Source organism: Polyodon spathula, chromosome 10 (assembly GCF_017654505.1).
Source record: "Polyodon spathula isolate WHYD16114869_AA chromosome 10, ASM1765450v1, whole genome shotgun sequence".
In the NCBI taxonomy this organism is placed as follows: Eukaryota; Metazoa; Chordata; class Actinopteri; order Acipenseriformes; family Polyodontidae; genus Polyodon; species Polyodon spathula.
Window position 1 is genome coordinate 15,599,688 of NC_054543.1, and position 72,089 is coordinate 15,671,776.

Here is a 72,089-nt window from a genome sequence, read left to right on the forward strand (position 1 = left end):
GGACTGTCCTGACCATATAGGGGCTGTTAGCATGAATGCATGTCTGTGCATGGTAACCATTCATTCTCCAGTTTCAAACCAAATTTAGGCACTTATGTTTTGTAGACTTGAGAATTGATTTTTTTTTTTTTTTTTTTTTTTTTTTAAAGATTTTACACTGAACAAAAATATAAACGCAACATGTAAAGTGTTGGTCTCATGTTTCATGTTTCTCTCAAATTTTGTGCACAAATTTGTTTACATCCCTGTTAGTGAGCATTTCTCCTTAATCCATCCACCTGACAGGTGTGGCATATGAAGAAGCTGATTAAACAGCATGATCATTACACAGGTGCACTTGTGCTGGGGACAATGAAAGGCCACTCTAAAATGTGCAGTTTTGTCACACAACACAATGCCGCAGATGTCTTAAATTTTGAGGGAGCGTGCAATTGGTTTGCTGACTGCAGGAATGTCCAGCAGAGCTGTTGCCAGAGAATTGAATGTTCATTTCTCTACCATAAGCCACCTCCAACATCATTTTAGAAAATTTGGCAGTACGTCCAACCGACCTCACAACCGCAGACCACGTGTAACCAAACCAGCCCAGGACCTCCACATCCGGCTTCTTCACCTGCAGAATCATCTGAGACCAGCCACTCGGACAGCTGATGAAACTGTGGGTTTGCTATAAATACAGTATAATTGTAAATCTCGAAAAACTACTCACTTCTAAATCTTTTGTAGTCATCTTTGTATTACTTTAGTATAAATACATATTAACTTGGATTCATATGTTGTTTTTCTCTGACTTTATGGGAACGAAAAGATACACATTTGCCCATTTTCCCAATGGAAATAGTGATATTTTGAAATATCACTGTCCTGGTCACAAAAGCAAAGTTTGTGGGGAATAATAGCCATTTTCTATACTTTTGAGCCATAAGCAATTAGGAAATAACACTTACTACCCAAGAACAAAAATTGTGTTACATAGTGTTATATAGTTTAGTGTCTGTGTGGACCCACAGTGTCGTGAAAAGTATTTGCTCCCTGTCCGATTTTCTGTATATTTGCACATTTTTCACATTAATCTTGTCCAGATCTTTTTGTAGGTTGTAGTATTATATAGAGGGAGGCCAAGAGAAAAAATTACACCAAAGTTTGGTGCTTCTTTCATTTGTTTGGTGTGCAAGGTAATCAAACATGTAATATTCAGGTGTGAAAATGTTCTTCCTATATTCCCTTTTCAGCAATGGTTGGACAAGAAGTTATACCTACCACAACACTGCCAGTAAGGTGACGGGCCACCATAGGCATCAAGGATTCAATAAGCTTGTATTGTTGCAGAGGGTATGTAACCATTCCTCAATTATCCATTCTATCCTTTAGAAATAGAACAAGCTGAACAAGGGGCCAAATGTATAAAGAAAAGTGGTTGATGCATGAGTTTATAAAATGCCCTTAGCATTCATTGGTCTTCTTGTGAGTGCAATTATTGGTGAAAACACCAAGAGTGAAACACATCTAAATTCAAACAATCTCTTTGTAACAACTGATTGGAGCACTTCTCTGCAGAGTCATCATGTAATTGGTCAAATTGCTCCATTTAAACACAATTCAAAGTAGTGCACTTCAATGTAATTTAGATAGTTTCAAGCAGATAATACATTTGTGAAGAATATCACAATATGTAAAACGTGTTTTCAATCAAATTGTGACAGGCTGGCAAGTGGATAGAGGCCCAGAGACAGACTGCAGTTCAAAAAAATAATGCTTTTATTATAAACACAAAATAAAAAGGCACAAGGGCAAAAATAAAGATGTTTAAACACAAATAACCAAACAAAAAGCAAAACTTACAAAAATAAAGATTTCCAGGCTGGGCAATGCCTTCACTGGATTTAGAAAAACCACAAAAACCCAGCAAACCAAAAAACACCAACCTGCTTCCTCATATCCCTCCTCCTAATGGGATGCAGAGGCCTCTTTTTATGTCAGGTGGCTGGGCGCTGATTGATCGTTAATTAAGCTAATCATCTAATCAACCCCAGCCACCTGAACGCAATGAACTCAGGCTGGTAGGGGAATTTAACCCCATCCCTGCCAATTTATAAAGGGCAGAGCTTTGCTCTGCCACACACCTCCAATGTAAAAGTTGAAATATGCAACGGTATAAGAACTAAAAACAAGAAGGTCTAATTAAGCAAAATATTAGTTCAATTAAAGGTTTAGTTAAGTAATTGAGAGCTCAGTTGGAATACAAATCAGAAGACACATGGGGTCACCAGGACCAAGGCTTGGAAGCCATGATCTTTATTTAAAAAAAGTTTAGGAACCAGTTTAGGTTTTATTTTCCATTTCTGCATAAAGAAAAAGATCCAGAAGCTAATTTAATTTGCCCTATGCTGCACCATACCCATTTTGCACAAGTTTTGCTGTATCCATCTGTATGCTGGCTGGGTCATGTTACACGACAAAGATAATAAACAAAAATAGCTTGCAATTGTTACCTAATGAAGAAAATCTTTGGCACATTGATAGAGGTCTTGGTGTTCCACAAGCATACTGATTTTGGAAGTTCAATAGATAGTAGACAAATAAATTTTCTAGCTATAGTTGGAATGGAGGCCAGAAAGCCAAAACACTACCAAGTAGCAACAGGCCTTTCAATAAATTCAGCTTTTGATAAGAATCTGCCCTGTACATTATTCAATCTCTATTATGTAACCTGATATGTGTTTAAACAAACAGTTTGTACATAAAGAGAAAGGTAACCAGGAAATGTTTGCAACCTTCAGTATTTCTTTAGCATCAGCCCTTGTGTAAATAAGAAGCACTGAGACTCACAAAAGGAGAGTTCATGTGCAGGTTAAAGCCACAGTGAACTTACAGCAGACTTGCAAATCACAAGATTGGGAGGGAAAGATGAGAAAGATTGTGCTTCTCTCTTTATACTTGGTAATCATCTACTGTAAATGATGGGATTTTACAGGTCAGTAAACACCATAATCAATTTGATACCTTCAAAGGCCTAAAGGCCAAATACAACTCAAGTCACAAGTGAAATGATTTTGGTTGGTCTAACCAGTTCACAGTTAAACATAATAATCTTGATACACGATGAGGCAAACCCAATTCAACTGACTGTCTAATCTCCTCTTTCTATCTAAAGCTTTAGAGAGAGTGGTAGCTAACCAACTTAATACCTTCCCAGCAGTACATCATAGATATGATACATTCCAGTCAGGTCTCCACCTTGGCCAAATACTGAAACTGTTCTTTTACAGATAAACTGCCTTCTTGCATTTAAAACAAAAAAACAACTTCAATCAGCCCTTTAAAGAGTCATCAGCCACTACTATAGAATACGCAGACAGACCGTAATTCCATGCGTGAAGCATTCTCAATGCCTAAAATGAACTGTTTAATATGCTTTTTTGGCCTACATTCGTAACAGCCAATGTGTTTAAAAGTAGGAAGCACACCTTTTATATAGAGATGCATGAAATAGTTTACCAGACGAATGTCTGACTACCAGCCAAAATACTGGGGGAAAACTGTGTTAAACTACAAGCTTGACAAATGGTCTATTTCACCATGTACTGTACAGGTACTCCTATTTATGCTCTTACCCGACAGCAAGTCTAAAGTTCTATGTGCTGTCGTGTCAGCTCTTTTGGATAATGTGAATGTTCCAGTCAATTAAAAAATCATTTGACAAGAACCTTTTGACTTACCGTTAGGTCATGTGTTTTATCTAGCCTTCAACATACTTGTCTCTGGAATAAAAAGGTTTCTTGCTGGATAAATAATTTTAGAAGTGGTCATTTACATGACTCAACTTAGTCTATAAAAATTTTTTTTTACAACCTTAAAAAATGTTCTGATTTCTTACTACTAACTACTCCAGTAGCCAAGCCAAAGACAAATAGATTGTTGCCCCAAGCATATTAACCCTAAACTGTTGCGGTAAAATTATCTAACTAAAATCAAGAAATATACAATTTAATTTGAAAGCTACTTTCATGTCAAGTTTGCACATCTGCAAAGAACTTGGGCCCTCAAATGCTAAAGGGAACAAACACATTTTTAAATATCTAACATGGGTCACAACCTACTCCAGCACTTAAGAGTTGATTAGTTGTGTGGAACTTGAACCACATTTATTGATTGTTTAACTAACTGAAGTCAAGTTTTGTAGAAAACAATTCACAAACAGTGCTTTACAGACACCAGTGGTCATTCAGTCAAATCAAAGCAGGTTAAGTAGCACTCAGGAAGCATATACTCCACTAATATCACTATGTTCTGCTATTCATGTTCTTCTGGGGTGGCAGTGGTACTAAACAGATATGATCTTTGTCAATTGCTTTGATGGTAAGTCTTGGTTAAGGTATTTTGTGTTAGCAGTGCCTTTTGGTTACAGTGCAAGTTATACAATGTGAAATGAAACGGTAATTACCAAGAATAAATACAATTTTGAGGCATAGACAAACAACACATATACACTTTGTCCGAAATGTCGTTTTACCAAATACAAAGATACACTGTATGTAATAGCTTTAAAACCATATTGTTTTCCAATTAAAAAAACAATTTACATAAACCGTATGGCAAATGTGCACCATATATACTTACGTATAGCACTTCTAACGAACATTGAATTAACATAAAAAGTGGGACAGTTTTTGACATTTAGAGCAAATGTTTTTATTTTATAACACATGGTACTGCTGTTCACAGAAATGTCAAATCTACCTCCCTCGGCCCTTGCGAGGCAACAGCAGCATCAAGCAGTTCAGCTTCCTCTAATGGATTTAAACTCAGTCCTTGACCATCAAATAAATGCCAAAGAAAATAAATATGTTACTAAACTAGTTGGTTAAGTACAGTAGTACCAGGTGGTACTTTCAAGTATTACATTTATTAAATGTGGTTGTTGGAAACATGAAATGCACTGAAGTAAGCGATTTGTTTACAGAACACCAGTAATCATTAATTAATTCAAACTAGGTTATGCACCACCAATACTACTGGACACTACTATGGCTCTGCTTAATATTACAACTAGTGTGTTTCTGGAGAGGCAATGAAATGTATGTAGCACACACAGGATTTACATCCAAAACTGTAAAGCCCCCAGGGGTGGTATATGTAATAATACGAAAATAAACTTCTATAAAAGACAGTGAGAATGTCAAAATATCTGTCATTGAATTTAGTACATTCCTTTTACTATTATCAAGTACATACATATGTCAATATTGTTTGCATTAATATTCAAGACAAAAATAAACGAAGTCAAGGTTCTGCAATTGCCTTAATCAGAATGATGAGTCTAGTTGTTTGTGAGTTAGAGGTTTGGCTCTTTGCCACAAACAAATATGAAAAACAATTGTGTATGTGCATGATTTTAAAAAAAAATAATAATTGTGTTGATGCTGGTGATACTAAAGTTGTTTATAAACAAAGAAGACATAATCATCATAACCCAAGGAAATGAAACTGGCATTATCTGTCATGTATGCAAAATGAAAAAAAAAGATGACAAGTATGAAATACCTTTACAATAGTCAAATGCATATGGTTAATAAAATAACAAATGCTCTTAAACTTAGGTCAAAGTGTAAAAGAACATTAAATTCACTGCACTGGACTTTTTAGCTCTAGGTATCTCTACACCAGGCACAAAACATATTTAAAGATAAAGGGATCTAGATTAGGATTTCAATAACACAAATACAAGCTACTTTGCAACAATAACAGTACATCGGTTCAGAGAGGGCTGAAGCACAACTGTTAAGGTTGCAATTTATAACATTACCCAGAATCAGTGCTTTGCTACAGAATACAGACACAGCCATGCTATACATGTGCTGCAAAATAAAAAATAAAAAAATACCTTTTTTTCCCCTTTGATAAGTTGAAAGGAAGGTGGCTCCGTCAGTCATTTTACTTTGGATTTAAAAGCTTCAGTGACCCCATCAGGATAGTTTTCTATTGGCCAGTGCTGAATTAATTGAACTGGGATTCAGCCAAGCTCCAAATTCAGTAGTGGCCTCCCAGACTGCTCCAAACCAGGTGTGCCATCCTACTGAGTTGGCTGAATATGGTTGCGCCAACTGTTGCGGACTTCTTCCATACCAATTTACTAGGTCAAATCTTGTGAGCAAGAACAATGAGGTTTTGAATTATAATGTCGTTTTAAATCTTGCAAGCATGTCACAATCCTCCAATAGAAATGTAGGAATTTGCTGCCACTCATTAGTGGGGTGAGTTTAAAGTATTCAGAATAAATCCACCCCCCCCCCCCCCCCTTCCCCAGGAAAAGGTTTCAAATAATAGTCTCTTGCTTTACTCCAAAAAAATACTATAATGAACCTTGGGACTGTTGTCCTGTTTATAGGCAATCTAACTGGATTCTGGCTACCTACTTGAGGAATCAAATCCTTTATATACTGTATTCTGAATGGAAACTAGTTCTGGTAAATCAGGTTTTGGGTTTTAATTGCTTTTAAGAGCAGTGGCTGAGAAGAATAGGTTCCTCCCAGTGAAGTGGTCTGTCATGCACATTTGTTTTCAAAAGAATACATTACACAAGGATCAGTAATTTGTGGCATCTGTGCTATATAAACAGAAGTTCACAAACAGTTCACAAGCAAACTTTTTACATTCATTGTCAATAGTCTATTTAGCAGTTTGCAAAAAATAATAATAAAAAAATAGAACAGATAACTCCCAAAGCATAATCCTGTGGTGCACACCAATTTTAAATGCATACTGTTGTCATTTACTATTCATTTTCAGATTCTCTCTAAAACTAGGAAAATAAGTTTTCAAAGATACCCAATAAACATGCTCAATCTTGAAATACAAAAATTAAAGCAAATGTATTGTTTTTGTATAATCTTCAGACTAGCATTAAATGTATTGTTCATGTCTAAACCCTAATGTTAATGCACCTTTAAGGTTCTGCTTATTTGAATATAGCTTTAGCTTTTGATCAGTTGTCATATATACCATTCTCCCACGTCGGAAATCAGTGAAGCTTACATAACTGGCAGAATACCAATCTCTGTAAGACTAATACTACAAGAGCAGATTTTTATTGAGTTGATGAGGTAGCCACCTATCTTTAGCACACATCGATGTCCAGGCCCTGTTTGCGACTGGTTCATTTTGGTTTTCCATTATGACCTTTCTGGCCACACAAAGAATACAACTTTTCTTACATAGCAAGCTTTTTTCCCCAAATCAAAACCAGAATACTGATCTCTCCTAGTTTATAATAGATTAAAAAACTATGGGTCTACCGCACCAATAATTAAAAGAATAATATATTGTATATCATTTTACTTAAATGCAGGTTGTGTACTATACCATTTCGCCACCTTGTTGTTTGTTTGGAAAAATTATTCCTAACCTTGTTGAAGATGATGTACAGAATGCGAAAATGCTGCATTCTGTACGTACCCTCTCATTTACAGTAGATAAATGGTGCCCATTGCAAGTATTTAATGTAATAACACACAGGTTACTATTAATACTGAAACCTTTAACCTCTGTTTGTAGTCCGATACGTCTTGATACTCATTGACATAACAAAGTAATGGAATATAATGTTAAAAGGTATTTAAAAAAAAATGGATACATAGAGTTTGAAGGAATGTGTTAAAGGAGGGCCATGTCGACAGGCAGGTGCTTTTGTAAGATGGATATGAAGAGTGAGGCCTCAAGCAATAGCAGCACTACAATATGACAGATTTACTCCAATTAAAAAGACACATATCATCCATTCCGCTGCAATGTATAACCAAACGCTTTATTGTATCAATGAAACGGAAAAGATATATTTGAACACTGTACCAGGTTGATACTTTCAGAAGCTGCTGTGTGGCTGCTAGGTTTTGCTTCTCTCACACAAACAATACATCTTGCTAAAATGTCACATACAACTGTAAATCATGAACATGTACATTTTCTTGTTAACAGTCTATACAGGACACACACACTTTCGTTGGATAAGTTTCAACATTACTAACCCAAGATGTTAAAGCATGAAACAACTTTGTAAAGATAAACACCCACTATTAAACTCTGACAAAGTATCTTCATCTACTGCATTCTGAAGCAATAATTATATATATATATATAGAATATATATATATATGTACTTATATATATATATATATATATTATATAATATATATATATACATAGAGGTTGTAAAGCACTCTGAACTGTGTATTCATTGTACTTACAAGTATTGTGAATACCCCATAAGAGGTCGCTGCTTTCTAAATAAAAATACAAAAGGGTTACAGGTTAATAAATTGTTACAGAATCACTAAACCCTCAAAATAAACCCAATTTAAAAATAAGTCTCCTGTTACACATGTTCTCTTACTATATATAACATCTCTTGTATTTATTCTACACAGTACCTGCCATTTGTGTGACATTTATATATACATATTTTTTGTCATGAAAAGGACAGACATTCAAGATATGTCACTGAACATCTCCTAAAAGCTTGTTTTACACATCAGAGATTATAATTATCTAGCACTGATTAATGTGTCAGTGACTTCTGTACCAGAAGCTATTACATACTTAAAATGTAGTGCTGACTCTAAATAGCGCTTGGCAAATCCACATTAAAACATTGATGCTTTTTGCTTATTGATGATATCTTCTTTTTTTATGCCTGTAAGTTCTGTACTGATGGGGAAAAAAAATAATAAAAGGGTTCCCTTTTTCTTAAACAAGCCTCAAAAGCCGATGAAGTTGAGCGACATGACATTAAACAATGCGGTGGCAAATGTTTCAGCCAGAGAATGGTCCAACACAGTTCCAGTAAACACTGACAATAATATATGGTATGTTTAGTGTTGTAGGGCCACAACACTGGCTGCATTCTAAACAAAGCATTTACAACACAGTTAACAGTGAAGCTTACATAATCTCAGTGCAAGTAAGTCAAATCCAAATATGCCGGATAAGCCTTTGGCTTTTAGTAAAGCGCTTGGTGTCACAAGTCCACTCTGGATGAAGCTGCTGCAGAGTACATGCACTATGGCTGTGAAGAGGGATGCACAGGGTGCTGGGAAGTAGCTGCCTGTGACGATGTCGGTTGGACAGGAGGCAGTGGCGGAGGCTGGACCGCTGTTTGCGTGTTTGGAGAAGGTGGAGGGGTTGGACGTTTAAATTTGTCAGGGCTGTTGCTTCTTCTGGGGGAAGGCCTCTGGAAGAAAACACAATTAAAAACAGTTTTAAGTCATAAAATAACAAAAGACAAGCAAGTTAAGGAGTTTTAAAAAATGAAACTCGACAGAGGGGATTACATCTTTTGGGTTTAAGGTTGGCTATATTCCATTTGGTTTCTAATTTTTACACAAAGGACGAGGAGTTATATTTGATATTGCGTCTCTCAATGAAAGATGTTTGGAAATCTACTAATTGAAAAGGTCATTCTGAAGTTGCTGTACTTATTTCAACAGTGTGGATCTGTGTAGAGGTACTGAAATGATATACTCCAACATGCTGTTTGACTGGTATAAGGAAGACAATTCCACAAAAATCTGCAGACTGTTCGAGAAGTAAAAGGAATACAATGCCACTCTAAAACAGCAGACTCATGAACGCAACCTTATCCTAAATCAAATGTTTGAATTTACCATTATAGACATTATCTACATATTAACTTTTGAAAGCTGCCAAATCACCGTTGACAAAACAAGACACCCCCCCCCCCCCCAAACAACACTACATTCATTTAGTTTTCAGAGCATATGTTATTTATCACATTAAATATATTACCACAGAGACTGAATTTTGATGAATATTAGGTTTTTAGGGCATTAAACACAAGCTTTCAGCGTCCAATGAAGTACTTAAGAATAAAGGTACTCGCCAAAAAGAAAAACATTATACAAATCTCTGTAATATTTTCTCGTTCCTATAGTAACAAAGAGTTGAAAGCACAACTCCTTTGTCTGCTGTAAAGAGTGATTTGCTTTTTCTTCTAATTTTGTTTCAAACCTAGCCAATAACCTAACAACTTGTCAATCTCTTCAAAATGCAATTATTTGTAGAATGAAATTGGTTCCAACTATTATGAAAGCACAGAAAAACCACATGATCTGATTACATGTGGTTCTTTCACATAAAATGCTTGCTCCTTTGTCCCTTTGTTCAAGCAACGTACCAATATAGCCGGTGAAGTCATTATCGTAATGCTGTTTTTTTGCGTTTAATCAAAAGGTAAGGCTCACTTATGGTGCACAAGGTGAGAGGGGCCAACTCAATAACTTGCGGTAAAGAAAGTTTACCAATCTTATCACAATGAATGAAGTCTAGAGAAGTAGAAAAGGGTGGCAGGCATTTCATAATACAATATTCCCAAATATTTTCAATAAGTTGTACCAATCATGTTCAATAACAATAGAAGTGGTTGTCAAGATAACTAAGCATGTTGAGGGGCTTGCAGATTTCTATACTCTCAAATGTGTGCTAAAGAATGAACTGAGTATAATTGTATACATTATACAGCACACAAAAAAACTATATCCCAGCCTATAGAGATGTGTAGAAGTGATACACATGAATCCCTAAATAGGTCAGAACCACTAGCAAACTCAGACCACAACATGGTCTCATTTGAAGTGCTTTTTAAAACCCCAAAAGCAATGACTAAAGCTAAGGTTTACAATTTTAGAAAAGCAAACTATGAAGGTATGAAACAGAGACTAACAGAAGTAGATTGGAGTAAAATAGAGAAAACATCCACAGAAAAAGGATGGCTGTTCTTCAAAAATGTAGTACTACAGGCGCAAAACAATTACATCCCTAAAGTAGACAAATCTAAATGTAAAACTAAATTGCCAAAATGATTTAATAGATCAAATTTAAAAAAAAATCAGCAAAAAAAAGCACTCTACACTGCGTTAAAAAGGGACCAAAAACAAAGTACACAGAAAGAGAACACGGAACTGCAAACGCAAGTCAAAAAGTTAGTTAGAAAGGCCAAGACAGAAAATATAAAATGAGCATTGCTAAGGTGGTTAAAACCAATTCCAAAATCAAAATGTTTTTCCAATATTACAACAGCAAGAGAACATTCAAAGAGGAGGTTAAATGTCTAAGAGGGCTGGGTGAGATCCTCCCAATAGTACTCAAAGAAATGAAAGAAGTCTCTTGACACAGGGGTTGTACCGACAGACTGGAAAATTGCAAACGTAATACCGATCCACAAAAAGGGAAACAAAACTGAACCAGGTAACTACAGACCAATAAGCCTGACTTCTATTATATGCAAACTTATGGAAACTATAATAAGATCCAAAATGGAAAATTACCTATATGGTAACAGGGTCCTGGGAGACAGTCAACATGGTTTTAGGAAAGGGAGATCGTGTAACTAACCTGCTTGATTTTGTTGAGGATGCAACATCGATAATGGATAATTACAAAGAATATAACATGGTTTATTTAGATTTCCAGAAAGCTTTTGACAAAGTCCTGCATAAAAGATTAATTTTCAAACTGAACGCAGTAGGGATTCAATGAAACACATGTACATGGATTAGGGAGTGGTTAACATGTAGAAAACAGAAAGTACTGATTAGAGGAGAAACCTCAGAATGGAGTGTGGAGAACCACAGGGATCAGTATTAGGTCCTCTGCTATTCCTAATCTACATTAATGATTTAGATTCTGGTATAGTAAGCAAACTTGTTAAATTCACAGACGACACAAAAATAGGAGGAGTGGCAAACACTGTTGCAGTAGCAAAGGTCATTCAAAATGATCTAGACAAGATCCAGAACTGGGCAGACTGTACTATAAGGATAACAGACTATTATGAAACTTTAGTTCACAGATCGAAGTCTGAAATTTAAAGATGCCTTTTTTCAGTGAAATGTGTACATCCCCAAACTACTACAGGACTGAGTGGCAGGATGTGTTCAGATCAGGTGCTCTCCGCTTGCAAAGCTCTGAATGGAACGCTCTCATGATGTCTGTCAGCATGTTAATGCCTGTTGTGTCCGTCACATTTAAAGTTTTTTTTATAATTCTGTCATTTACCCCCTGAACAGTGATATTCCTGCAACTGCAAAAGCACACGCTAATTTGAATACCGAGCTGAGAAAAATAATAAAGAACACATAACACTACAGTCGGTGCCGCCTAATCGGGATACTGATAACTGGGCTTGCCGCTTAAATGGGATATAACTCTGGAAGAATTTTCTTCCCAATGCTATTTATGTTGTCTAATTGGGAGGTCGCTTCGTTTTAAAAGCAAGACAGTTTTGCATAGCACAGTGCAGTGAGTACGTGATTACCCTGTGACCACACTGAACTCTTGAAGGAGGAGGAGTCTTTCCTGTGGTTTCTCAGGCTGCTGTTGCAAGAAAGTTGGTGTGTCAACATCACAGGTGCCTCACCTTGTGATAAGATGGGATTTCATTATTTTTCATTTCATGTACAAATAAAAAACAGTGATACAAACACTGGCTACCAGTGCCAGGGTCAAGATGAGAGTTTATCTCATCTTGACCCTGGCGCTGGTAGCCAGTGTTTCCACTGTCGCGCGTCACTCTCATCGATAACAAACGGTTTATTTTTGTTTGTTTTTTTAAAGAAAAAAATAAGTCGTACTAGTGAAGACTGCTTTTGTTTGTATGTTAGTTTGTTTCCATTTAAAATAATTATCAAATCATCTGTTTGTACCTTAAACACAATTACATAAAGTCACCCTCTGAAAATTATGAAGCAGACAGTTCACACTTTCTAAAAAATGTCAGAGCAAATTAGATTACTTTAAGTGTGCCAGTGATAATGTTCAAGAACCTGAAAAAGTTGCAAACTTGGAATTATAGGGGACAATGCAACCTGAGGCAACAAAAAAAAAAAAAAAAAAAAACACTTAAATGTGTCAGACAAAACAACAAAAGAAACTGCAGTTTCCAACATACTGGAAATCTCTATCCCCATGGGTTGTCAATGATGCAGAAAATATTCAAATGAACTGTAGGTATTGCATTGCAGCAAAGAAAAATAATGCATTTACAAAAGGCTGCAGAGATTTTTAAAAAGAGAATTTAACAGACGGCAGTACAAAAGATCACACTGCTGCTATGAAGCAAGAGCAATGCAGCCATATACAGAGCGTGTCATCATCAATACCTTCAGTAAAGAAAAAAAAAGCCGTCAGATCAGCTAGAAAAACTGTCCCATTTCAGACTTTGTGGATTTAATTATGTTCCAGCCAAGCCAGTTAAGAAACATTCAATACATGTACAGAAAGTAAAATCTCATTTAACAGCCATGTCAGAGGTTACCGTGAAATTAAAGAGCCAAATTATTAGCGCCGACTTGCTTTCATTGACTTCCTAGATCTCCAATAAAGTCACCATTATTACTTTACATTTAGAGAAGGAAAACCTGAAATGAATAGGATTTACTTGTATATGAAATGCACTTGGTAGGCTATAAGAATTATACTGGATTCTTTTTGCAAATTAAGCAAAATGTTACAGACATGAGTATCCAGTGTATATACAATATATGTCTGAGTATCTTCTAAATTTAAAGTACAGATGAATTAAAAACAGGATGCATAACACACCGCTTGAGGATGGTGGAGTTTTGTACCAGTAGTGACTACTGAATTTCTCCAATGACTAAAGTTTATTGAAAGGATTAGTCACTACAGGAAAAAACCCTGCTGGAAGCCCATGGGCTCATGCTATAGCTGCTTAATAACTTTCACACTCTCTCCATTACCCGAATTCCCTGCCTCAGTCAGTTATATGCGGTCTCTCCAAACATATTTTGCATACTACATATTTCTTTGGTGGTAACACAGCCTAATCCGCTAGTAACAATATTGCAACACAAGCCAACTAACTGATCCCAGCATATTAGTTTATTCTTGACAACTTGAATAACACAATAAACATTGGTGTAAGTGAAATGTATTTGGGTTGGTAATCTGCCAAGAGAAGAGAATCAAGAACACTCTTTTTGTTAGATGCAAAAGAAGCCTGGTGGATTGGAACCATCCTGAACTTGGTACATATTGTCTTCACTTATCAAGCATCATGGACATGCAACTGTATGGTTTTCCAGGACTATGAGCAGTCTTTGAGATGCTGGTATTTGCTGAATGTTCAAGCAGCCTTTCAGATTCAGTAAGGTCAGCACTCTAAGCCATGGTTCCCAAGAGAACCAAACCAAATGCCCAGTTTCCACTTGTACAGGCGAAAACATCATCATATAAATTCATTTAATAAACTTCACTGTGAAATGCAGGGCTGTTCACTATGCTTGTCACAAACAGTTTTGAGGAAACCTGTCATCCATAACTTCAGAATTCTAAAACTGAAAGAAACTAAGTAGACAGAGTTTTCAGCTAATGCCTTTTTAAGTGTACTTGAGAGATTTCTTGTTATTAGTAAAACCTTCAGGGAGATGAATCCCAGCAGTCTTAACATTATTCCAAGCAGTGCTACAATCTAAAAAAACAAAAGAAAAAAAACAAAAAACGAAAACTATTGCTAATTGCACAAATAGCAGTAAATTAAGTTACCATTTAAATTATCTAGAATTTATGGCACACTATTAAAATTGGATTTTACAGTTTCAGTCTTTGATGCAGGCAATCGAAAGCTAGTGTATTTTATTTGACAAATGCTAAATTAATGTTACCATATAAACACATTTTTTTCAGTCAACACACAGAAATGAACAGATGCTTTGTTGACAAAGAGGAAGTAGCTTCGCCTGACTTTCTCTTGCCCTTCCCTTTTTGTGATGTTCGCAATCATTCTGTGTGCTTCTTATTGCAGTAACTGGAATTCTTCGATCATAACAATGTAAAAGAGGAGCTACCTGCACTTCAGCTCTTTATCTGAGCACTTTGAACAGAATACAGAAACCAATACTCACGGCAACACCATGTGCATGAAGACCTGGGGGGTTGTAGTAAGACATTCCGGCTCTTGTCAATGAAGTCGGTGGTGTAAAACCAACCGGGTGACTTGCAAACGATAGACCTACCAAAGAAAATAAATAAATAAATAAATTACACACATACAAATACAAATGTATATCGCACCTCAAATTATATTGTGAGAAACTGTGAATCCTCTGTTCAAAACAGGGGTCATTGTGGTATTTCCTTAATAGTAAGAAACAGGCCTCAGGCTAAGCTACATATCAAACTAATTCAGAAAACACTAAGCCTCACTATGGCCATTGTTTACTTAAGCTTCACTTGTAAACTGAAGCAAATAGCAAACTAACTAGGGTAATACAGTACAGTAACAGAAAATGAAGTGTCCTTTTGATTAGGTGAGGCTGCATAAATATTCAATTCATACATTGCTTTGGATATTAATGCCTACGGTTCCTTCTGATTATTTAGTTTTAAAGAGATCGTATGTTGAGAGCTTAACGGCAGCTGGTTCAGCACAGGTACAGTAGCCTAGTCAACCTAAAGAAGGTGGAGCAGCAGCAGGGGTGGTATTCAATAATGAAACGAGTTGTGCAGTGTTTCAATTGAATCTGGAACAGGAGCATAACTAGAATTGCTATATTTACATGGTTGGGGTTGGATTTTTGCTGTTTCTGCGTAACAAATGAATATATATATCTGCTCTCTAATTGGATGAAACAACCTTAATATACCTGTTATACATTTCAAAATGTTTTAAGTAAAAAGCTCAGGACAGCCTTACAACTCCAAAGCTTTTGATAAGGCCACCTTCCCTTCATTCTCAAGTGACCTTAAAATATTGCTGTCTGCAGTGTCTAAAGGTGGTAAAATATAATTAAAAAAAAAAAATATATATATATATATATATATATATATATATATATATATAATATATATATATATATATAGTATATCAGATGATGGCAATCACGCAATCACTACTGTTATACAGCATGGTGCTTCGGTTCCAAGTAAAGCACAAGACATCTAAAACATAAGGCTGAAAATTACCAATCAGTGTGTGCATGGTAACATAATTAAACAATCACATCTTTAAAAGAACATGTATTTGACAATAGTCATGTTATAAAAATGCTCAGCATGGGTGAATTAACATGAACTCTTAAAACACACATCTGAAAAGGTACTTCAAGTGTTTCCCTGCTTAACACAGCTAAAATCAGCACATGATTCTCGGCTTTATCTCACGGTACAAAGGATACAATACAATAGGATTCACAGCCTGCCACAAACCACATTTAACACAATCCTGTACTTTGTCAACTATTATTTATTGGAGAATATATTCCTCAGGCTATAGCTTCTACACTAAGGCTTTGTTGTCTGTTTAGAGGCCAGAACCAATACCATATTGTTGAATTAAATACAATTATGTAAGTAGCTGAAGTATAGCCACATGATTTGTGGCAATAATTAGCAATACAATTGAGCTGATTCTCATATAACTGTTGGAAGGCAAAGGTAGTCTTTATGGGAGAATGTTTCAGTACACAGTATTAAACAATCCCGACTCAGATAGGATGAAAGCAGAGACCTGGTTATCCCCAAACACAATCTATTTTAGTAAATATTATCGTTCATACCAGGTGATATTGGTCGGCTAGAACTTGGAGACGGTGTATAAGGTATTGGACTGGACACTGTGCGAGGACGAAGCCCTTGTGCAGACATCTCGTTAAAATACCTAATGGAGCAAAAAAAAAAAAAAAAAAAGGTAAAAAGGTTATTGGGTTCCATTTTAATGCTCTAAAAGAGTAATATGAATGTTGTTCAGTGAGGCAGAGGTTAGCTACATTTGAGGTACACCTACAGCAGTTTGATTGGCAGTGCCAAGGTAAGAATGTTAAAGATTTTGCACCCATCTTCCCCAAACTATCATGCATTTCCCCTGGACTCCTATAGATGTTTCTAATTGGATTAGGCTATAATCCAACAAATTTACATTCAAACTGCTGTCTGAATGTAAAAGCACCACAACTCTCCCCAAACCTTGCCTCACAACAATATTACACTTGCACTAATATTAGAAATAGCACTTAGAAACTAGCCCTGTCATGTACTGTGTTATTACAAGGACCCTGCGTTGGTTTTAAAGCCTGAAGCATTAGACATTCAAAGTTCTCCTAATGAGATTTTTTTTGGTTCAAACCGTACGGACAAATTCTATAAAATGGTAATGTTTAGACGAGGAAAACCATGCATGTCAAATAACGACTTTCTTTTTTTTTTTTGTACACACCTTTCATCATCCATTTCAAGGCTGGATTCACTTTCAGACAATTGCCTGCAGAGGGCTTCTCTCCGCTCCATTTCCCTTTGCAGCTTTCTCTGGAGCCGTATATTCTCTTCCCTCATGTGTCGTTCCTCTTCTATATACTGTGCCCTGTTCTCCGTATCTGGAAGAAGATCAAAAGCTTCACTTAGAACAGTAAAAAAGAATTACAAGTATTTATAAAGCCCCACGAATCAGCTCGACACTTATGCAACTTATCTGCCCAACTTGAAAAATCACGAACATTAATTTGTGAAAAAGGTCTAAGCAACTAAGGGGTTAATTAATTTGATCAACCTCTCCCCTCCCCTCCCCTCCCCACCCCCACCCCCATGAATTTTACACAACTGAATTTTACTGAAATATTTTACAGCAGTGGGAATCACCTTGGATTGCATCAATTTTTTAATTCATGTTACAACACCTGTGGTTTCCATTTTCTATGAAAGCCCTTGAGAAAAACTTTCTGTTCATTGCAGATAGAGAACAAAGCCATGTGTTAAAAGGTATTGTGGAGATCTGTTTCTGAACAGATCTTGTGATGGTATAGATATTTCACGCAATTATAAAAAGAGCCAATAGTAAAAAAAAAAATAATAATAATAATAATAATATTGAAATACTTCAAGAAACTTCTAAAATTCAATGACAATGACTTTTAGTTAATTTAGTTGTGGATAAAATCCTTTTGAAATTACATCACACCTCACTGCAAAAGGACCAAGTTCACTTGAAAGCAAACTCAGCTTGTATGGAAATGTAGATGAGCAACAAGCAAATAGTTTAAAAAAGACAATTCTTGTTGTTAATAACCATGGTGACATGATTAAAAAATAATCCTGAAGTTACTGATTTCCTTTGAGTGGCGAAAGATTTACACTATAAAAAGTAGTTAAATATTTGGCAGATAAACAAACGCATTATGATAGGAGGCAAAGCCAGTGTTGTGAAATCAGTTTCCAAAGCAAAAAAAGTGTAGTTATCTAGTAAAAGTGAAAAAAAAAAAAAAAAAAAAAAAAAAGAAGCATTTTCACTGTTCATATACATTTCGAAAGAATGTGGCACCCTCTTGGGGTTGGTAGACAGTACTGCAACAACAGGCAGGGTTATTCATGTAGCAAAATACTCAACAGAAAAAGCAGCATATACAGAATTTCCATGTGTATTGACCTATCTACTGCTGGATAACAGGAGTTAGTTGAAATGAAATACATTTCCACTTAATGGATAGAAGTGCTTTCACGTACGTTGTAACTGAGCAGTTCGGAGCTGTTTCTTTAGCCTTTCTGTTTCATTCTTTAAAAATCTGATATGCCGCATCATGTTTTCTGGGGAGTCAATTTCCATTGATATGTCTCTGGGTGATGGTGGGGCAGATACTGGCTGGTCTAGTTTCTCCTGCAGAATTCTGAAAAGAAGCCAAAAAGATTTCTCAAAATACACACAACTAAATCATGGCCATTTTCTATGGATTTCCAGGACTGCATTTTATAAAAGTCACTATAATGTCATCAAAACTACCTTATTTACAGAGTTTGCAGTGTAATAGGAATGAATTTGATTATATTGGGTATCTTTTGTATTTTACCAACAAAAAATTTAAACAAAACACCTATAAAGAGGATACTCCAACATTCATGGAGTATTACACAAATGTGGATGCCAAATGGATTGTTTATACAGTGTAATAAAAACAGCGTTCAGTGTATCATGTAATATTCTATAAAACATACGAAAAAGTATTGAGTGAATGCAAGACAGATCCCAAAAAAGTGTTGCATATGAAAAATGTATTCAAAGCAAGATGACTTGTATAAACAGCGTATAGGACTCTGCTTTTAAAAATACACTGCAGACTATACTAGTCTGGATTTACACTGCTCAAACAACATGCCTGTGGCTACACAAACATCCCTGTGTCCATAATCCAAACAAACTAGAAATGGGAGCTTTTGTGAACAAAAACAAAGCATCCCCTGAGGCACGATCAAAGGGGCCTGTCATATGAGATCGAATGGTTTGTAAAAATAAAGTAAAACAGATCTGTGGAGAACATTTGAATGGACAGAGGTTGAAAAATGTGACAGTGAAATGGTTAATATCTACTGGATACAACCTTTAATGGAAATGTATTGAGTTTATATTAGAACACAGTAGTCTACCAACTATAAAGAGTGAGGTCTTCATCACTGGTATGGCAATGCAGCAGTGAAAGGGTTCATTTAAAAAAAATGCAACTTCTGTATGTAAAGGAAAATCAGAAGTACATGACATGGTCAGAAACACATTCAGCGTGCAGGGATTATATAACCCAGCAAATATGAAGTCGCTACCTCAAACGGTTTCTAAAATACAAGGCTCTGAAACTGTGGCATCAGCAGCTTTGCAAAAATTATAAAAAATACAGCCGTGTACCAAGTATGAAGGCAATATCTAGAAGCACTGGGACTTATCTAAACTATTTAACTAAAATGTCACATGATCCCAATAGGGCAGCTATCTTAGGTAACAGGTCAAGGATGCCAATAGATTTTGCCAGAGGTATTTCCCCAGCTTCAATGGTTTATTAACAGTGGTAGGTGTGGGTGAGGCAGACTTTCAAACTCATCCAAGCGCCCCCTCACAAAGATGATTAATGATGTGAAATACAGACCTTTTCTCTGCCTCTAGCTTGTCCATTCGTTTCCAGAGACGATTTACTAGTGCTTCTTGTTCTTGCTCCAATGTATTTTCAAGGTCAATCTTCTCACGTCTTAGCTGCAGAAACAAATCAAGTAGCGAGTTTTATTGCAGCCCACACCAGGTTTGTTTTTCAGAAAACAAATAAAGGATAGAGCACAGTAATGAACTAAACAACAATTTATATTTCATCAATTTTAGCCAAGTTCACAAGGGGAAGACAAACAGCAATATTTTGTCACTCGCTTATAGCAATAGAAAAGGTTTCTCTGAAGGACAGTTTGTATTTACGGATGACCAATCTGTTGATAGCTTAAATAAATAAAATAAATACGTATTTAATCTGACTAATGAATGGAGAGCCTATTTCACTCAAGTATAAATTACATGGTTAACTGTTGTGGAAAATACAAAGGAGTAGTCATTTGACAACTATTGATGGTCAAGCCTGTGCATCGTTGTTGTGTAAAGGCTTTTTTTTTTTTTTTTTAAATTAAATTTGGAATTGGCCATTATCTTTTACAATAAGTGCAGAGCTTCTCTGCTCCCCTCAGGGCTGACTCACTAAATCTGAATGTGATTGAGCTCACCTTCCCCCTCCTGCCCCGCCCCCTGTGAGTGTTTACTGATGGGATTGGATCTGTGCAGGAGTTAAGAGCATTGTGCTAGAGTTACAGATACTGTATCGGCCAGCTACAATGCCTTTTGATGTTAGACAATTGTTTTCTAATGAAAAACGGCAAGAAAGAAAATTAAAGCTAGTAATGTTTGGGACACTCTGGTAACACAACTAATCTGTGTGACCATTTTGAGATGCAGCGGTCACGCTAGCCTTTAAAAATGTGCATTTGTAAAAAGTGTTTGCTGGTCTGCACTCTGTTGTGACACTCAGCTAAAACTCTACTCTGCTGGTACACAAGATACAGGTATCGTAATTGCAACTGCGAAAGCAGGAACGATGTCGGAAAAGTTCTCAATAAAAACCCTGCAGACCTCATCCATGGTCTTAAAACCACAGTTTGTGAACATGTGTTTTACTTGTCCAAATTTTTGGCTGAGAGTCAAAAGGTAAGATGCTCGAATACAGATTATCGAGTCGCTACCAGGGACGTGCGCTGTGTTATATGTGTATTATAAAACTACTTCATAATATAAACACAATTACTGGATAAGGATGAAAAGGGGAAATGTTGTCTTTTACATCTGCGATTTAGAAACACCCCGCTGTTATTATTTGCATTTTATTAAAATGTCCTGCATAGATTTTCTCTTGATTGAGTGGTTATGGATTGAAACTACTTTACTTTTTGGATTTTGCATTGACACCCAAATGGCATAAATCAACACGAATAAGGTACAAATAAATCTCACACACACACAATGCCTTGCAAAAGTATTCAGACCCCTGACCAATTCTCTCATATTACTGAATTACAAATGGTACATTGAAATTTCGTTCTGTTTGATATTTTCTCAAAATCAATTATTGTAAGGTGACATTGGTTTTATGTTGGGAAATATTTTTAAGAAAAATAAAAAACTGAAATATATTGCTTGCATAAGTATTCAACCCCCACACATTAATATTTGGTACAGCCACCTTTCGCTGCAATAACAGCTTTAAGTCTTTTGGGGCAAGTATGTACCAGCTTTGCACACAGTGTCGGAGTGATTTTGGCCCATTCTTCTTGGGAGATTTGCTCCAGGTTGTTCAGGTTGGTTGGACGACACTTGTGGACCGCAATTTTCAAATAGTGCCACAGATTCTCAATGGGATTGAGATCAGGACTTCGACTGGGCCACTGTAGGACATTCACGTTTTTGTTCCTGAGCCACTCCAATGTTGCTTTGGCCTTGTGCTTGGGATCATTGTCCTGCTAAAAGGTGATTTTCCACCCAAGCTTCAGTTTTTTAGCGGACTGAAGCAGATTCTCTTGCAGTATTTGCCTGTATTTTGCTCCATCCATTCTTCCTTCAATGGTAAAAAGATGCCCAGTCCCTGCTGATGAGAAGCATCCCCACAGCATGATGCTGTCATCACCATACTTCACTGCAGGGGCGGTGTGTCTTGAGGCATGGGCAGTGTTAGGTTTGTGCCACACACAGCGTTTTAAGTTTTGGCCAAAAAGCTCTATCTTGGTCTCATCTGACCAAAAAACCTTTTCCCACATCGCAGCTGGGTCACTCTCATGCTTTCTGGCAAACTCCAGACGTGCTTTCAGATGGTACTTTTTAAGTGACGGCTTCTTTCTTGCCACCCTCCCATACAGGCCAGTGTTATGCAAAGCTCTTGATATGGTTGACTGGGGCACCATTACTCCACTCCCAGCCACTGAACTTTGTAGCGCCTTCAAAGTGATTGATGGCCTCTCTGTGGCTTCTCTTACAAGTCTCCTCCTTGTTTGAGCGCTGAGTTTTGAGGGACGGCCTTTTCTTGGCAGTGCCTGGGTGGTGTGATGCAGCTTCCACTTCCTGATTATTGATCCAACTGTGCTCACTGGGATATCCAAACACTTGGATATTATTTTGTACCCTTTCCCTAATCTCTGCATTTGTATTACTTTATCTCTAACTTCTGTAGAATGCTTTTTGGTCTTCCTTTTCCTTCAGATTCACAATCTTACCAATGATCCTTCAACAGTAAGGTTTTTAACCAGAAAATGTGACAGCAACTTTAATGGTTCACAGGTGGAGGCCAATGGTACGGTAATTGTGTCCTCATTAGGGCAATTTCTTTCATCGGTGCAAACTGGGAGCTTCCACAGCACAGGGGTTGAATACTTAAGCAAGCAAGATATTTCAGTTTTTTTATTTTTCTTGAAAATATTTCCCAACATAAAAACAATACACCTTACAAGTTTCAGTGTTAAAAAAAAAATCAAACAGAACGAAATTTCAATGTACCATTTGTAATTCGGTAATATGAGAGAATTGGTCAGGGGTCTGAATACTTTTGCAAGCCACTGTGTGTGTGTGTGTGTGTGTGTGTATTTTATATGTATAATCACAATTACTACTGTATATGCATAAACTGGTGTAAACAATTTAATATGCATAATAGTTTTTAAAGCGTTACTTGCAATGTTACACAGTAGTCCACAGCTCCACATGTATTACTGTGTTTTTTTTTTTTTTAACCCTTTTCATAACATTGATGAATTGTTGCACCGGCTTTTTTGGAGAATGACATTTCAATAGTGAAAAATTAGGCATCACCCCAGCCTTAGATAACACCACTCAAAACTGCAGACCGCTCTATCAGTAAAGGAAAGACAGCTCCACTCATAACTGAAGACCAGTAAACTAATCTAGTATATTAACTGGCACTGAAACTATTTAGTTAAAAACTTTTGAGAATTTTCTCTCTCACTTTGGTGCAACTCAGGAAGTGAAATTCTAAATAAATAAAAAAAGGCCGATCTGTGGTGCAGCAGACAGGCTGGGTTACTATTAAACAGCGTGAGGTGTTACCTGCTCCAGTGTGAGCTGCTTGGATATAGTGTCATTCTCCAGTTTCTTTATTTTCTTCATCAGTTTGTTCACTTGGAACTCTTGTTCCTGCTCTAAATGCTGTTCAAGTTCTGCCTTCTCATGTTGCAACTAAACAGAAAAACAACAATAATAAATACATTTAAATGAAGACATTCTTTTAAAAGTGTTTTGATTCTGGAATCAACCAAATGTATGAACACGGCACACTCTTAAGGAAGGTCTCAGCTGAAAAATGAAGAACATACAATTCAACATGAATTTAATCTGACATCACTCAAATGGTATATACAGCAGGATGCTAGGAATGTGTGGTAAAAGTTTGGAGAGGATTTACATTAGTTAAGTAGTCATTTAGCAGATGCTTTTATCCAAAGCAACTTAGAGACCAAGCAGTTAATGATGCGTCACTTACAATAGGACCTCGGTTTGCCAAGTCTTATTTGAAGGACAGAGCAGAGGGAGGTTTAGTGACTTGCTCAGTGAGTCAGTGGCTGAACAGGAATTTGAACCAGGAACCTCCTGGTATCAAGCCCTTTTCTTTAACCATTGCACCACCAAGTCTACCTAGTTATTGTTTTCCTACAGTGTGTCAGGCAGGCATGATATAAGATCTGCATTTTGAAAGAGGATCGAAAACCTACTATAAAAGAAAATCACTAGGTGAATGCAGAAAAGCAAGATTAGTTAGAATGCAACAATCTGCAGTATTCTTTTGGCAATGTGTGAATACTGTAAGACACACATTAAATGTCACTGCAAAGTTTGATCTTTTGATTTGTATAATGCTTATTACTTTAACAAAAATTATATTAAAATCCACTACCAGATCATTATACGTACCACCTCTTTATCATGATGCCACTACTGTGCACTGAAGCAAGGTATAATACCAAAGCACTGGGGAAGTACCTACAGCGGCAACATTGTTTCAGTAAAATAAATACCTAGTGTACAAGGCGTAAGAGAAGCGTTATGGTAGAGTAACTATGAAACATAGAATACATTTACCATAAAAACAGATGCATAAGTTGATTTTCTAGGCATTTTGCGGGGCCCTTAAAAGGGGGGAGCGACGTATGCACCGGTGTGTCTAATATTAAACTACGGTACCAGTGCCACAATGGGATTACTACAGCCACAGTTATTATGGCTAATACAAAATTAATTGTCAACAACCAGAATATTTTTTCAGGATCTACGGCATTCAATTCATGTTGCTAGATAAAAACACAAAACTACTGTTCTAATTAATTAAGTTTTAATTTGTTACTCTCAAAACCCTTAGTCACTTTGAATATTAAAAACAAGCTTTCTGACTCTTGACTGACCTCCTCTCAACCCAGATGCGTGCACGTGGAGAAAAAAAAAATAGTGGTTAAAATTACCAATTTTCTGAATATGAAAGTCACAGCTATACTGCTTCATTGTCTCACCTGTGAACCCGCTCCTGGGATCCGTAACAAACAGCTATTCGTTTGTTTAGAAAGCTGAGTAAACTTATCAAGGCTTCTGTTCATTGTAACTGCAATGCTTCAATAATGTAGGTGTCTGTCTTTGTGACTGGATATAGTAGGACAGTCAGACAAAAAAATGAAAATGCTACGCAACAGGTTTGAAATTGCACGTTGTTGAATTTGCAGAAATGTATGGCAATCGCAATGCTGAAAAAACAGTATGTGACTGGAGACGAAACAAAGACAAACGTAAACATGACAAAAAAACAGCTAATAGAGGAGGATAGTGTTTATGGCCCTATGTAGAAAATATTTTGTTTGAATAAAGTATTTTGAATGACTAATACATACTGTAACTTGTTCTACATGTCAATGCAACGCAGTGGTACACCTGTAAAGTACGTGTATGGTTCTGATTAACAAAACAAAATGAATGTATTTGTAAAGCTCGATATTTAACACAATTGTACTGCACCATATGCATCACTAAGATGGTGCACTTTTTTTTGCTTTTTTAGTTGATACACAGCACTGTTTAATACTTTTCTTTTACAGTTTAATTAATACAACAAATTTGTAAAAGCCAATGCAGCTGGAACTACTGTTTAAGTGTGGTTTTGGAAATAAATGCTCAGTAAAGAAAAGATGATATGTTCTTGAACTTGTTTGGGATCTTGATAAGCTAAAATAAAATAGGTGAACACCGAATCGATGTAGGATGTATAACTTGATTTTATGCTCTGTTAATTATTACTTTTAAAATCCATTCAATTACCATTTGTCCATAGTTTACATTGTTACTTCTAGAATTTACAGTACTACAGTAATTAACTAAAAATGAAAAACACTGTAAAATTATTAATGGAATAAAATGTTGCAAACGAGGGTTACTTCAAAGCTAAACCTGTGTATCTCTTTCTTTATCGGTGTTCAGCACGTAAGAAAAAAAACATTTGTAAAAAAAAGAAACTTTTTTAATACAAAAGGTGTTTTCCTAAAATTGAAGAAACAGATTTCAGAAAGACAAAAAAGACAAAACAGTTTATCTATGTTTTGCAAAAAGATGTTAACCCAGTCGGAAGTATTTCATTGAGCTATGTTAGGTTTTGAAGAAAATTTGTATTTATTTTCAACAGAGACATCGGGGTAACCTGCACTGTCCAAAAAAAGTTGCAAGTCATAAAGTGTAAGTATTAATTATTTTATAAAGGTTGCAACCCTACTTTTTGGGTTAAAAACTAAATTAGCAACAGCTGCATATGAAGATCCCAACTGGGAATTGCAGTAACATACCATCTGTGTGGAACGTGCAACGGTTCAACAGCTGAGAACTGGAAAGCAATATTTATTTATTTTTTTTTTTTTAAAAGCACTGTTTTCTTTTTTATTTTGTAAACAAGTCAGCAATAACAAGACATTTTACAAGATAATTGATAACAGAAAATTGCATTATCGTCCAACACTACTGTATATGTATGAGTACTGCAACATACATTATTTTTATTTGTATTTAAATGATTAAAAAATTACTGTTCTATATAACATATTTTTAAACTACATGTTAACGTTTTATTCCATTTATACGGATTACCTGTATGATAATAGGATTTTCAATCAAATATAACCGAGTAGCTATGGTGATGTTGCCAGTAAATTATGCTAATTCGTGTGATCAATGGTTCGAACCTTCCTTCGGTAACGTGTTCCAAACCTTCGAAGGTCAAAATGTACCCTTCGTTACAGTGTCGGACCCTGTCGGACATCTGCAAAAAGACGTAAAGCACAGGTCTCTAGTCGTTTTTTTCTCAGGAAAAAGCAGAGAAAACCTTTCAATTGCTGAGTGAGACCAATAGAAAAAAAAAGGCTGTATTGCATAGCCCCATCCACTACAGAGACACAACAAAGGAGGTAGCTGCTTCTGCATCCAGCGCTCAAATAATATCACAGGCATTTGCAGAGCTTTTAGAGATGTTATAGCAATAAAATAATGACTTGGATCGCATTATTGAGTTTGGTGATAAAACGAGTGATCAGGAGAAGATTTATCAGTATGCACGTCTACAGAGGTACAGTGCCTATAGAAAGTCTACACCCCCTTGAATTTTTTTTCACATTTTGTTGTGCCAGTGCCTCAGAGTTTCATGCATTTACATGAGGATTTTTTTTTCCCCACTTATCTACACACCATATTCCACACTGTTAAGGGGGAAAAAGTTTTTATTGAGAAAAAAAAAAAAAATTAAATATTTATATATATATATATATATATATATAAAATACAAAACTGAAAGATCACTAATTGGACAAGTCGCCACCCCCCTGAGTTAATACTTGGTGGAAGCACCTTTGGTAGCAATTACAGCTGTGAGTCTGTTGGGATAGGTCTCTACCAACTTTGCACACCTAGATTTGGCAATATTTGACCATTCTTCTTTATAAAACTGTTCAAGCTCTGCCAAGCAATCTTCCAAGTCATGCCACAAATTTTCAATTGGATTTAGGTCAGGGCTCTGACTGGGCCACTCAAGGACATGTACCTTTTTGTTCCTTGGCCACCAGTGTAGCTTTGGCTGTGTGCTTTGGGTCGTTGTCATGCTGAAAGGTGAACGTCCGTCCCAGTTTCAGCTTTCTTGCAGAGGTTAGCAGGTTTTCCTCAAGGACTTCTCTGTACTTTGCTCCATTCATTTTCCCTTCTATCCTGCAAGTGCCCCTGTCCCTGCCGATGAGAAACATCCCAATAATATGACGTTGCCACCACCATGCTTCATAGTAGGGATGGTGTTCTTTGGGTGATGCGCTGTGTTGGGTTTGCGCCAAACATAACACTTTGCATTTAGGCCAAAAAGTTCCATTTTAGTTTAGTCAGACCACAAAACTTTTTGGCACATGGCTACAGAATCTCCCGAATGGTTTTTTTGCATACTTCAAAAGGGATTCAAGATGAGCTTTCTTGAGTAATGGCTTCCTTCTTGCCACCCTACCTTACAGGCCAGATTTGTGAAGTGCTTGGGATATTGTTGTTGCATGCACACTTTGACCAGTCTTGGCCATAAAAGCCTGTAGCTCTTGCAAAGTTGCCATTGGCCTCTCTGATCAGTCTCCTTCTTGCTTGGTCATCCAGTTTGGAGGGACTGCCTGATCTGGGCAGGGTCTTGGTGGTGCCATACACCTTCCACTTCTTAATAATCGTCTTGATCATGCTCCAAGAAATATTCAAGGCCTTTGATTTTTTTTTATACCCATCCCCTGATCTGTGCCTTTCAACAACTTTGTCCCGGAGTTCTTTTGAAAGTGCCTTGGTGCTCATGGTTGAGTCTTTGCTTTAAAATGCACTAACCAGCAGAGGGAACCTACAGGAACTGCTGAATTTATCCTGAAATCATGTGAATGACTACAATTTAACACAAGTGGAGGCCACATAATTTCGAGTGTGATTTTGAAGGCAATTGGTTATACCTGAGCTAATTTAGGTTTGCAATTACAAGGGGGGTGGACACTTATCCAACCAAGCCTTCAGTTTTTATTTTGAATTAATTTTCTACAAATTTCTAGAACATTTTTTTCACTTGGAAGTTGTGGGGTAGGATGTGCAGATATAGATCAGATATTTATTTTTTTTATATATATATATATATATATATATATATATATATATATATATATATATATATATATATATATATAATTTTTTTTTTTTTTTTAATGCATTTTAATTCCAGGCTATAAGGCAACAAAAGGTGAAAATCTTGAAAGGGGGTGTAGACTTTCTATAGGCACTGTATGTGAAAAATACAGCGAACAAGGGGTGGGGCTTGGCTGTAGATACAGTACTGAGTGTCCTTTTGCGAATCAATGCCTTTAAAACTTGTTTTACTCTGAAAAAAAATATTTTAAACAGCACATGTAAAATAAACAGTGCATGCGAAAATAAACTGGACCTGACATGTCTGACAAGCGCTGAATAAATGGACTGCAAAGGGTTAATGGAACCAAAATAACAGCCCACATATGGGACACATTGTACAAAGAACAAAAAAACAAGACTAAAACCATGCATTTCAGAGACATCTCTTTATTGGCACCTGAGTTTGGAATTTGATACTGTGGAATTAGACAAAGAGTTAAAAACATACAGGCACACACAAGCTTTTAAAAGACACCATGGGTTAATTGCAGCGTACATGTGGTTTAATCCACTTCAAACCGGCCAGCTATAGGAACTAGGGATGGGAATTCTAAACGTTTAAATGGATAAACTCTAAAGAAGTGGTTAAAAGTCGAATAATATACTATAGGTATAACTGGTCACGTGACAAAATGGATGTCCTCTGCTCAACGCGCACCAGTGACCCCTGTAGACTGCTCATACGCCTGCTGGCTTGCCTGTAGCCTGCCCAGAGCTGTGGTGTCCTCCGATGCTGTAGCTCTGGGCTGGCTGCATGGCGGGCCTGCTGAGTGAAAAGAAACGGTCGGCTAAGGAGGACAGCATGTGTTCGTCTTTGCCGCTCCCGAGTCAGTGCAGGGGCATTTCAAATTGGGAGAAAAATGTGGTAAAAATTAATTGCCGACTACTAAATTTAAAAAAATTATTAAATAAATAAAATAAATCTCCCTCCTGACCTGTGAGGGTGCTGTGTAAAGGGAACAGAGTACCCCAGATTGGATGGACTGACAATTAATTCCAGGGAAAGGTGGAAGTCAGACATCTAGAAAGGGGAAGAGCTATGGTACATCAAGTCATCGCCCCAGAAAGGAAGTGATGTGGCAACCGCGGATTGGAGGAGAAACTGTTGCACTCGCTAACCAAGGGGGCGTAGCTAGGTGACCTGTTCCTTTGTTATGGTTAAGAGCGAACTGCTAAAGGAGAACCAAAATTGTACCGCGAGTGTTTGTTTTGTCATGTCTAATTATATGTCGCTTAAGGCCAGCACCAACCCGGACAACACTTCACAATTATAAACAAATAAATTGTATTTCACCACTTGCACATTAGCATTGTGTGTGTTATACTGTGTTTATTACTTCGGGATTGTAACCCGCTGTTTGAAACAGTGCAGTACACATTGCTACTTATTGCCTGGGATTATTCTTTACGGTCACCAGACCATGATTACAAAACTAAACCATTGTTTGGATTTTGAACTTTACTGTCTGTCTTCTGTTTCGTAATCACATCACCTCTACCGACTTCTTATAGATGTAATAGATATAGTACATATATATGAGCATTTCTCATTCTTACTGTTTTAATGTGAAAATAACTAGGTGTTTTGCACATTGGTGTTCTAATGGTCAGGCAGTTGATAAGATCCCGATGTCTATTAAACAATGAAAAATAAATTATTAGTAATGTACAAATACATTTTACCGATGAAAACTACAACAGCACTGCTTCAATTCATTAACATATGCATGTGTATAAACTTAAAACACTCAAGTGACTAAAAATCAAGCAGACAAATTAGCTCCACATGACAAACTTGAGCCAATTAGTGTCAATCTTATGTATCAACAAGGGTCCGGTTTAGTATGATGCAACTATTTACTGTGCCTGCTAGTCCCAATGCGATAACGCAAGCAAACAAGTATGCTACAATTGACTCTAGGTTTCTTCAGGTTTAATACAAATTTGGCGATTCATACTTGGAACATCATATAACTTTGGAAAGCTGTGTCGTTCATTTCATACCATGTGTTTGACTGCTTCCAATATTATTTTAAAATGCGTAACTCGCTACTTGCCACTAACTCATGTGAGCAAAACGGCGTAGCCGTGTGAGAAGTCTGCATCCATCTTCGGAAACAGACATGTTGCAAATAGAACATGGAAGAGCATGGCAGCTCGGTGCTGGTGCTCTCCCCATTTTAACCTGATCAGGCAATTTTACCTGCATAAGTTTGCGGGACAGTTCGTTTGTAAGGAACTCTTCTTCCTTCTCATAATTCACAGCAAGCGTTTCCTTTTCTTTCTGCAAGGCTTGGATCTTCTTAAACAGCGTGTTGCTGATGAATTCCTCTTCTTGTTCTGCTCTTGCTTGCTGAAAAATACAAAAAACACAAATTAATTAAAACAAGCAGCTGTTAAAATGGAGCGAGAGATCTAGATTTCCATTCACCCTCATGAGTTCCAGCAATAGACCAACAAGCGCTTTGGCAAAAAGTTCTGAAGGTTTGTAACCCAGTTCTTGGAATGACAGTTTAATGATGAGAAACAATTGCCATTTTTAAGAATTGAATGAAAATGATGTATATCAACAGTACATTTAGGCAACTTTTCTTGTCAAACAGTAGTTCAGTTTGAATAAAACTCTGCTTTATTTCAAATGTATATCTATGTATTTCAACACAGTGTAAGTTGTGAGAAATGTTTTTAGGGGAATAATTTAAGACTCATGCATAACAATTTGAACTGATGTCCATGCATTTCAAACTAATCTTAATTCAAACCACTTTGACCTCCGTCTGCTGCCAATGGAAACAAACCAGACTGATTTCAAACTGCAATAGATCCTTAGATAATAGATAATTCTACAAAAAAATAGAAACATATTTAAATTATAATCGTTTTATATTCACCATCACTGGTTACTGTTTGAATAGCATTTTTTTTTTTTTACTATATGAAATGATACCAGTAGAGCGATAACAGTTACTGTACATCTTAGAAATCAGTTTCAAGAATTATAATCATATAATGAAGTCCTTTACAGTATCTGTTTTACTTTCTGTAAGCAATGGCAGACGTTGGCTGAGAATAATCTCAAATAGCAACGACAAACATTAGCAAAAAGACAGTCGTTATTTGCAAAGAAATGTCTGGATTGTACCCATCATAAAATAGTATTGCAGTTTCTTAAACCATGAACCATGAATGGCCTAGAAAGATCATTTCAAAAGTATCTTGTCAGTAAAATAAAGGAAATTCAATACACCTTAAGCCACTATAAAATAATTGTACCCACTACTCTGGGTACTATTTTCTTTTCTTTTTTATTTATTTATTTTTATAAAAAGTCATGGAAAAGTTCCAATTGGACAAACCCCAGAAACATACTCCTTATAATAATCTCAGCTCTGCACAATAACTTCATGTGGCTACATTAGGTACTGCGTTATTAAAACTATGCCGTCCATCCACGCTTCACACGACTACATTATTGTCTGAAACCCTTGCTTACAGTATCTGCAGTTAAGGTCAAATGTCTATTTAACCAAAGATCCAGTCATAGAAATACATTTGAGACAAATATCAATTGAGAGTTTAATTAATAATATACCACCATGGGCGTAACAACATCTACAAAAAGGACTGAACAGAAATACAACTGCAAAGTGATATATCAAATAAATGTAGAAAGGTACATGCTAGAGCATTTCCACTGTGGCTCGGTTCTGCACTGCATCGGTTGTTTTCAGATTTTGACCAAGCTCTGCTGGAAGGATAGGGATATTAGTTTCCCTGAGATGAAAGGAAAGGCTGTTCCTCCAGCCCCCTTTCTCCCACTGGAATTTGAAGAGATTCGAGATGTTTGAAGAGATGACACAGTAAAATCTACAACACAGGTTACCGTACATATTACTAAACAACTGATTAACTAAAACACTTCAGTCAAAAGCAGTATGAAGAAAGGTTCTCTTGTGAAACATACACAAAATTTAGGTAGTAAAAATGCAATACTTTAATACAAAAGCTAGGCACATATTAACATGTTTACAGTAAAACATGAGCACACAAAAACCCAAAACAGCATGTTTCTGCTTCGATACAGTTCAATCCAGAGTTATTAGTTCATAAGATAAAAACAGCACTCATGCAAGCAAACCTGTAAACAAGGATGGATTTATTATATTACTGTAGTTAGTGGATAAAAATAAATAAATAAAACAATACATGTACATCCCCAGTCACAGCTAGAAAATACCAAAAACTATAGCATCCAGTATATAATCCACTGAAAAAAGTAAACCACAAGGACATACATCCACAATATAGCCTGCAGAATAAAAATAAATGGCTATGCTAAGTTTCATTAAAAAGTAGTTTGCTTTCCATACTATAGCTCTCAACTGTGAAAACACAGCCTACTTTACATTCACAGCATAAGGAACAGCATGAATATCAGAATATATCACAATAAAAACCAGCACTTAAAACTAAATCAGGAGAAAAAATGTAATGTAGTAGCAAGATCATTTATATCTAGGTAGCTATTTCAAGCATGTATCCTCTACAGTATATGAATATGTAACATACTGACAAACGAGCACTTCCACTTTCCATGCTTCCTGCAAGGCAGACCTGCCCAATGTTGTGAAATCTGGTACATTTTCAACTGCTTCACTAAAACGATCCAACTAATTACAATAAAAAAAAAATAAACAAAAGTGAGCCCATTGTTTGATAGTTTATATTAGTGTCACTCAAATTAACAAGCTGGAATCCTATTAACAAAAGTCTCTTTGATCTTGGAGCCACCACCTATTTATACAAAACATTTTCCAAATACTGCACCGCTTATCTTGATAAACTGGGCATGGTATATTTACCACTGCCAAGGATTCTGACCTCAAGGTCCAGTTGGAATGTTATGACCGTGCCACATGTTGCTACTTTTTGGATGAGCTGAGTTTCAAAAAGTTAAAAATGCTGATGAACTACTAGAAACTGCCTCTTGCTGAATGCTGAAAATGAAGCCCTCTTCTACTATGGATTCTGCCAGCTCCATTTACCTTTCATCGTAAAAGCTGAACACTGCTTTTATTTACCACTAACTAAGCGCAGGGTTGAATAATTCTGCTGAGCACAGGCTGGCTAGCTAGCTTGCACCAATTCAGACATTATAAACATTTTTTCAAATGTAATCTAAAGTTTCCTTTTGTAATTGGCAACTGACAAGGAAGTATTTCTGAGCTGGGCAACTTAATAACATCCTTCTTATCGCGATACAACTTGAATATAAGCAATCACCCACCATAGCGGGCACTGTTTATACTATACAATACAAATAACTGTATTTTTGCCGATAAACCTTCCTCAATTTTATGAGTGATTGAGAGTCACGGACACAAACGTATTTACCGTTGCAGTAAATTGAAATGCTCTAAAATGAGGTTGTTTTTTTTGTTTGTTTTGCTTTTTAATATCCGATATTTAATACTGGCATAATCATCACATCTCACTGTCACACAAGCTTGCAGGGTTAAACAAATCCAGTTTCCTGTAACATTAGATGACAAGTCTCTGCAAAGAGGAAGGTTACCGCTGCAGATGAGTTACCCAGCTGCTAGTCACAACACGAGAGTGCTGGACAGCAGAAGAGGAGCTAAAACTGGACGTGTCACTCGCATGCAGGGAACAAAATATCCTACAGTTTGATGATTAGAGGCTGAAGGTTAGACCAAGTGTTGACAAACATGGAACATGGGGAGAAGCAGGCTGGCAGTCCAGGCATGGTCATGCAGCATATAGAAAAGCCCTTAAAGTTAGGAATACCATACATGTATGTTATGTGAGCACCTTGGAAATGAGGGAGTAATTAAATGGAATTAATTAAATTTAATTACTCAGGGAGTAATTATCCCATTTTAACTGAATAAACACATGCTAACATATTACAATCGCATGTGTTTCAATTAGGGATGTTAACAGTTTAGTGTTTAAACATTTGCCAAATGTAAAACGTTCAGAATTTGTATCGAGCAATATGCATGTCAAATACAGCCAGCACTGTTTTCACAGTAGCATGTGTGCAGTGTGAGCTCATTTATTCAATGCTTATTCCAAGTCTTCACACAGAAATGTTGTACACATGTCTCATTAACAATAACATTGTAGCATATCAAAGTAATAGCATTTGGATGGCTTCCTTGCTGATATATTTGCATTTCTGACTTTATGCAGATAGTAAATGCCTGGGTGGCAGGTAACTGCACAAATCAAGGAATACTTGTGACAGAGAGTGAATGAATCCTAGTCAACAGTCTCCTCCCGATCTGTGAGGGCGCAGTGTAACAGGAACAGAGTGCCTCGTACTGGCAGGTCACTCCAGGGTCAGTCAGAAGCCAGCCATCCATGAAGGGGGCAGAGTCACAATGCCCAAAGTCATCGCCCTAAAGCGGTACTCAATGTGTAAGTCATGGATTGGAGGAGAGGTGATTGCACTAGCTACTGCAGGGGGCGAGGCAAAGGGTATAACTGGAGATGTGACGATATAATCTGTTCCTTTGACGTGATTATGAGAATGACCGAGAAAGGAAAGAAGGAAAAGAAAGCGAATCATGTTAAGCGTTTTGTTTGTTTGTGGAAACTAACTGTCTAACTGTTAGACGAGCATTTGCAACACGAACCGGTAGCTGTCGCTACAGGCCAGCATCAAGCCCAGACTACACTTCAAGACTGTCACTACAAATTGCCTTGCACTGCACCTGCACTAAGAACACTCACTGTCAGGAGACGTGATTGTGTCTGTGCTGTGTATAGTTCTTTGTATTATTATTATTTCGGCACTTAACCACATGGTTTATACGCTGGCAGTACACATCTTTGTGTAGAGCCAGCATTATTTAATGGTCTCAAGCAAAACGAGAGAAAATAAAAAACTGTTTGAACTGTAAACTTTGTATCTGTCATTGTTGGAGCACTTCCATCAGCTGTACACCTGAACACTGCAAACCACACGATCAGAGTGCATAAATTACTAAAAGCTACAGGCCGACATGAGGATTTTAGAGACTGCGTGTTACTGCATCAGCATTTTATACAGTAAAAAGGTTGTTACCAGTCACTATACAAGTAAGGATACCTTATTTTAACTCATACCTGCCATCAGCAATACACAAAATCTTGGTTGATAGCAAAAAATGTATTAGAGAAATGTGATTGGCTATCAAAACGGAAATACATACAGTGCATTACAACTGGAAAGCAATTTAAACTGTAAGTTGTTCAATAACACAAAACAAACTGCAGAGACCAAAGCCTAAGAAAAAAAATTAAATAAACACGTAGGCCCAATTATTTTTAAAATTTAGGAGAAATTGAATGACCTACTCCTGCAATCAAGAACATGTACTCCAGCAACAGGAAATGACTAACTATAGCTATGCATCACATGCACATTCACAATACAGATTTCTCTAAGGGAATCAAAGGGACAAGCAACCCTCCATCTATAATAGTTGTTTATTTGAGGGCCAGTACTGAGTAAATGCTGTGTAAAATGTATGTCAAGTCCTGTTATGCTTAATTTAATTGGCTCATTTGAAAATGAAAACAAAAATTAACGTAACAAGCAAGCAGAAAATTGTTTTCTATTTTCACAAAACATACCACTGACTTATCGATCAAAGTACGTGGTCTTCTTCAATTATATGTGTTCCAGCTTATTGCAGGTGACAGATAACCCAGCCGCTGTAGGTAGTGGAAAGTTCATAAACACAGAGCTGATATTTTCAACATGGACATACAAGATGACACCTATTATTTTTGTACAAAAAAACAAAAGAAAACCTTGGGCACTTTAAACACAATGAAAGGAAACCTGATAAAGCGAATCAGGCGGCAAGGGAGTTTTACTTTTTTGTTCACTCCCATTATAAAACTATGTATTCAACCACATGGTATATTTTCAAGATGACCAGAAAACACAAAATGTTCCCTACTTCCCCTCCCAACACCAACATTAAAAAAAGTCTAATAATCAACCCTGTGCTTGACCTGCTATGTACAGTGCGAGCATAAATTGAGATAAGTAAGAGTAAGAAATTATTTGGATGTCTCAAAGATGTATGTATGTATATGTATGTGTGTGTGTGTATATATACATATATATATATATATATATATATATATATATATATATATATATATATATATATATATATATATATATATATATATACATACACACACACACACACACACATATATATATATATATATATATATATATATATATATATATATATATATATATATATATATATATAAAAAAAAACCAATCCAAATATTTTCTTAAGAGGTAACCAATTAACCAATGCATTTAAAATAGAAATGACTGAGATCCTATTTTATAGTGAACTCTTGACTTGGGCTATGGGTGGAATTTATTATATCTTTACAAGCACAACTTTGGGTAATGTTGAACCCCACTATATTTGTATACAGTACCATTATTCAGTTAACTGTCTCTCTATTTTTCTATGGAACGACAGAAACATGTTAGTGCTTGAACCATTCTAACCACTTCCAAATTCAAATTTGGATATTCCGTGCCAGTAAGTAAAAATGCATTTCAAATCCAATCACGTTTTTTATTTCATTAAACTCCTAACTCAGTTATTTGCTGTTGTATGTTTGCCACAGTTAAAGCTGAAGTGATTCAATTATACTAAGCTATGATTCCAGAGTGGTTATTTACTTACATTCCTCCATAGTTTACCCTTCTGTAGATGCTACTTCATCAGAGGCCATGCCTTGTTGTTTTGCCAGTGTGTTTACGTTCCCTAAAGGTTGTCAGCTGCCTGCACACAATTTTGAAATAAACAGAAAATATCTTTCTACTACTGGCAGCCACGAAGGCTTTGGAGGTTTTTTGGAAGATCTGCCGTAGCTTGGAGAGGGGAAAAAAAAAAAAAAAAAAAAAAAAAAATATTTTCAAAGCATTTAGCTGACAGTCAAAGTAATTAATCCATTCCAACAACAATGAAATCAAGTAAAAACCAGTCAAAAGTATAATGTTGATGTTATTTTAAAGTACAGAGCTGTCAAACAACCATGGTACTGAAACTTTCAGAAACACGAACATGTATCCATTCCCAATCCCCTTTTTTTAACGAAACTGTGCCAGCATTGTAGTAAAGGCTTGGATTTGGGCCTCTACAACAACAGTATTTCATGTGAGAAAAAAAGAAAACAAACACAAAAAACCCTACATTAAAGGTTAAAGATTAAGGTTAAATAACGAACTCCCAGGAAAACAAGTTAGCTTGGTCATAATGCCTGACGCAAGGCACGACAACCTAGGCCAAAATCCGACGACAAAAAATAAATAAATAAATAACGTAATTGTAATAAATAATTATACAAATACAATCTTATGCAATGCTTCATCAAAAAAAAAAAAAAAACGTTTCTATGCTTTCAAGTAAAAACAATGCATTATTTTACTAAAGCTACTATACTATGCTAATGGATATAATTTATTAACTTGTGTACTGGCGGTACTAATCGCAGTAAACGGTGACAATATCCGTTAGCAACGTGATCAAGTACTAAAAATGGGAGCCGAGGGTATGAATGTGTGTTATTTGTATTTCACATCATAATATGTATCACATAATTGCAAATGAGCCGCAGCGTCCACCCTTTTGACATAGTTTTCCATTCCACTCATGTTAATAAACTCCAGATCATATGGAAACCATCTCCTGAACAAGTACAAACTAGACCTTTGAGTCAAAGGAAATTCTGTCATCACTGTTGTTTCCTATCTGCTGTTTTACAGTTTAACAATCATTCCCCACCAATACCCAAGCCGCAGTATGGTCATGTAGAGCCAGCAACAGCAGCAGCAACAGCAGCAGAATACCCTTGCACTGTTGAGAAAGAATGGGCCCGAGGCGAGTTGTCCCAAAAAGGAAGACATTAATAAACAATGACAAAAACAAAACAACCGTTTTTTTTTTTTTTGTAGATGCTTAGTGTAACATTTTGATTAGCTTATGTGCTCTCTGTGTTAAAGTTAAATGGGTAGTGTTGATTCATGTCTGATCACACGCTTTGCTTTGCTGCGATAATCGCATACTCACAATGGTGACGCTGGCTTTACGCAGTTCCCGGTTCTCCTCCTGCAGAGCTTTGCACTTGAGTTTGTACGTTTCCAGCTCGATTTTCAGGACTTTGTTCTCCTGCTGCAGCGAAGCCAGTCGGTTTGTAAGCTCTTCCAGTCGGAACGGGGAAATTACGATCCCCGCTTTGGTGGAAGAGGATTGCAGGGCGGCCGAGCCGCTCCCAGCTCCATCAGTGTCGCTCTCACTTGCGCTGTCTGCCATGTTTGCCAAGCGAGTGTGAGGGGCAGCAACGTTACTAGCAGGGCAGAGGGGTATGGTGGGAGAAACAGCGGATAACTCCCGCAGCGACCTCTATTGCCGAACACTAGAAACTGCAACAAGGAACACACCAACACCAAGCGTCAAAAATGTGATTAAAGAGAGTACAGCCACACAGGGAAGTGAAATATGTAAACATTTATTTTATTTTATTTTATTGAGATAGCATTATAATTCAAATATATTACATACCATATGAACAAATATTGCACACACATGGTAATGTTGTACTGCAATGGATTATTAATGTATACTGGTTCATACAATTTTGATATTGGTTACTGTGACCATTGCAGCAACCCGCCCTTATGCTACAGAACCATGCCTTATTGCTATGTAAATATTTCCTGTAAAATATAATTTGAATTAAAAAAAAAACACATGCATTGCATTCTGAATTGTTACGACGAAAGCGTTTTTGTGCCAATTAAAAAAAAAAGTGTATCTCCTACATAACACTGTTTTTAAAAAAAGGTCTTACGTAGAAGTTACTTTATTTATTTATTTTTTAATTGGCACTAGGACGCTTCTGTAGTTACTGTATAGAACAGAGAATGTAAATGATAACCTTATACAGTTGCAGTAACAGCAGGGTTTTAACTACCTGTTTTCTGGAATGAAAGTTGAAAACAGGTTTTAAAGCAGAGCTTGGGAAAGTAAACAAGGGTTGCCTTATCATTTAAAAAACGAAGCAGCACCTTTGGCCAGTATTGCAGAATGGCGGAATACATGACCATTCCTAACTGAACACTGCCTCTGATTTCATCGTGGATGATTGGGATTGCAATCTCAGAGTCGGTTCACTTGGGAGCAGTCATTTCTGCAGCCTACTATCAGCCTTCCCTGAAAGTGTGTCAGAGTTGTTGTCTTGCCAGTTATGAAAGAGATGAACTGTCACCTCTGTCATGATTGGCAGAGATGACAGTTGGCAGGAGAATATGCTTTTACATATCGCAGATGTTGCTACTTTCAAGTGCTACTGAAAACAAACACGTACACAAGAGAGAAATGGCTTTGCCTAAAAATTGTTACCACAGCATGTTACAGGCAATGACTCACATTGTACAACCACATTGAAAAAAAGCCTAACATTTGAGTCTCCCTGGACTAGATGACCAAGACAGGATGGATGCCCCCAGTAACACTGGAGGAGGTAATGGAGGCATTAAAGAGCTTACCTTCGAGCAAGGCCCCAGGTGTAGATGGTTTCACAGGGGATTTCTATAAAAGTTACATCACTGATCCCCTGCTATTAAATATGTTCACAGAATCATTTGCAAACGAGTCAGTGCTCAAGTTACAGACCCATCAGTCTGGTTAATAATGATGGGAACATTTTATCAAAAATTCTCTCTTGCCGCCTGGATAAAATCATGACAAAAAAATTTCAACTCCGACCAAGCATAGGGAGACTCCTTATTAAGACACTGGCACGTCTTTTATTATTAGAATAATGGTATTATTATTATTATTATTATTATTATTATTATTATTATTATTATTATTATTAGTTTATGTGCATATGTATCTGTTGTATTTGTTTAATTGTCATTTTCTGTTTTCCTTTTCAGCTGGTTATGTATACAAAAATATATTGCATTGTTCAGTGTTGCTTCTGATAGTGGTAGTTATTTAGATGTTACTGTTTAAAAGAGCACTAACTAAGGTCTTAAAATCCGTCTTACCTCAGAACATACAGATAGAATGTCTGACTTTATAAAAAACTGAACAGAAGAAAATCAAACTGAAAAGGTAAATACGTTTGTAATTTTAACATTTAAAACATCTAAAATAATAATAATGCCGTGTAGTATGTTGCTAATTAGAAATCCTAGTTATTGGGTTTGACAATGGTAGTTGACAATGCTTTTTTTTTTTCCGAAGTTCTGACCTACCAGTGGGTAATCAGGGTTCAGTTGGTTAACTAACACTTGCATCATAATCATTAGTCCCCCTTTTCTTGTGTTGAAGATCCTTTGTTATTTGCTGCTGTTTTCTAATTCAATCTGGAATATGGAGATATTTCAAAGACAATGCTATCAAAGTTAAAGTTGTATCTGTTTCCTGGTACCCATTGTGCATTAGGGCTCAGTTTCATTTCAACTACAGATTATTAAAGCATTAAAAGAAACCCACCAAAATATCTTCAGCACAAGAATACGAGGACATGTGACACTGCTATGAATGCTAATAATAAGAGGTACTAAGAAAATAAATATTTTGTCACTGCTTGTCACTCCTTTAAGAAAAGGGTATGTGTCAGATATAGTAATGCAATGTAGTAAAGCTTATTATCAGATTTTTTTATAGTATTACTGGTCCACATTTTATTGTGCTGAAAATATTTAGGAGTCACCCCTTCTTTTATGGTTATGCAAATATTTCAAATACAACACTATAGACACACAGCTGCATCCTGGTACCTGTGTTGCTGGTCACATGGCAGCTAGATCATTGCAGTTTGAACTACAACATACATGATGTCATTAGGTACCAGCTATTCATATTTATATGCTCGCAAAGATCCATAAATATATCTCTGGTGCTAATAAAAAGTAAGAACATGGATTATGGTCCGTGGTTACCACTCCTTCAGGGTTTTCATTAACGCATTTAGTATGTTTTACATTATCTGTAGACCATGTGATTCTGCCACACCCTTGGCTTGTATTGTATAACATTAGTGGCGTCACCTGTGTGTCTTCATGTTGTAGAATGCGAACTCATGGACAGGTAACAAGAAAGTTTATCCTTGTGACCAATTCATTTGTTATGCAAGTCTCTGACATGGAAAAGATGAATATCCATGTTGCAAGGCTGTTTCAGTCATTCTGGCCTAACACCAGGAGCTTGGATAGCAGGTGTTTCCACATCCAAAACAAATCCAAGACAAAAAGCTGATGTTTTACGAGAAACAGTCTTAACAGTTTACAGTTCCTGCCTCTTACCCTGAAGAAATTAGAGGCATTAATCACTGAGGCATAGTAACATATCCCTCCAGAACAATTTCAAATGTGTTCCACCCTGGTTGATTCACCATATTGACAGGGATTTCTAATACTCTGTCCCACCCTGTACATGTATATGTTAATTAGATCTGACACACCCTAAGCTGTTATTTTCTAATATAATAATCAGTAAGCTTCATGAATCATCAAGTTTTTTACTGTACTGCTCACTCTATTTCTACATTTACTACATGACGGAGGACATATGTTACCGACATACAGTACTTGGGTGGAGTGTTTGAACCTAGTTGTTTGAGTAATATTCAATTACAACTTCAATCTTGTTTAATTCCCCAAAGATTTAAGGTTATTTTTAAAATAAGTATATATTTATTTTTACATTTTCATGTTTTTTGTGTAAAATGACTGACCCTCAAGAACCTTTCTTCTTTCATATTTTTTAACTTATTTTTGTGTTTTATTTTTTGTAACTGGAATGACATTTTACTCATTACTTAACAGAGTACAATTAAGCTTGTGTGTTACTTGACGTTGATGAAAACTGGTAAACAAGAATAATTCTGATGAATGCTTTGGATGAAGTTCATTAGCAATCCTAATTGCTTTACTGCATAAAAGGTTCCAGTTTGCTATTTATATATTATATAGTGCACTTAAATTTGTCAGTAGAAGCTTTACAAACATCAAGTTAAAACAGGTTATGAATTTGTGTAAAATTAATTTATTTTAGAAATACTTTCTTTTGCCACCCCAGGGTCCCGTGAAATACATTACATATTGTATGTCTACTAGGGTTCACAGGAGAATATATTTTTAGCAGTAAATTAAACTAGTTGACTTGCAAAGTCCAGTGGTGCTCTACTGTTCAATTTAATAAATTCGTCTTGGTTTTCATGTGAATGACTGAATAACCAAAGGAAAAACACAAAATGTAATGGAAATAACCCAATGTCTCTTTATTCAAGTACTGTAGTTTTACAGCTTCAGTGCAGCAGGATCCAGGGAAGGGGAACCAAGCTGTTAAAGAGAACATTTCCTCTCTATAAACAATGAATGGAAAGATCACCCAGTTAAAGGCATAGAAGCTTATTTGGAGATGTATTTTTATGTTATACATTTTTATGTTACATTGTTATTATTTTATGTACAATACTTTTGATGGATCCAAAACAGGGGTGTGTAACTTGTGTCTGTGGGTTGCACACGGCTCCTCAAAGGCCAATCTGAAATCCCTACATACATACCCACCCTACTGGGATGCTTCATTAGGTAATGCAAGAAAGCAGGCAGAATTATTATCAAATGATTAAAATCCAAGAATTCAACTTCTTAGAACTGAGCTGTGTGGTAAGGGGATCTTGCAGCCCCAAAGGTGTGTAAAGCTCAGTTTTCTCAACCTGATCAAACTGCTGACCATGTTTTGTGATAGGTGTAGCATGTTGTGTTTTCTTCAGGAATAAGAGTGAAACATGAACAATGCTTTCATGGCGTTAGTAAAGTGCTATACATCATAAAACAAAGCAAGATTCACATTTGGTATATAGTGTCTTACATCTAAAAGAACACACAAAGCAGAGTTTAAACACAATTTATTTTATGCTTAAATAATCAACTAGATCATCCAGTGTTTGATGTTTTTGTTTTCCAATACATATGATATTAGATCTACTATCAACAAATGCCTTAGGTGTCCTCATATGAATAGAATCAACAAAAGGAAATATTTCACCAAAACCCAAATAAAAATGCCTTTTTTTTTAAACCACAGCAGCCTTTTAACCCTATTATTACACCGCTAGAATGATAACAAATGATCGGCTTATGGAAAGATTCTACATCTTATAGCCAATGCACATGATACAGTTATAATTTTACAGCGTGCCTGTCTACTCACATATACATTCGGATCATGTCTTTCATAGTATTCAAGCCTGTGCCTACCAGAGCAGCACTTCGTTTTATTCATTTGCAAGCTGTTATCCTTGCATAAGCGAGAAAATTAAGTGCTCCTAGCCACCCCCTTGTTTTGCGTGTTGGATAATGTCTAGGATATTTGTCTTTAAAAAACTGCAGACAGTGACACATGTTAGGGCTATGTGTTTACACTGATAAAATGTGTTGTTATTCCTATTATTATTATACTGTTTTCAAACTTAGAAAAATTGTAATTAAAATAAGGTGAATCGCATGCATCAAAATATTAGTACTCTGAAGAAAAGTTTTCACAGAACTACAGGTGTTCCCATTTTGGGAATTATTGAAAGTCACTGCAGATTTTAAAGAAAACATTTTCTTCTGTTAACATCAAGCTTTTTTTTTCATTTACAAACATTATACCTGCTAATAATTATACAAGAATCTGTAAAGTTACACTCAAGCCTTCTGTTTTTTTTTTTTCTTAAAAGTGGAACCACTACAACATTGCCATTTCATTTCAAAGCACTTGTAATACTCTTTTAAGTCAGTGCTTTCGTAATACGTGAGCTACTTATTGTAGAATTTACACAGTGTAATTTATATACAGCAAAATCACTGATCATTTTTGTTAAAAAGAAACAAACAGAATTTTTCACCCTGACATTATGGGTTCAAGAAAAATATAAGGCGAGTGCAGTAGTTGTAGTTGGTGATTCAAAAAAGTGTCCCTCCTATATCACCCATCTGTTTTCTTTTGTGCCATCTTTGGTCACAGTAATGTTCTTGTTTTAGTTTGTTGTTTACATTTTTGATGACACCATTTTAACTGAAAAAAAAATGTCTTTTTAACACCATGGCACATCATGTTATTAATTATAATGCTCCAGTTCACTGAAAGAAAATGAATTTCCATGCTCATGCTAAATCAAAACGTCCTCTTGAGAAAAACCATGCGTTAATGTGTGGAAGCAGCAGACACACTGTATTGTGGTGATTTGTTAGATCGTCAGGTTTTATCTCCAGTATTCTCTGCCCAGGATTCTAATAGTGTATGTGTACCTGAAATACAAAAAGAAGGGAATATAGATGAGCATATATTGCAGTAGCATACCCCCTCCCACTTCATATGCATCCCCAGTTGGTAATGACAAAAATTTAACAACGTTTTTGATCTCCAAAACGGAAATGTATTTTATAACATGTAAGAAGCTGCATATCCTTCTTAAGTCATTTCCTGCCACAATGGAGAGCAAATCGGACTCATACAATACTCATTTATGCTTTTCTCCTAACCAATGTTCAGTATGGCCTGATTCTGCTCTGACCAATAGATAGTATTAAAGCAGTATCAAGGGAAGTAATTAGTGACTTGAATATTGTGGTAATGCAGTTTCTCTCCCTGTTGGGAGAAGCCCCATGACTAAATCTTTTAGTCATCTCAGTTTAATATTGTTACTTACATACAAGACTGTTGATTTATATGCCAGCTTCTAGCCAACAGCGTATGAATAATTTATTTATCTTCTAGTCTTTTCTAAAAGGGTTTAATGTTCTAATGTTCTGCGCTAATCAGCCTACACATTTAAAGTAATGCAAGTCCCTGACAATAGCTCTGACTAAGCAGGTCATTAAAGGATTAGCAGTACAAAGGGAAAGAATATCTAATCTTCTTTATGTATGTTTTTTTTAGCCATGTCTGCATGTTGCTGCATTCTGAAACAAGGCTCTGTGCCTAAACTAGTTAGCAGAATAGAAGGCAGATACTGACATCTGATGTAACAATGCACAACATCGATTCCTTTATCGATTCCATAGGGGATGTTGAGCAATGGGTACTTCTCACTTTAGATTACCCAGAGAACTACTCATCCACTTGTGGTGGTACTGGCTAAGGACTTTATTTAACACAAGTTATTGAGTGTACCACAATATGGGGTGTACAGAGGTGCTCTGCCTATCTGACGTATATCTAAAAATGTGCTTTCAGTTGTGAAGACACTTGGTTTTTACAGGGGCATACAGTGGATGCAGTTCACCATGATCTACATTTGCATGTTACAGATAAATCTAATTTTGAATTCATGCTTGTTTAAAATACACAGAGGTGAACGTATATGAAGCTTTGAAATATCTGAAAGGAGGAATCTGTACATTTTGCTCTTTAATAGCTTTGAAAAAAAATACCATTCAAAAATCAAATACACATTTACCATAATGTGCATCTTTTATACACAAAAGTGAGACATACGAAGAGATGGCAATCCAGATTAGATCAGATTTACTGGATCTATTTTGTTAGTTCTGTGTACTTTAACAGGTGGGAACCGTTGTGAATATAATTAATACAAATAATAAAAGTGACAGAACAATAAAGCCTATTGACGGGGTTCCCCATATCCACCTTAATATCAAGGGCGTTTAATGCATTATGAAAAAAATTCATTCAGCCGTTTTGGAGATACCTCTACCATGAGCAAAGTGTATGCTACATATGGACTGTTTAGAGTTTGGGAAACAAACAGTCCCATTGATAGTATACACACTTCACTGGACATCAGTGGAGACATGAACAGGAGCAATCCATGTGACTGTGGTGCTGCAGAATGTACTCAGCTCTTCTCACTCACTCACACCGAGCAAGAACAGAGATCTGTTTGAATTGCTGTGACTGCGGGATGACAGCAGTTGACAAAAAACAGGAAGCTTAATAGATTTTCTAGAAGGTGTTTTTGAAGAAAGCTCCAACTCCTTGGTGCTCAGAATTCAAACCAATGTCCGCCTAAAGCAGGCCTTATACTAGGGAAACCGGCTTTTATTCTGTAAGGAACAGATGTTACCGAGCCATCCTAGGAAGTCTTAAGCAGTAGATGTCGTTAAAGCATGATGAAATGAAATATGCCCAACCTTCGTTACTGGTTAAAACGACAGAAGTGCAAAGGCAATTGCAGTGCTCCCTGTGGGGAGGCAACTCGGCACCACAAGGATTCAAACCATGCTTGAATAACATACACTGAACTCCAATTCCTAATGCCACTTGATTTAGGCGATTTTAGTAAACAGTTTGGTTTGGCGTTTCATGGAAAAAGTTCTAGAACACTTTGGAAGATCTATTGTGAACCTACCTTTAGGGAACACAGTGAACATTATGAATGGATCTTTTTCTCTACATGTCGGACTTCTTTTTTCACTTTAATCTTGTATCCTTCACCCTGCTATAAAAGAGACATACAAACATTATATACATCTGTCTCGTGATTCCTCTTTTCTGTGATGTAAATTACATTGAAGGACAGGGATGCAACAGCCACCTGAGGGAAGTAGAAGAGTGTTGTAGGGTAAGTGCAATAATTCAACCTGCTTTTGTAAATACCAAAGCAGAACCAGTTAAAATTGACATTACAAAAGAGCACCATAACAAGCACTTAAATACAACAAGGGACATCCTTTGATTAGCAGTGCAAGTTAGCGACAATCATGGCAGGGGATACTAGATTAGATTACACATGGAACTTTAGACCTTACTGCCACAACAAATAAATTCTGTGCTGCAATACACCTGCGAAAAAAGACGGGCCTAAATGCCCAACGAACAGTGACACATCAAAAAAGTCACCCAAAGCAGAAAAATATATGCTATGCAATGGTTTCAGAATAAAATTTGCAGACTAACATTTCAACAGGGAGTGGCAACTAAAAAACAGCACCCCCAACAAATAATAGCCAGTTTTAAAAATATTATTATTATTGTTTGAAATATATTTTTTGTCAATTTAATGCTCATGACAGATGCAGGACAGTGGCACGAACTACAAACAGACCTCAATCTTGAACAGAACATCCAGTATCATTCTGGCCTGGGTCTCTCTCAAGGTGCTAAATTACAGACTAGTGTGTGGTCACTTGTTGGTGTGAGACCACAAAACTCAGGATTCAAGGCATGATAGTTTAATGAATACATCTTCTGTGCCACTTATCTCCATCAGTGTTTTATATAATATAATTTGTATATTTTTCCCTAATCTCATGTTTGAAGCTTTGATGGAATCGGATTAGCACTTGAATCTCTAAAGAGATCAAAAGGCAGTGCTTGCATCAGCATATATTTTCATATTATGCAAAGGGAGGATAACCACAGCAAACTCGAAATGGCACAAAGAATTCTGATAAAAAGAAGAGTCAGAATCCTCCAGCCTAAATGCAGACACTGTCATCTGTCTGCTGAACAGCTGCCAACCTCTGGCTGTGTAGTTTGGGTTTCTGAGTATTTAGAATAGTCCTCCTCCTCTATGTTTAGTGTTTCTTTGTAGTCTCGTTCCTTTCTCCCTTTTTCACGTTCTCTGTCCTCTGCAGTAACCACACGTCTGATTACTTTCCTGATGACCTATTAAAAGGGATACATTCACAAGTGGAAAGCGCTTTCTATTTTTGCAAAAGAAGAAGGAAATAAAATTAATACAATACAGAAAACGACTTTGGCCAAGCATTACTTTTCTCGTTATGATGTTGCCGTCTTCATCTGTGAACTGTTCTTCCGTGACTGATTCACCAGGAATGTTTTTCGCTTGCTCTCCCTAAAGAACATTGTGATAAAGATGTGTAAAGCAATACTCTGAGATAAAAATAGGTTTAGCTACTTCATACTTCATATATTGACTCAAATGTCCATCATCATGCCCAGTTATCCTAACTAAGGTTACCACATGCAGTTTGAATAGTTGTAACTAGGAAATGAATACCTGAAAACGGAAGTGAAATAAAACTGCTGTTACACCCCAGTTTACCTTTTCCATTTGGTATCTAAACTACACAGAAAGTTTGTTTTTTATGATTCTCTTCTGTTTTTTTGGTTGCTGGCATCTTCTATGAAAGTTTATTGAGTAAAATTTATTTTTTGTATTAGGAGTCAAATGACTTGTATTCAAGGTCTTTTTTTCCTTTCTTTTTTAAGGTCTTGAAATTGAAAAGGGGCGCAACATTGTTTTCAAATAAACATGGGAATACCTAAAATAAAAATGTCTCTTTTTGACTGTCGCACCCTGACACTCCTCCTAATCATACACTTCCTAATCAACACATCTTCACGATACAAAACCCTGATTTGGTCTTGGCATCCTACAATTTATTGAGGGATTCATTTTCCTAACAGCAGCAGCACACAGTTGCTAAGTGTCATTTTAATCTCCTTGTACATTTCACAGACTTAAAATAAACAAGGGCTGTGAAGAGAACATTTACGATACTTTGAAAAATTGTTTTTAAGTAATTAATGGATTAATAACAAAACCTACTTTCGTACCTCTCATCAGCATAGTAATATTATCTCAAGTCCTCAGAGGTTATCTTAACTTTAACTGCAGCCAATTTAACTTTCCACCCCACTTTGTTTTCCCTTACTGTGCTGCAGGCATTATCATAACAGATACTGTAAGACTCAATTCACTGTAATATATGGGACCAGGTAGTGTGCAAAGAGTTGGAGAGGAAGTGAATTTTCAGTGAGGTGGAAGGATACATTCGCTAAAGTCTGTAAAACTAAAAAACAATATCTACAGCAAACTTGTGAATTTATGAAAATGTTGTTTGCTTAGTGAGGAAAAAAAAGGTTTGATTATTAAACCCTTAAGTTACTGTTTACCTTTGAATTAAAGGTAAATAAAAGCATCTTAAAAAGAGATGCTAACCACAGCACTTCTGCACATGCCTAGTATGAATATGACATGCAAAGCTCCTGGACACATTATATAGTCACATTTTTAAAGACTCCACAACTGACAGAAACTGTCGAAATAATCTAAAACAAAAGGACTGAAGCATTTGTTTCCTTTTCAGTATGCAACAAAAACAAGAAAAAGGCACGTTTTATTAACCAAAGAGGTTGATGATAGTAAGGGGATGCAGAAAGCTATACTTGTCAGATACTGAGGAACATAATTAAATATGTGAAACTTTTAAATCAATGTTCTTACCTCAGTTAAATGTTAAACTGCTGGTACCTAATCATTTCCTGTGCTGTAGCTCACAATCTGATTGCAACTAGACATGTAGCACAGGAAGTTATTGTTTTTAATCTATAGCGTTATAGTCAAAATATCTGCATATCCCAAATAAAATAGAAAAGCAGCTAACCAAAATCTCTTAAGCTAAATGATGAGGGTACTATATATTACATTACTAATGACAGTAAGAGGTAAAAAAATAAAAATGGGTATACCAGCAAATCACTAGATTGTAGGAAATTGATTTAGCATGGCTTTGTCAGGACTTCATTATCAGAATATCCAAGAATAAATGTATAAATCGTCCTGAATGCGAGTAAGAAGCATCATAGCTAAAAAAAAATATGATGGCGTGATATATACATCAAACTAATTAGAATAAAAATCATGCCTGAGGTCACAATCAGCCAAAACCACAGCAATGAGAGCACTACTTCAGAGCAATAAACACGACAGCACAGCAGAACGCAAAGGAGTCCAACCCAAGGCCAGGGGAGCCACTGGATACCTTTAAAATCACCCGTCTCCGGATAACTCTGGTGGTGACAGTCCGTTCTTCATCCGAGCTCGATTCACTATCCCTGTGTGTCTGATAAATGTATTGCAGCATATTTTATTACCAAATGAATAAATATCTTGACAGGGGGGAGGAGATGTAGAGATTTTAAAAACACTGTTCTTTGTTGCGTGTAATTTGAATGATGTTTGATATGTTTTGCCCCAGGGTTGTATATTTCTTACTGAGATAAACAAAAAAGATATGAGAAAGAATTCAGAACAGGGAGATTCATATTGAGTTGGCCTGTATTTGTGCCTACCTGTAATATTATTATTCAGTTGAAAATGAAGAAAACAGAAGAAATGTGACCGCTGCTGTATATTGTAGACCCATATCAACACAATAATACAAACTTGAAACTCTAAACCCGGAAATAACAATGTAGTAAAAAAAGCAAGCTAGAGCCACTACGCAAAATTGCAGTTGATTTTAATGTATTTCTCATCTTCTGAGTCACCTCCTTCAAAGCCAGTGAGGAAATCAGTGGCTCCATGACTTTCAAATGTGACACACTTTTGTGACACAGAAACCCATTTTAAATGTGAATAAAACATGTTTATGGCACTCTCTGCGCTTTATTATTATTATTATTATTATTATTATTATTATTATTATTATTATTATTATTATTATTATTATTTATTCACTAGCAGATGCCCTCACCCATAGATAGACATCGGCACTAAACATACAGTGGTTCATAGGAAAAAGAACTGCAGAGAAAAATGAATGATGCATTTACTTCTCTTTGAATGCTGTAATCCCATCATTACATGGTGGAATTAATTCTAATCTAATTTCTTTGCTACCTGGTTCTAACAAATATGTATATACTGTATGATAACCCATTTATTTCAAACACATGCAAATATGAGTTAAATAAAATGATCTTACTATTCACAAATGCTCTGTTTTGTTGTTTTGTCATTTTACCTTGCCCTTTTTAGAGGTTTTTGAGGTGAGGTGGTTTAAAAAATGATCCGGAATTTCTGTCCCCAATGACATTTTTTATAGAGATCTTCCATTTATTAACTTCTAGAGAGGGCAAAAATGACAGCTGCACACCCCTAGTAGTCATTTCTAAAAAAACATGTCACTTCAGAAATTCAGTAAGGAGTACTTTCAGAAGCAGAATAGGCCAATAGTTAGTTAGCCTTGAAAATAGTGATCAAAACAGAAACTGCAATAGATAATTATACAAAACACAAACAATAGGATATTACAGGAAAGAAATGGAATGTAGATATAAATATCCATTAGTATGTTCTACATGAAAAAGAAAAAGGACTGGTTGCAAGACATGGATTTCTAGACAGTCTAGGTAACATTTGTGATCAGCTTAAGTTCAAATATATTTGAAAGATCTGATTAGAATATGTTAGCAAAAAGCAATACCTGCACTTTGTGCTTGGATATCAGAGTGTCTTCCTCCTTTGTGCTTGGTCCTGGTTTGCCGCCATCTGGCGAGTCCCAGCTCATTTGTTTACCACTGACAGACGAGGGTGTCACTGGCTCATCCACAATAGGCTTTGTTGTCTCTTCTTGGGATCTGGAGTAGCCCAGTCCTGTGTACTCCTCAATTCGCACTTTCTGTTTCTGTGCTTCTCTCTGGGTCTGACCTTTCACTCCATTAGCAGGTTCCTGCACCACAGGTGTAGTCACTGACAGTGGGGAGGACAGGTCTGCACGCTCCCCGTTCTGCTTGAGCTTCCCTGTGTGTCCATTAGAGGATGAGGTCATGGAGTCACTGCACTGCTCTTGGCTGTGAAATTGAATAGAAATGCATCACAAAGATTATTACTTAGAGGTGTAGAAATATTGAAACTATAAAATTGACTACAACTGTTCTACACTACCAAATGCTGGTCAAAAATGACACAGAAAAGACTGTGAGGGTATTGTTAATATATAGCATCATAGTTGGTTGCCAAATGTTTCTGGATGAAAAAACATTATATGTGTGTTTATATTTCTCAACTCTTTATCTCTGGGACCAATGAGCTGTCTGTGTTTTAAAAAAGCTCACTGAACTACTAGAGTTTATTACAACCAACAATGATTTCAACAAATCAGCAAGTGTGCTTTATAAAAAAAAAAAAAAAAAAAAAAAAAAAACTAAAAAAAGACTTAATTCAGAAAAGGAGTTTCTACCTGTTTTTCTGTCGATCTAGCAAGTCAGAGCTTAAACTGCGACCTGAAGTGGGGGTCTCCACGTTTACACTTGACGTCTCGCTGTTCCAACCTGGAATTGAAGATATTTCTTTTTCTGTTTTTTGCACTGGTTTTAAAATAGACTGCACTTTCTCCTCTGTCATCTTCTCGCCCTCTTCGCCTTCCTCCAGTCTCAGGTCTTGCAGAAGAGACTTAATTTTTTCTTCCTCCTCCTCAGAACCAGACCCACTGCTGCCTTCCTCCGTGTAAACCTGAACGGGCCGAGCCACGTCCGATGCCACCAATTGGGGCTCGTCATCCTCTTGTTGCAGTCTCTCCAAAAATGTGCTGTGCATTTTGGTGACAGTTGTGTCTTCATCGTCCTCTTCGAGGTCATCTGATCTGTCTTTATGGTCGTCATCCTGATCACTGACAGATTTGTCTCTTTCTTGACAAGGCACTTCTGAGCCATCAAACCGCTGATCTCCCAAGGAAGTATCTTCTGCAGCAACTACAGGTGGCTTACCAGCAGTAGAGCAGCTTTGTGGTTCCAGAGACAATGAAAGATTGCTGGGTCTACTGAGAGTTCTAAAAGGAGAGTCTACGCTAGACATATCTCTAAAAATATCGTCTTGCCAGAAAGGGGTGGGGGGCACATAATTCAGCTCAGTGGGAGTCTGAAGTTCCCTTTGGATGTCGCAGTAACCTGGGTAAGATAACATAGTTGGACTGACATGGAGAATCAAATCACAGGAACCACATGCGAAATTAATATAATCAGATGGAATGGATAATGTTAGGTTGCTTAATCTTGTACACAATATGAGCAGCACATAACTTTGGTATCGATCAAATATTGCTTTTATATTTGACATATTACCAATAGTAATACAATGTATTGGAATCTAGAGGAAGCGTCTATGCTTTTTTTGCCACTTTTTTTTGCCAATTTTCCAAATACATTACAGTCATAATGTTAAAACTATTGGACACATTATTTTCTGACATTTCTATGTAAAATTTTAGGAAATGCCCCAGCAAGCAGAAACTATGGCAAAAATGAACTTGAGAGGACAGTAAAACCTGTGTTAACTGTCATCTGACATTAAATCTAGTAGTTATTTTCACAAATATTCAGTTTGTTTGGTGACCAGTTAATTCATGTTTCACAGTATCTGTTTTTTTAACCCATTGAGGTTTAGTGACAAATTCTAAAATGTGAGTAAATAAAAGTGAATGGGAAAGGAATGGAGAGACAGAACAAAGAACAAGGTCTAAAGGTAAACCTCACAAATGTAAGACTGGTTGGAATGCTGAGACTGTGAGGAACAAGGTGCAGATTTGGGAGATCTAGGGGTACAGGGTGAAAAGGGGATGAATAAACACACTGGAGAAAAGAGAGAAAAAAATGTAATGAAAATACTTAATACTTAAAATGACTGAGTTGGCATCCTTAACTATGGGATTGGGTCAATTTGTGATGAGTAACTGCAAGTTGAGTCATATTGAAGAACAGTATGTAGTGCAGAGGGGAAAAGCTGTATCTTTAGGCAGCAAGAAGGGAGTATTGGAAGGGTTTACAGCGTGAGAGGAAGGTGAAGGTGGTCTGGTTTTGCAGAGGAAGTACTAGGAGGGTTCAGAGAAAAAGGAGAAAGGCAGTACAAGGCAATACCAAAGCTATATAGCTAGCAGACTTCCCCCCTTTACCAAGCAAGAGGGGGAAAAAAAGCATTGAACAGGTTTCTGTGAAGGAAGGAAAAATCTGCTGAAAGCAATGGAGCAACATCATGCCAATAAAGCGTTTATAAAGCATTTTGGTTTTCATAATCTATGTTTCTACGTATATATAGATATGTATATGTGTGTGTGTGTGTGTGTGTGTGTGTGTGTGTGTGTGTGTATATATATATATATATATATATATATATATATATATATATATATATATATATATATATATATATATATATATATATATATTCAATTTATTATCTTTTTCCAAAACTGATCAAAAAGATATACTGTTTACATTTATTTACAGCTCTACAAGAAAAACAAAACAAACAAACATATAAAGATATGCATTCAGAAACAAATACATATAAACATAACTATTATGGAACCAAACAATAAAAAAGCATCATGCTCTGATGGCATCTTATCTGCTACAAAAAACAGACCTGTATTCTGAAAATAGACTTGACAGGTATTTATATATTTATTTTTACTATAAAAAGGATCCTGTGAAAGAATATGAATAATTGATCCTGGAAGAATCAGGGATTTTGTTTGTGTTCAAGTAAAATAATATTTCTTGTGACACTTTGAGGGGGGCGGAGAATGCCCTTTTCACCTTGGTCAAAATGACAGACTAGCTGTAAAGTTGACTACATTCTACAATTCTACAAGGTTGATTAGTTTTAGAGTTTTAGAAGGATAGATAAGAGTTCAGCTAGATGGGGCTAAACTTTACCATCAGCCTGATCCAGGAAAACAGCGCTATCATCTGCAAAACTTCTTGTGCCTGAAATGTTACCATAATCAAATATTGGGCCTTCCAGCAAGGTCACAATATCCATCCGATTGATCTTTGTCAGCACAGCAGTTAAGGCATCAGCTAAAACAGAGAAAAGAGAGATTGCATTTCAATTATATGAAAGCTTTAAAAAGCTTGTCTTCGGAAGCTCATTGGACTTAAAATTTAAAGTGAGTGTGTACTTAATATAATATCAGCAAATAAATCTGCTGTAATTGTAATTATAATTAGAATTGACCCCAGGTCTGGTTGATACAAAGTACCCCAATTACAAATTATGCACTATAGATTTGAAGCATATTTGTCAATCTGGGCCTACACAATATCAATGCATTAAACTTTTAGGGTGTAAAGTTTGAAGCAAAGTTGTTAATGTCATATTCACCTGTGCAATTGCTTAAATCTGTGAATGTATGTGCGTAATTTTTGTCTGCCATAATCTTAGCCAAACCTCCTCTGTAAATCTCATTAGGACTTAAATAGTAAGCAATGGGGTTCCGAAAAATATAGCGTTACACATCCCCACCTGTTGCTACAACTGTTTAAATAACATACCTGTAATTTGTATTTTCATTGTTAGCATCCTGACAACTTTTTACACTTATAACTTTAAAGTCTATTTCAAGCTCTTTTCAAAGTGTCCTCTCTAGTGCACTGACAGCGTAAGGATTATTGCCCACATTGTCAAACAGGTAACACAGCAATAACGATCCATGAAGTGGTATGGAACAGAAAAGACAGAGCACCTTTGTTTTTTGTTTTTTAATCTTCCTGCTGTGATTTAGAGGACAGATCTCAAACCCCAGTGCACTAGAGCAGACATTTTGAAAATAGCTTTGAAACAGACTTCAAAGTGTAAAAAGTACTCAGGATGTTAACAATGACAACCCCCCCCAATACAAAAAATAAATAAATAAATAAGGTGCGTTATTTAAACAGTTGTAGCAACATGTAGGGATGTATAAGGCTATATTTTAATAGATAAAATTTTGACAGTCTATTAAATTGATCTAAATGTCAGTGGATACTGCTGTACAGAAACAGAATCACATACAGTATACTGTTAGATAACTAATTACCTTACCTTAAGGTAGACCAGTGTTTCTCAAACTGGGGGGCTGTGGCAAAGTGCCCGCCCCTGTGTGCAATTTGTGTTGTGTGTTAATGTTGGTGTATAGTCATTGGTACACGGGATATAAACGGGTCTGTGTAACACGAGTGTTTAAAATGTATATTTGTATTTAGGCATGAAGACTGCACAGCACTTCATGTGCAAGTAAAACGTAATAATATGTGAGCACGGGGAACTGCACTTTATTAATTCATGTGCAGTTGTACCGCGACTCCAACTGAATGATTGATTAGCAATCGAGTCACGGTACAGCTGCATAAAAGCTGCATGTTTTCACCCACTCGGGGTTGGGTGTTCAGTGAGTGGAGAACGGGATTGGAGACGGAGGTAATAAATAATAAAATAATAACGTAAAGTTAAAATATCTACTCACCGTGTTTTGTGTAGTGTTAGTCCGTTTTGTTTGTCTCTTTTGTTTTGGCGAATGTGCTGTGTCCTGTGTTTTTGTGTTTGTTACAACCATTTATTTTCTGGCTGTCTGTTCATTTATTAAATGCTTATCGAAACCATTCGCTCAGCTCCACCAAACTCCACCTCTCTCTGTAGTTTATTTCCTGTTTCTGGTCTGGCGTCACCTACTGAAGCCGTCTTTGTGTCACATGGTCTCATCATGGGATTACCAGCGCCTCCTAGACGCACACCAGAGCAAGAACCACAATTTCTTGTTTAAAAAAATAAAAATAAATAAATAATAAAAAAATGTCAGAAGACGCCGTCAGGCTGAGGGACTGGATCCAGGACAATGCTGGGCATTGAACACAATGGGAACACACCCCAAACTCCCTGGAGGAAGGTGTGGAGTTGGTCCTCTGCTACCTGGAGGCAGCTATAAACAGAACAGCAGCCCAGGTAGCAGGGTCTCCAGCACCCAGGCGGGGGGACCACGAGAGTCCAGCGCCCAGACGGGGGGGCCACGAGAGTCCAGCGCCCAGACGGGGGGACCGTGGGGATCCAAAGCCCGAGAGGGAGCTGTTCCCATCTCCACCAGCAGAGGGCGAGTGCCTGGTGGTATCACTTCCCCTACCGTCACCACCTGGAGGAGAGGAGCAGGTGCTTCCTCTGCCTCCATCACATTCCCCTGCAAGTGAGGGAGAGCCGCACCAGTCCCCTGCAAGTGAGGGAGAGCCGCACCAGTCCCCTGTAATAAGGGTAGACTACACGCTGCTCCCACCTCTGCTGCCAGGAGACTACACGCCGCTCCCACCTCCGCCGGTGGTATAACTTCTCCCACTAACACGGGGAGAGGAGCTGGAGCTGCCTCTGCCTCCATCACCATCAGGGGGAGAGAAGCAGGAGCTGCCTCTCCCTGCACCAGAAGGACCAGGAATAGATGCTGGCGGTCCTCAGCAGCCCTTGCATAGGCTGCTGAGGGAAGCACGGGGAAGAACCACCTGGCCGCAGTGGCCAAGAAGAGGCCCAACGCTCGCACCCCAGCTTGTCCTGACTCCCTGCCTCGCTTCGCCCAAAGATGCCTGCCTTGCTTCGCCCAAGGATGCCTGCCTCGCTTCACCCAAGGATGCCTGCCTCGCTTCGCCCAAGGATGCCTGCCTAGCTTGTCCAAGGATGCCTGCCTGGCATGGCCTGGGGTTGCCTGTTGCTCCGCATGGCCTGGGGTTGCCTGTTGCTCCGCATCGCCTGGGGTCGCTGGAACTGCTTCGTCTGGGGTTGCCAGCCGCTCCGCATCGCCTGGGGTCGCTGGAACTGCTTCGCCAGGGGTCGCAGTCAGCTCTGCTTGGCTGCAGGGGTCAGTGTGGCCGGTGCCCCACCAGAGGGAGCCGGCTATGAGAAAGGGGGGAGAGGTCAGGAGACCACCTTTCCCTGCAGCAATTTCGCTGCAGGATTTCTGGGGGCTGGAGTCCCCCCAAAGGGAGCTGCCGGCTATAAAGGGGGGAGAGGTCAGGAGACCACCTTCCACCGCAGCAGTTTCGCTGCTGGAGATCTTGGGAGAGGTCTGGAGACCACCAACCCCAGCAGCTTTTCCGCTGCTGGACTTGTCCCATGTCTGGGAGCTGTCGTAACGTCTGCTGACAGCCGCACCATTGGCAGCATTTTCACTGCCAGTGCTACAGCGAGAGGAGAGATTCGCCCCACTGTCAGCACGTCTGCTGAGAGCATGGCCAGTAGCAGCCTGGCGACTGGCAACATTGCCGCCCATCAACCCCTTAAAGTCCCTGTTCTTGGTCCAGGACTTTGAGCGAGACTTTTGGGATTTTAAGGGGGGAGGTGGCCATTGAGGCCATGTGTGCTTTGCACAAGGGGGGGGGGGGGGGGGGGGGAGGGGGGGGCAAAGTGCCCATCCCTGTGTGTATTTTGTGTTATATGTTGTGTTTTAATGTTGGTGTATAGTCATTGGTACACAGGGATATAAACGGGTCTGTGTAACACAAGTGTTTAAAATGTATACTTGTATTTAGGCATGAGGATTGCACAGCACTTCACGTGCAAGTAAAACGTAATAATATGTGAGCATGGGGAATTGCACTTTATTAATTCACGTGCAGTTGTACCGTGACTCCAACTGAATGATTGATTAGCAATCAAGTCTCGGTACAGCTGCATAAAAGCTACATGTTTTCACCCACTCGGGGTTGGATGTTTGGTGAGTGGAGACCGGGATTGGAGATGGAGGCAATAAATTATAAAATAATAACATAAAGTTAAAATATCTGCTCACTGTGTTTTGTGTAGTGTTAGTCCGTTTTGTTTGTCTCTTTTGTTTTGGCGAATGTGCCGTGTCCTGTGTTTTTGTTTGTTACAACCGTTTATTTTTTGGCTGTCTGTTCATTTATTAAATGAACCAAACTCCACCTCTCTCTGTTGTTTATTTCCTGGTCTGACGTCACCACTGCAGCCGTCTTTGTGACAGGGGTGCATGACTATTGTGCGGGGCGGGGGGGGGGGGTTGCATGATCACAAAATATTGTCCTAACCTTAAAATCCTTAGCGTTTCATTACAGTGCATATACACTTAATCTCAGTTTGAGTGACAAGTTTCGAAGTTACACAGTTTGAGTCACAAGTTTGGTGGGAAAGAGAGTGGAGTGATCCATCTGTATAAAAATCACATTTGTTCTAAAAGTAATTTGTTTACTACAAACCCTGTCAGGAACTTACCAGGTTTGTTTAAACCACAAATACTTTATAATATTTCAGCAGAAAAATCATTAAAAATAATAATGATAAATAGAAAATGTGCCTTGGTCTGTAGGCTTTTTTTGTGTGCAAGTTTTCTTACTAAGCCGCTCACACTGTGACACTGACCAGTATAGTAACACTTACAGATACAAAGTAAAAAAAAGTTTGGCAATAGTAGTCTATTATGCTTGTTTTTGGTTTGGTAGATTAAACACAATAATTTCTTTATTCAGTTTTTCCAAACTAAACTGTTCAGAGATGAGTCTGTAATCAAAACCCCATCTTCTGAAATTAGTATTAATTTAGGTAAGCGACTGGGGGCCCTACTCATAAAACTACTTGCCGACAGTCTTACGAAAACGAATTTCGTTTAAAAGTAACAAAAGTCATCCATATTGCTATTCATAAAATTATCTGAAAATACGGGCGACTGTCGCAAAGCACTTTATGAATGGGTAAATCTGCCTCTTTTTTTTTGATGACATCATCAGCATTATCAATGTTCTCTGGTTGCCGTCGATAGCTGTTGCAAAAAGAAAAAAGCAATCCACCGACAGTGCTACCGAAACGCAAGTCTGCAGCTGCCAGTCACGGGCAGTCACATCTGCCAAAAATTCATGACATTTCATAATTTAAAAAAAAAAAAAGATTTTTAAATAAGTACTTTGTATTCTCGTTTTGTTTGGCAACGCTAATAAACACATTTCCATACGCACACATAAGATTTCCATTTTTAACTGCAGGCCCCAAAAAAAAAAAAAAAAAAAAACCCAAAAAACAACTAAATAATTTTTCGTAATTCCCTACAACTTATTAATAATATTTAAGTATGAGAATTAATATAATATAGAATAATAATATAATATAATAATAATAATAATTGTAAAAATTTACAATTAGATCTTACAAAGTTATTATAATTATTATTATTATTATTATTATTATTATATTATTATTATTATTACTACTACATCTACTACCACCACTACTACTACTACTACTACTACTACTACTAATAATAATAATAATAATAATAATAATAATAATAAACCTTGCTTAAAGCAGGGAATCAGTCAAGGGCAAGTTTATGTTTAAGAATCAGTGAAAGTTTCCCGCTGTATAGCACATTGAACACAAAATGGATCATTTTATGGTGTGCAGAAAAAAGGGAGGTTCGATAAGTGTTTTTTGCAATACCAAATGTAGCAGAGCAAAGCTCTGCCGTTTAGAAATTGGCAGGGATGGAGTTAATTTCCTCTACCTGCCTGGGTTTATTATGTTCAGGTGGCTGGGCACTGATTGATCGTTAATTAAGTTAATCATTTAATCAACTAATCAACCCCAGCCACCTGAACATAATAAACCCAGGCAGGTAGGGGAAATTAACCCCATCCCTGCCAATTTCTAAACACAGGCAGTATTTCTCCAAACTGTTTATTGTGAACACAGGTGAAATAAATAAAAAGAAAAGGACCACTGTTAGCTGCGGATCACTGCAAAGAAATAATAATAATAAAATAACTGTCTATTCTCAGTCTCTAACTTGCTCTCTGCTTCACAGTAATGTTTCAAAATGATTATGCCAGAGAATATGTTCCTGTGTGAGTACATATTTATATCAAACATATTCCTTCATATAATGCTACAGATTTTTTTTTCTTTTTTCTTCAAAATAGTCAGTGTTAATCATGGTTATGTCAAACTGAATAACAGAGCAAGTATAGTAATAAAGTATTTAAAAAACTAGTCTGCCGAGGCTGTCGTTGACTGTAGAAATCGTTCAATAACTCCTAGTTATCGACAGCATCTAGCTGTCGTTCACTCTAATGAACAGCTGGTTTACGCTCAGGACCGATGAAAACTTTATGCTAATGAGGTCATCGTTAACCTTTCTCTCAATTCGTTAAAAACATGCCTTCATAGAGGAAAATCGCTGGGGCTTAACAACACATCTGAAGTAGCTCTTATGAATAATAACTGCAGTTAAATAGGCGGCTATGGACGAAATCCAATGTACTCCTGTTTTCTCAGTTTGACAGCTGTTAACCCTTTATGAATAAACCCCTGGGAGTCTAGAACTGGTAAATCGGGTTTGTACCAGAGGGTTTTTCTGTAGTATCCTCTCCTGTGTCGAAGTACTATAAATGTAAGTAGCTACTGTTCAAAGTATACAATATATATGTATGAAATCTTAATTCAAGTAGCATATGATATGACATATATAGAAATGCATTTGGGGTCCGTTCCGTCTCAAAATATATTACATTTGTGGTTTCTTAAGAGAAAAATATGGTGGACAATCATTTCAAATCATTAATTATGTGTTGACAGTGTTCTTATTTCTTGTACTACTGTAGTCAGGCAGCTTCTTAAATCACATCCAATCTCACCCAGCACTTAATGTCAGCATTAACACATTTTGTTGTTATTTATATATTTATTTTACTCTATACCAATGTTATTAACCATCATCAAAACATCTCCATCCACCCTCCAGGTTAATACTACAGCTATGGGGGTTTCAAGGACCTCAGAATTCACTAAGTTGCAAGAAGGTACACAATTGTGTGTTTGTGTGTGTGTGTGGTTGTTTTCACTTCATTTAATTGAAGTTTTTCTTCATATTATGACATTGCAGATTTCTTATTTTTAATCAACACAGTTGTTTTTGTGTGACATTTTTTTATATGTGAAAACACTGTAGAACCCCTGAAGTACCCTTCCATAGTTAAACTGTGGGCCCCTTTGGTGCCCCCCTGTGAGCTATAGTCAAGAATCACCACTGTCTGAGATCTAGGTCCTATATTTTACTTTACACACATAAATGTTTCCTTAGGCTGAGGGAGCGCAGTCTTGTCTGCTATATTGTGCTTACCACAAATACACGGTTCTTCAGGCTAATGGGTAGAACAAAGTATAATGTTGCCCGTGGTGCGTTACTTGTTCAGTGTTGTTGCCCCTGGCCCAGCAAAGGGTGAGGGCCACTGATGTACAGTAACTTCACATGATATCGCACCGCGGGGTCGGGGTTGGGGTGGGGGGGTGGTCATAGCCTGAATATCATAGCATATTAGCCAATTCACAAAACACTCACAATGTGTGTGGTAACATTTTAACAGTAGTCACTTGTATGTCTCTACATTTAAATTTTTACTTTTACAGAATGCTCCACCAATGGATGGAATGATGATCATTTTAGATATGTAAACATCTACTAGCCTGCTTTAGAAAGCCACCAAGTCTTTAATGTTATAGGTACTGAATCAACTTATTGACCTAAGATTAGTGCTGGGACTAACACAGGATTTTCATGTTCAGATATTCGCTCATATTTAAATATTTGTTTGGATTTTCATTCGTTTGAAAAAAGTAATAAAAGCCATTATATTGCTCAGAACGCAGGCAAAGACAGCACAGCAGCAGCGGCAGGGGGTGTGGCCCGTGTGTTTGCTTTTATTTTACAGCAAGACGTTACAATTTGTAAAGTTCCTTGCCATTGCCGTTCCTTCACAGTAAACAGTGGCCATAGACACGTTTAAGTAATAACATAATGTTTACTTGTGCCTTTTTGTAGCTGAACAAGCAAACGAAAACTGAAATTTAACTTAAAACAAATAAAACAAAACATGGAAATGGCGTTGCAAAATGAAGGGAAAAAACTCAAGTTTATTACAGTTTATTGCAGTTCACATAACAGAAAGTCACAACAAAAAATATATAATATATAAAATCTACATAAAAATCACTACACAACATTTCCAGCAAGTTGGGCACTGTTTAAGCAAGGCATTTCAGAATGACATGCTCTGACTCTGTCTAAAGCAGCAGAACACATTTTGACCCAGATGGCCTTCCATAGAGATCACTATGCGTGTCGCATAATCTGGTTTGCTTACTTATTGCTGTCTAAAACTTTTAGAGGCTCAAAGCTCAATCTCACATATCACATAGAGCTCTTTTTCATTTGCCATTTTTGAAACTGTCACGCAACTTCTGGTGAGGCAGTAAATAAGTGCGAGGTATTTTTGTAATTTCTAGCAACACAAACATCTGATTTTTGTATCCGTATACATGTCAAAAAATATTTGTTTGAATATTCGGATATTTGTCCCAGCACTAAGATGGTTCCACTTTTCTCCTTGTGCAAAGCATGTTCATTAAACCTAACCATACGGTCACAGCTTAACAAGAATGTAGTTATCTAGTCTGCTGCGTGATTACAGGAATAAAGACAGGAAGCTGATATTAAACTTTATGGATGTTCTCAAATAGTTATTACAGTAGAATATGTCACAACCGATTTAATTGGGTCCTGGGTCCAGTGGATATGCGAAAATATTGTGTGTAATATGCAAGTGTGTAATATACTTTGTATATTAAAAATGTGAAAACAGAGTGGTAATTTTAGGTATATAAAACGATCACTCTGATTGAAAAGTCAGGTTGGTAACAAAGTAAGCAGGTCACTTTGTAATGTTTATGTAGAAAAATCCACTCACCCAAAAAATGCAAAGCAGTGGCACCAAATTATGGGTAACAAGATTCTATCCCCACCTTCACAAAGGCCTTGTAACCAAATCACCTTGAAAAAAAATCCTTAAGTCTGATACTTTGTATACTTAAACAGAGGCACTTACTTGTAGCATTTTTTCCATCTCTGCTAACCCATTTTTTTAATAGCATGAAACTTTGTGCAATCAACGAGTTGGGGTTCTCCACTCGAATGTGGTTTATTTCATCGACTGAGAAATCCATTTCTCTCGCCAGCTCTGCAACACATTAAAAATAGATTAGAAATCCTTCTCCGGAAAATGTGTGTGGCACTGCAGCAGGGCTGCAGATGAAACACTCCCCTGTCGTTTCAACTTCACTTCAAGTGAAGCAAATGTCTTAAGCATATACCACCAATACAACACTAAACAGCTTCCTAAAAATGCAGTGCACATATATTTGAAAAAATCTTTTTTTTTAACCTCATAAGCCTATTTTTACATAAAACGCTTAAGCACTATTTGGGAAAAGAACCTCCCTTCCCACTTATTTTTTTGCTTTACAATTTTGTTTTGCTCACCAGAACAACAGAGGACTTGGCAAATAAAATGTATCGCTACAGGTAGTAGAGGACCATGTGAGTTTAGTTCACAAGGTGACAGGGTGTCAGAAAGGCTTTAGGGGGATAGAAAGATTGTACTGTTCATTTCAGGACTACAAACAAACTGGCAACCCAACAAGGTGTGGCACAGTGTGCAGATGGGTAAACTATGGATGGACCTAGTAAACTGTCCACCAGAAATCCCATTGTGACATAAAATGGAAAACGATTGTGGGACACAGCAGCTTTAAATATATATTGTTATTTGTTGCCATAAGTTCAAAACTTCCTTTAAATATACAGTACTAGAATATTTTGGTTTTAAGCACAGCTGACTAATGCAGTCAGTCAGTCTATAAATGTCCTTTAGATGGCAGCCTTTCACTTTTTTTAGTCAAACCTTTCAGTCCACTAGAGGCTACGTGGCGAAACCTTTTGCCTCTCAGTTTTTATCCGACCGAGGTCAATGAGGTAAAATGAGTTTATTTATTATTAATTGTCAAAATTACAAAACCACCAAAGAATTGACAAATTTGCAGTATCCTCTTGGAACAAGTATGGAGTGAATGGCAGGCAGGGCAGTGGGTGTTCAGGACAGAACTATGAGGGGAAGCTCTCACTGCGCCCAATAAATAGCATTGTGTCTGTGTTCAGTGTCATTGAAAAAACAACGACTTACCTGTCCAGCTCAGACCCAAATGATCGGCTACAATTGCCATTCTTAGATCTGTCCTCTCACAGGGACTCTGTGGACCTGTGATGCATAAATACTAAATTAAAAATATTTCTGGTAATTTAATGGTGCATATCTAAACAACAGAAACCCTTTTCTGGCCAAATAATCAAACATTTCAAACTGTAATAAAATATGTATTAAAATGCACAAGTACTGTACATGTAATAACCTGAAATATGGTGAACCCCTATGTACAGTATATGCCATTTTTAATATTAGATTTTAACCAAATACAATGAATCCTCAATTAACTATTCACCAAAATATTGAACATTTGTATGACAGTTGGCTCTTTTTCCAGGAGTATCTGTCATGTCCCTGAATTGAACAAAATCTACTTAGTTAACGTATACTTAACCTTAAATACAGATACATCTTTTCATATGATTTTTTAAACAATGACAAGAAAAGGGGTTACAGTTGCTTTAATACAAACTAATAATTGTTAACTATTCACTGGTTCTTAGGTTAGATTAGTGATTATGTACCCTACTGATCCATACAGGCAATGCCTTTTTTTAAAGAAATATTGAAGAGTATGTTTTCAAGTCTACTGGACTTCATTTAAAATCTAGGTGGTTTCACAGTGTAATGGAACTAGTCATGCTGACAACCTGTGTGCTCTGCAAATTGCTGTGTGGTTTTGTAATGCAACTCTAGAGTCATAACTGCACTCCGTTAGCCAACAGACACAGACTCAGTAGCACTACACAGGAGATTTCAATGTTCATTTCGGTGCACCACTCACTCCGGCATGCTGCGTTAACTGACTACTTTGTAGAACTTTATAGGACAGCACACACAAATGACAATGACAGAATGACAACTACAGTTAAGTCACGGCACAGGCAATCACAACGGTTCATGCACTAAGATTAACAAGTTTAAAATTTTACAAACTAGGCTTGATCTCCACGATGTGAGCCACGTGAGGCCCAGAAACCTGACTGCCTTCATTTCCACCCGTCCTCCTACTTCTCCTTCTCTCACTGTCGGCCTTTTGAACCTTTGATTTTATAGGCGCTGCCTCAGTTTTCAAGTCTCTAGCAGACCTCGAGGGAATGGAGGGTTGGCATACTTGAGCAGCTTCTGACAATGCCGTGCTTCTTGACGTGCTGTCTTCATCATCAGACATTTCTGACTGCATCTTTTTCTCTTCATCGGAAAGGCGGTCCACGAGTTTTAATGTCTCACCACTAATTTCCTTAAAATATTCAATTGAACGCTTACACACCTCACTCAGCTGATCTCTACTTGTTTCAGTAACTGTCCTGGCATTGCAGCTAGTTCTGTCTTTAACTGGCAGCCTGGACGGTAACTGTCTAGCATTTTCTTTCTCTGTCTTGGCTGGTCTGGATACGATCTGCACTGTTATAGGAGTGCTCATGCTACTCCTAGTAATATCTTTGACTGGAATTCTAGATCTGGGTTCCAAACATGTACTTTTGTCTACTCTTTTTCTTGCATCTGTCTTGGTCAGCTGTTTCAATCTATGCTTCACTGTCTTTTGAGTATTTTGGGAGCGAGAGGCCTTGACTGGTAGCCTTGATTTGGGCTGTTTCACTGTTTCTGCTGGTTTGTATTGCTCTCTATGTTCACATTGGACATTGCTGTCCTTTATTTTCCCTGACTCCCTACCAAGCAAGCTTTCTCCAAGATTAACGTTTAAACTTGAAGGCTCAGGTGTGGCTTGCAAATTAAACACTACACTGTCAAACTGGTTGAAGTTTGCAAAAAATTGGAATGAATCAAGGTTATTGTTATTGTTACAGTTATCTTTTGGAAACTCTTTCCTTTCTGGTTGCTGTTTTATTTCCTCACTATAATCTGTTTTACTATATGTGTGTGTTTCTAAGTCTGTGTTGTCTAAAATGTGATAATCTGGTGTAACAGCCTCTGCATTACAGTCATCTGAAGAACTAGCATCTTTTTTTATAGTCATAGAAGCAGTGATTCCCATTTTAATAGGAGTATGTAATTTAGAATCAATGTTACCGGTAGTTACAGTACAGGAGGAATTCTCCACTATGTGGCTGCCTGACGATGTGTCCAGGCTCTCAGTGCTAGTCTGGATAAGCACAACCTCAGTTGTTATAATTTTTATGGGAGTGTCTACCTTTATTTCTTTAGTTGTTTCCCATGACTGTGGTTGTGTAGTGGCTACACCTGTCGTTTTAACCCCATCCCCTTTGTCCCCCTTTGACTTCCGTTCAGAAGTATGCTCACCAATCTGAAAAAACTGAAGCCTTTCTTCAACAAAATCCCTCTTGCTCATGTCAATTGCACCACTGCGAGTCATCTCAAACATCTTCCCTTCGTGAAATGGGAAGGGATTAGGCTCGCTAGTTGGAGTACTTTCATCGGTTGGGGTTCTGGCAGGGGTCGAGTCTGGTGTTGTTGCTTGAGACTTGTCTTCTACAGCTAAACCAAAAGGCTTGGAATCATCATCTTTAATCCTAGCATCAAAGACTTCATCCTCGCCTACTTTGCTCGACCATGGATCGAAGTCTAGGCTTTTTGTTGCAACGGTTTTAAACGGGGTTGCAAACTCTTCCTCCATCTTGTAACTAAAGTAACTGTCAGCAAAGCCATGTCTTTCAGGGGGCCTTCCTTCCAAGGTGAAATCCTGGCCATTGGCGTATATCGCATTTTCAGATTTTTTGACTGAAGAAATACTTTTTGTCCCTTTTTTATCATCCTCGTTTGCTACCTTACCTTCTTCTTCAATGACTTCAAGCTTACTTTGGCTAAAGGAGCGGTCACTTGACTTCAGCATCCCTTCTGAGGCCCAGACATCTATTTTACCCTCTTTTGCCGGTTTCAGGTCTTGTTCACTCAAGCCATCGTCTTCATCTTGTAGGTCATAACCATCCAGTGAGTCAATTTCTGTGGCATCTGTGTCGTGTGAAAACTCTGCTGTGGTTGCGATTGAACAGTCGGTTATCGACTGGTCATTCCCATTTTGTTCACAATCAAAATCATCCCCTTTCCCGCCACCATTGGCATCAGATTCTTTATAGTTTCCATTTTGCTCTATTTTCTTAGCTTTAGCTGTAGCTCTGTGCTCCTCTTCGTCCTCCTTGATCTTGAAGGTGTACTTCCTAAATGGAATTGGGTGAAAGACAGATTCATCGTCACTTGAGTCACTATCGTCAGCTCCCGGAGGAAGAGGAGATGGTGGCTGAACTCTTATAATTGGTTCTGCTAAAAGGTGCTTGTCATGTTCTTCTTGGAGGTTGACTTCTATCATTTCTCTCTCAGTGTCAGTGGAACTGTGGGACCTCTTTTTTTCTGCTTCTGATTGTTCCAAATCTAGTGGAGGGGGTGGAGGAAACTCAATATAAGCAATTCGCTTATCTTTTGTTGTTTTTCCAGATTCCTTACTTCCGTTTGTGGGCAATGAGGTCCTTTCTGGTGGAGATTCCTTAAATGAAAAAACCTTGCAATGTTCTTCCTCCTCTGATTCTTCAGACACTTCTGGAATAGGACTAGGTTTACCTGGAATAAAACCTATAAGCGAATCAGGAGTCCTGGAGGTGAGATCATAGCTCACCTCCTCAGAACTAGGCGTTTCAGGTGTCAGGGGACTCTTTCCAGAACTGTCCAAAAAAGAGACTTGCTCCAAAGTATCATCTTCTGGACTACCTTGAGGAGATGGAGGCTGTTTTTGTTTTACTGTATAAAATCCCCCCCTCTCTTGCACAGTCCTGCTTTCATGACTAACTATTTTCAGTTGCCCATTTGTAGTTTCCTTTTCATATTGTTTTCCTACTTGGACAATACTAACATAAACAGGTAAAGTCTTAATCTCTTTGAAGCTTTCTGCAGTTACTAAAGGAGCTACTTTTTCTATGTATTCTACCGAGCAGAGACTACATTCTAAAGAATCTGGAGATCTGCTTGCAGATGATTCCATCTCATCCGTAGATGGACTCCTTTCATTACTAGTTTGAAACCTGTTTTTTGCTAGAGCTGGTATTTGTGAACTGCTCCTGTCTGATGGCTTGATTAACGATTCTGGCTTTGGCCTTTTGGTTTGATTGCCATTGCTTTCTGACATTCTAACTGGGATCTGCGATGGACTTGATTCTGTCTTTTTCTTTAAAGTTCTGGTGTTGTCGTCTTCTTCCTGAATGACAAGCTCTGTGTAGTTTACTTTTTTTGAAGGAGATGTTATTACAGCCTCCTTAATCGGAGACACGTTTTTTGAAAATTGTCTCACTTTTTCTGTGACTGAAACCACTTGGTGTTTTTCAGGTTCCTTACTATCATTGTCACTGCTATCTTTTAATGTATCCTGTACAAGTGTATGTGTAAGTTTTTCATTCTGTGTCTTACGGTTCAAATTTCCAGGTTTTTCCCAAGTCCTGAAAACCTTTTTTTCCCTGTCTGCATTTGTTTGGAAATCTAGGTCTTTGCTATTAACATCTTGCATATGTTTCTCAAAAGTAGTTTCAGACATGGCTTTCTGAGGCAGGTTCTCCCTTGTTAGTTTCTGAGCAACTGAAGAACAAATTTCTATCTTAAAGTCATCACAACCTTTCGCAGGGGAAGGTTTTTCTTTGAAACTGTCTGTTTCTTTATTTCGAGTAGCATTTTCATCTGTGTTATCTGTTGATTTCAGCGTATTTTTTTCTCTACCATATATCTGTGTATGATACACTGGAAGTTTGCTCTCTTGCAGCTTTTTCACTGGTGGTTTTGGCGGCCCCAGTTGTGGACCTTTTTCTTGATGCTGTGCCTTCTGAAACTGATCTGGTTCAAATTTTAGTCTTACGGAGCTCACTTTTGACTGTTTGAGTTGAAAAGGCTGGGAAGCCTCACCTACACTATCTGCCTCCTGTGTCTTTTTCTCTTCTGAAAACCGTGAAAATACTCGCCTTTCGGGGCTGTTTGGCAAGCTAGTGCATTTCCTTTCATCACAGCTGCTGCCAAACAATTTCCCCACAGATTGCTCTCTTAGCCTTGCCTTACCCCACTCCTCACTGGCTTCTGCATCATTAAGCTGCATCTTTTCAGGGCTACCACTGGTAGAGCTGGGGCCTGACCTGGTTTCTCTGGCTTCTCTCTTTTTTGGCTTCTTCTCTGGAGACTGGAGCTCATCATTCAGTTTCTCTGTTTTGTCGCGAAAAAACTGTGAAACCTCAGTCAGCTTCTCTTCTGCTTCTTTAACAGTCTGGTCTACTCTGTCTTCATATATGAGTTTTTCTCTACCTCTGTCAAGTCTATCTTCAGTGAAACGCATCCACAGTGCATGCTTTGGACTACCTGGCTCTGCAGTACAGTGCAAGACTGTGAGCTTGTCATATTGGTCATCTTGGTTAGTCATTTTCCCTGCTACATTCTCTGGTGTTGAGGACTTTAACAGAAATTCCTTCTTGGAAGCTGAGGGCATTTTTTCACTGTATTGCCTCTCAGCTCCCTGCAACTCTGAACTACGAGCATGTGTCTGATCAGTCATAGAGTCCTCTGTGTCGGAACGAGATATGTCTAATTTTTCAGACAGAAGCATTTTTTCAGCAAAACTGTATGACTCTCCCCTTAACTCTGATAGCTCATCGTCATGGTATTCTACAGAATGTTGGCTTAATAGCTTTAACGCTTTATAAGAATCGTCAGACATGAGCTGTGCTGAACTAGGTCGACTGTCTTCTTCCTGGGAGATAGGCGTGTTTACTCTGGAAGATTCTAAACAGGAAGGAAGATATTCCTCTGCTGTAAGCTCCCCCTCTTCCTGTTGGGCTTCTTCATCTGCATCTAGTTTGTCTGTCAGCACTTTTAAACCTTGCTCTCCCTGCAATGGGTCTCTCTGATAAACATACCGTTCTTTCTCAGGGTGCTTTTTTGTTTCCCTTATGATGACTTCAGTTGGTTCGGTCTTGTTACCTTTTTCAATATGAACCTCGATTATTCTTTCTATCTTGGGTTTTGCTGATGTGTCTTTTTCAATATACCTCTGTGTTGTTTCAGTACCCTTGGGGGATTCAGTACCAGCCCTGTGTTCGAACAGACCAGCTAACTCTTTGGAGGGGTCTCTACCGGACTGAAATGCTTTCATAATGTCCCTGACAGACATGGTTTCCTCAATCCTTTCAGAAGTATTTTCTTTGCAAGGGGGCTTATGGTAAACCATTCGGGTGGTGGTTGTAATATGAGTCTCTTCTTTAACACACATGCCCTTGCTTACAACACGTTTATGGTCATCCTCCTCAGAATTAACTTTCATTTGAAAAACCTTAACTTTGTCTTTTATAGATCCAATCTGCTTTTGTTCAGATTCTGCAAATATAGAAGGTGTTTTCGATGGCCCCGCTACCTCTGTTAGGTGTTCCTGAGTTTCACCTGAGGTGGGCTCATAGCTTCTTATAACATGGACCACCTCAGTTCGTGTTTCTGTAATAACAGGGGGAATGGGCACGTCCTGAAATAATGGTTTGGGTCCAGTGCTCTCGGCACTTTGTGGTGCTGATGGGGTCTTTTCACTTCTGGTTTCAAAGCCACTGTCAGACAGTGGACTCTTATCTTGGTCATGCTGTGAAAAGTCATCAGGAGACTCTAATATTGCATCTATTCCATAGATGGCGTCTGCAAGTTTGCATAATTCTTTCTCAGAAGCAGAAGAACGCATACTTGAGGGTGGCATTTTTAGCTTGTGTTCTTGCAAAGCCATAGCAGGTTTTAGAATACGTTTCTGCTTTTCTTCCCCCTCTTTCTTTACTTCATCATATCTACATTTAATGTCTGACATTTTTGAGAGAGAGCTAGCACCAATGTCATTTGTCAAATAATCAACTACCCTTGATAAGTTAAAGTCTTTATCAGAAACGGATTTGGCTTTTGTTTGAGCGGTTTCT

At 37.4% G+C, this 72,089-nt stretch overlaps 2 protein-coding genes across 12 annotated transcripts in view; both read right to left on the reverse strand.

Moving 5' to 3' along the window:
* Positions 1 to 8,215: 8,215 nt before the first annotated feature.
* On the reverse strand, positions 8,216 to 38,971 carry LOC121321887 (coiled-coil domain-containing protein 6). Its single transcript, XM_041261221.1, has 9 exons — positions 38,713 to 38,971; positions 30,792 to 30,941; positions 23,429 to 23,557; positions 19,932 to 20,035; positions 18,526 to 18,686; positions 17,246 to 17,402; positions 16,590 to 16,690; positions 14,937 to 15,043; positions 8,216 to 9,226 (listed from the first exon to the last, which is right to left on the reverse strand). Exons 1-9 carry the CDS (start codon positions 38,953 to 38,955, stop codon positions 9,056 to 9,058), a joined length of 1,323 nt encoding a protein of 440 aa, XP_041117155.1. The 5' UTR covers positions 38,956 to 38,971; the 3' UTR covers positions 8,216 to 9,055.
* A 4,583-nt stretch (positions 38,972 to 43,554) lies between these two features.
* LOC121321869 (ankyrin-3-like) overlaps positions 43,555 to 72,089 on the reverse strand; it is a 149,120-nt gene continuing 120,585 nt past the window's right edge. For 9 of the 11 annotated variants that reach the window (XM_041261177.1, XM_041261174.1, XM_041261172.1 and 6 more), the window contains 11 exons: positions 66,136 to 72,089; positions 65,179 to 65,253; positions 64,045 to 64,176; positions 55,078 to 55,221; positions 52,605 to 53,310; positions 51,849 to 52,215; positions 50,403 to 50,483; positions 48,386 to 48,469; positions 48,133 to 48,279; positions 47,021 to 47,110; positions 43,555 to 44,957 (listed from right to left, as the gene is read on the reverse strand). The exon at positions 66,136 to 72,089 is cut by the window's right edge and continues 1,576 nt beyond it. In XM_041261177.1, coding sequence (XP_041117111.1) covers positions 47,042 to 47,110; positions 48,133 to 48,279; positions 48,386 to 48,469; positions 50,403 to 50,483; positions 51,849 to 52,215; positions 52,605 to 53,310; positions 55,078 to 55,221; positions 64,045 to 64,176; positions 65,179 to 65,253; positions 66,136 to 72,089 — 7,759 coding nt within the window. In that variant the 3' untranslated portion in view covers positions 43,555 to 44,957; positions 47,021 to 47,041. The remainder of the gene's footprint in view (positions 44,958 to 47,020; positions 47,111 to 48,132; positions 48,280 to 48,385; positions 48,470 to 50,402; positions 50,484 to 51,848; positions 52,216 to 52,604; positions 53,311 to 55,077; positions 55,222 to 64,044; positions 64,177 to 65,178; positions 65,254 to 66,135) is intronic. The other 2 variants (XM_041261180.1, XM_041261179.1) reach the window with 2 other exon arrangements.

Coding starts and splice junctions, on each gene's coding strand:
- LOC121321887 (XM_041261221.1), bottom strand. CDS start 38,955: ATGGCAGACAGCGCAAGTGAGAGCGACACTGATGGAGCTGGGAGCGGC. Junction 16,691..17,245: donor CTTGAAATGGATGATGAAAG/GTGTGTACAAAA, acceptor TTGCTCCATTAG/GTATTTTAACGAGATGTCTG. Junction 15,044..16,589: donor TAGCCGACCAATATCACCTG/GTATGAACGATA, acceptor TTTCTTTGGTAG/GTCTATCGTTTGCAAGTCAC.